Source organism: Acinonyx jubatus, chromosome A2 (assembly GCF_027475565.1).
Source record: "Acinonyx jubatus isolate Ajub_Pintada_27869175 chromosome A2, VMU_Ajub_asm_v1.0, whole genome shotgun sequence".
Taxonomy (NCBI): Eukaryota; Metazoa; Chordata; class Mammalia; order Carnivora; family Felidae; genus Acinonyx; species Acinonyx jubatus.
Genome location: NC_069383.1, coordinates 12,482,654 through 12,554,742, shown reverse-complemented (window position 1 = coordinate 12,554,742; position 72,089 = coordinate 12,482,654). Strand labels below are relative to the sequence as shown.

The following is a 72,089-nucleotide window of genomic DNA, read 5'->3' as shown; positions in this document are numbered from 1 at the left end:
CTCTATTTAAAACTAAGTGGCCAAATGTTGCAATGTGTCCAATGTCAGTGATCAGAGATATATCTCATTAGGAGTTGAACAGACCATGGTCTCTGCAGTTCCTGCTTGTGTATCAAATCTTATGAACTATTTCTAGTGTCTCTGAGTCATGCCTAAGTGTGGCCATTATCTTTTCCTGAGACAATTCCTCATCCCTGGTAACTCTTTGACACGTAATTACAAATTCAACAATAATCCTTTTCCAAAAAACGCAATACAAAGGACTATTTGCCTTCACATGTAAAAAGTCATGCTCTTTTAATTTTCCATGTAGATTATTTGAATTTATGTATTAATAACATCCAACAGATTTATTTGGGTTTAGTAATAGAACTCTTCTCTTCCCTACTCCTCAAATCAAGTGCAGAATCTGTATTTTGGATGACACAGTTCCAGGCTCCGGGCTCTCCATTACACAAAAAGCTATAAAATGGCAAGTACTCTTGTCTGGATATTTTCTGAGATCCTGGTTGATGACAAACTCCCCATTTACTGTTGAGAGATTAAAAATACAAGGTCAAATCTAATACTAAGTCTTTTAGACAGTGAGAAGGTACCTATTGAAATAGTCTCATTAGGTGGCTTGTCATGGAAGAATTTATATTTCCAAGGATCTTCTTGAGAGTCAGAGAGAACTATCAGTAACCGGTGAACTCTCAGACAGAAATACTTTGTCATATGCAATAGGAAGCATAACTGGCCAGACCCTCTCTCTCAAAGAAAAAGTAATTAGGAGGACACTCTGGGAGAAATGTTAGATCACGTATACACAAAGACCCCAAAATCAATCAACATAATTATAGCAAAAGTTTAGAGGACAATTAAAAGGACTCTTGTGGGGCACCTGGGTGGCTCAGTCGGTCGAGGTCATGATCTCGCGGTTCTTGAGTTTGAGCCCCACCTCGGGCTCTGTGCTGACAGCTCAGAGCCTAGAGCCTGCTTTGGATTCTGTGTCTCCCTCTCTCTCTGCTCCTAACCCACTCGCATTCTGTCTCTGTGTCTCTCAAAAATAAATAAACATTAAAAAAAATTTTTTTTTAAAAGGACTCTCGTGGCCGGAACAATGTCACAGGGAGTTTAATTTGCTAAGAGCCTGGATGAAACATTACATGTTGTCTTTCCTCTTTGCCACCAGGATAGGAACAAAGGAAGACTATTTACAGTAGAAAGTTCTTATATGGTTCTTAATATATGTTGGGCATCCCTCTAGAAGCTGAAAACAGTCAATTAGTACATTCCATTCTACAGACAAGGAAATTGAGGATGAAATGTGATTTTCCAAAAGTCATACAGCTAAGAAATGATGGAAGGGAGATTCAAACACAAGAAATTTGGCATCAAATTCTTTTTAACCATTTTCAAACTATTGCAAACAAAATTAAAAATCCAGATTTACTCAACTAGAGAAAGAAAGAGATTTTCTTGGGAGAAGGGCTAAAATCTTAGGAGACTTCGTATTCTCGTGTGAAATGAAAAGGGAGTCCGGAGGGCTAGGAAAGACAGATTTAAAGGGAAAAGGGAAGGCATTGGGGTTCAGTTGCTCTCAAAGGAGCTCTTGTTTCTGAGGCAGATCAGATAATTGGGCCCAAAGAATCCTAATAGAGGAAATAGTACAGGACCTCAGGGGACACATTGGAATGTCTCCCCAAAAGATGAGGATGACCTTCAGAACCATAACTGTAAGAATGGCTACATATGGGGGCGCCTGGGTGGCTCAGTCAGTTAAGCGTCTGACTTCAGCTCAGGTCATGATCTTGTGGTTTGTGAGTTCGAGCCCCGGATCAGTCTCTGTGCTGATAGCTCAGAGCCTGGAGCCTACTTCAGATTCTGTGTCTCAGTCTCTCTCTCTGCCCCTCCCCCACTTGTGCCCTGTCTCTCTATCAAAAATAAATAAAACGTAAAAAAAAAAAAAAAATGGCTACATATGATCTGGATAGTTCTGACAGGGAGGCCTAAAAGATCAGTTGAAAACACTAAAATTATTCTGTGAGTGCCACCTATAGTCTGGCCTAAAAGACATGTCTATTATGTATAAAATATATAAATATTTTAAAAAACATACTATAAATATAAAATTATGAATCTTAGCAAAGTCTTAGGAAAAATGGGGCATATTACAAAGGAAACAGGTAAAACATGAGAATACCCTGTAGATAGGATTACTCAGCAGAGGAAATTGGAGATATGCAATATTTGTTTTAATGGTGTTTGTCTTAGAAGACCCAGACGTTGTTAATGTCACAGATCTCACTAGGAAGGATCACAGAGATAACATCAAGATTATATTAGAAAGATTTATGACTTGGACCAGGATGCAAACATAGAATTTTGAAAACATATTCAATTCCAGTGATTATTACTAACATCACTGTGTTTGAGAAGGAACAGGATGAATTTTCAAAGCATTTTAAACTCCTGGAAATTCAACCCAATCTTTCTTAAAGGATTAGGTAAGAGCCGAGGGAAATAAAATGATTACATTTGTATCGTTCTTGTAGCCATAAAAAGGTGTAATGGAAATAAATACGAATCAAATCCTGGAACATTCCATATTTGAACAAGAGAGTCGGCTGATGAAAAAAAAAAAAAACTGGATTGGACTTTCCTGGTCCCTTATAAGGAATTGTATAATGAAAGTAATACATATCAGATTCAGGGCATCTCTGGGATTTTATTACTGGTAGTTCATTACGATGTCATTTCATTGTGGCATCATGGGAAATACGGCAGGACGGATTGGGGAGGGAAGAGAGAATAGAGAGCTAGTTCTCAGTTTTTCAGCCAGTGTGGACTTGGAATTAATTACTATACTGTTGTGAACCTTTTCCTGTCTTCCAAGGCCCAGCTTAATTGCACAGCCTTGGTTCCAGGAGGGTATCCTAAGGAGCAGGGATGATATTGGGGGAGATGCCTCCAGGTGGGAGCAGCACTGTCCTAAAAGATGCTCTTTTCTTGCTGCTCACAGGCAGAGTTTGTATACCAGGCACCTTTATTCACCACTCTCTTTTAAGGGGGCGGTCCTCCAGAGCAGTGCTCCCAGCCGCCACCCCTCCCCTCCCTCTTCTCGGTGGCAGGTGGCAGGAGAGCAGAGCTCGCCGAGGGGGACTTGGGAAAGGAAGGACCTGAGCAGGCTCAGCTCACGGCCTCCAGCTTGGACCTTTGTATTTGTCAGCCTGTGGGGAAGACACGTTCTGTTTTCCTGCCTTGAAATTATAGTAAAATTAGTAGGCAGACCCAATTCAGGAAGTAGGAAGTCAGGGTGATGGGCCGTTCAGTTTAGGGGAATGCTCGCTTGCCCGCGTAGCTGCGCTCTTCAGTCCTACCTGCACCAGCTGCAGTTTGGTTTTCAGTTTCTCTGACGTCCGTATCTCCCTCTCAAATGTTTTCCATCTTAGAAACAGGGGTTAGTATTTCCGAAACCCCTAAAAAACCAACAGCTCTAACTCCGCTCTACCCCTGTAGGCATGGGACACAGTATAGGGCACTTTGGATCCTGACCAAAAAAAAGGCTCATTTCTAGTGACTCTGCCCCACTGGCCGCCAGGAGGCACTGTGGTTCCACTACCACTCAGCGGCTCTGGGGGGAGCTGGGAGCGCTGCCTAACAGCAGCGGCCCTTAGTGAGAAGCACTGGCTTGGTAGCTGAATCGTGAACCTGATTTGCAGACACCGGCTGAGTGTTGGAAAGAAGACGAGGGCTCAGAGACTTCTATTCTTGCGCAGATGGGTTAAGACCAATAGGGAGCATGGGACTGCAGGCAAGTTGTGAATGGCACCATACACAGGGCCACCCCAGAGGTACCAGAGAGTCCGAACTAAATTAGTTTTCATGTGTGTTGGGCAAACAGACACTGTGGAGGAGTAAACAAGCACATAGGATTCCCATCCCCTCCCTCCCCAGACCCAAGTCTCGTGGACCCACAGAGGTGTGTGTTTAGGTGGGTCAGAAGTAGACTGCAAAATCACGGCCGAGTTTCTGTTGAGGGGGCCCATTCCCTGCATGGGGACAGGAGGGCCGGGCAGGGTTCATTTCTGTGACTACGTAATAACGGAAGCCCCTTCCCGGTGGCAGAAATGCCTTGATAGAAAAGAGATCTTGTTGTTCTCTAAGTTGGTACAAATCATCGAGTCAGCTCTCTGCTATGTTACTGAAGAGATTTAGGAAATGAGCCCCCAAGGCCATCTGTCTCTGCTCTGTGGGCACCTCCGAGCCAGCACAGGATGTGGGGGCGAGGGGCTGCGTGGATAAGACTGCGTGTCCTGCTAGAAGGAAAACAAAGCCGAGTCAGGAACATCAGAGAAGCTGTTGACATGCACAGTCCTCTAATCCCAACCTGGTCCCAGCCTACTGCTGGGGATGGCGTTGGGCAGGGGGTTAAGGCAGGGCCCGGAGGAGGATGGCCACACTGTGCTAAGTCGAGGGGCTCTGAACCTTCAGAAGTCCACGAATACATTGACAACACCAGGACCTGGAGTGACTTTAGGTCTGACTTTTCTCTCAACCAAGGATCAGAGTATTGAGGAAGGAGCTAGCCCGCTCACCCTCTGAACTTGTTACATGCTCACAGCTTCTCTGTTTTATGACCTTGTGTCTCCCAGAGGAGATAGATCCTGCAGAGGAGTAAGAAAATCCCCGCTGTAATGCTATGCCCTGATCCAGGATGCTTCCCATGCATCTCTGTCAATATTGCACCTCCTAAGGTCTGTATGCAGCTCTGACTTCTTCACCCCCAGGCTGCAGGATGCTACCCAGAAACAAGTAAACACAGGACTGGGGTGTGAACGCTGCTGATTCTCTTCTGTTAAGAAAGTTTTACCGTTATAACTTCCAAGTGGTTAATCATACTTTTCTCTCTCATACTGACATATTCCCAGTTTGGGCAACGGGAGGAGTGTAGCTCTGTGCCAACAGCAGAGACCTGGGAGCAAACATGCTCCACCTTCTCCATGGACAGAAATCTTATCACTATTCATACCCCCAAGAACCAGGTCATTTTCTAGATTTGTATCCCCCTGCAGAAAGAGTTAGTTTGTGGGTATTGGTTGGCTTAGTATAGGGAGAGAGACAGGCGCTCATTTTTGAGGAACCTTTAGGAGCTGAGGATTAACTGGGGACACTTTATTGTGGATCTTCAAGGAGAACTAAAGTCCTGATTTATCACACACAATCCACACCAGTGCCTGAAGGATTAGCACAAATTTGGGCTTCACCACAGAGAAGTCAAATGGGACCCCTATGTGTGGAAATGCAGAAATACTAGCAGCACTGTGATGTGGGCGGGGGGCCAGGGATCACACAGCACAAGGGCATTGGTCTCTAGGCTTCACCAAGAATAACGTCTTCACAATCCTGTCTCTTCCCAGGGATTCCATTTAGGCTCCTCCCCCACGAGCACTGTGGCCAAGTCAAAGTGCTTCTTCACAAGGATCTGAGGCAAAGCCCTAACTGAGCAAGGAACGATTTTGACTTTGTGTTTGGTATCACGATAGGGATTGCCCACGAGAGGAAGAAGAAAAGTACGGAGATCTGAAAAGTAATTTATTTTTTTTAGTGTTTATTTTTGAGAGAGAGAGAGAGAGAGAGAGAGAGAGAGAGAGAGAGAACACACATGGAGAAGGAGCAAATAGAGAGGGAGACACAGAATCACAAGCAGGCTCTGCACTGTGAGTACAGAACCCGACGCAGGGCTCGAATTCACAAACCGTGAGATCGTGACCTGAGCTGAAATCAAGAGTTGGACGCTCAGCTGACTGAGCCACCCAGGAGCCCCAAAAAGTGATTTATCGATGTCGGAATCCCGAGTACTGGTGGCACACCCAAGTGGAAATATCCAGTAGATGGTGGATACGTGATGTGTCTGGGAGGGTAGAGTGGTGGAGGCCTGGGTTGTGGGAGGTATAATTGAGGAAGGTGCTTTGAATGAGCCAATCACATCCTGGGGTAGTTATGATCGAGTCCAGTCAATCCTCTGTAGAGAAGTAATGCTCACTTTTGGAAGGAGGTCCCATGAGCAGTGACAGAGAGCAATATCGCTGTCAGGCCATTCTCTACTATATGGAAATGGGTGGGGTTAGAATGCCCCACCCCTCTGTTCATGCCCACAGGGGCCTCATCTGGGTGAAGCCCCTTCCTGGCCACCCTGCCATGGCCACCAGGCTCCTCTGCTGTCTGGCTCTTTGTCTCCTGGGAGGAGGTAAGTCCCCAGAAATAAACAATCTTCATTTTTAGATATCTCCAATTACAATTCCATTTATGTCCCTTATTCTGCCCCCAAATTCTGTCCCCTTCCACAGAGCCCACAGATGCTGGAGTCACCCAGACACCTAGGCACAAGGTGGCAATGATAGGACAAACAATAACTCTGAGATGTGAGCCTATTTCTGGTCATGAAGTCCTTTTTTGGTACAGACAGACCTCAGTGCAGGGACTCAAGCTGCTGATTCACTTCAATAATCAAGCCACTATAGATGACTCGTGAATGCCCAATGGCCGCTTCTTGGCCAAGATGCCTGACAGATCATTCTCCACCTTGGAGATCCAGGGCACAGAACCCGGGGACTCGGCCACGTACCTGTGTGCCAGCAGTAAAGACACAGCGCTGCAGAATCACCCCCTCCCTGCACAGAAACCCTCAGGTTTCCCCTTCTCCCTCCAGCCCCCAGCTGTCCTTGGCCGTCTTTCCAGGCTTCCCCTCTCTCAGCACAAGGACGTGAATCTGGTGTTCTACATGTCCCCAGGAAAGGCAAGAACAGATAAGTAGAAAACTTTGGGTAGGAAGACAATAGGGGGTTGATTTCTGACATTCCTCACAAATTCTCACAGAGGATGACTGAGTTCAAGACTGAGAGTGAATGTCACCCACTGGGCTTTCCAGTGATTAAGTAAACTCACAACTGTGCCACAGCATAGCCTGAGTTCTCTTCAGTTAGTGATCTGTGCTCCTCCGGCCCCCCTACCCCCCCGCCTTTGTCTTCATCAGAATGGTTGACCGAGAGTGGTTATCTCCACAGAACAACCCAGCCCTTCCCATTTCTTCCAACCCTTCTCATTCTCAGTTTCCCATAACAGTCTTCCTTAATTGTAGTAAAATTCTTTTCATAGTCTCATTTATTTTAACTTTTCATTTAAAAATAACTGTGGGGGGGGGGGCACCTGGGTGGCTCAGTCGGTTAAGCATCCGACTTCAGCTCAGGTCGTGATCTCACGGTTGGTGAGTTCAAGCCCTGCATCAGGCTCTTTGCTATCAGCACAGACCCTGCTTCAGATCCTCTGTCCCCCTCCTTCTGCCCCTCCCCGGCTCTCTCTCTTGCTCTCAAAAATAAATAAACATTGCCCGCCGGCCAAGCAGAGTCCCCAAGTCTGACTTGCAAAAGCGGAGGGGCCGGATGGAGTGTGTTCCGACAGCAAGCGGGACTTGACATCTGGAAGGTTATAAACTAACAGCTCTGCTCGGAAAATGGGAGGGCTGGAGGACAACGGGAGGGAGAGTTGTTGAGCCCCGGACGACAGAGCTCAGCTTGGCGGGGAACAAAGGCGCTCGCCAGCACCATCTCCCTCGCCCATCCCCCAGCCAAAAATCGCAAAGGGAACCAGTTCCTGCCAGGGAACTTGCTGGCACCGAGCAAACACCCAATGCTGAGCTTCTGCGGATCCATCCCTCCAGCAGTGGGTCTGACTCCCTCCCGCTGCCACAGGGCCCCTCCCGAAGCGGATCTCCGAAGGAAAACCGAGCTGAGCCTGCCCCTCCCGCCCCCGTGCACCTTGCCGATCCACCCCAGCTAATACGCCAGATCCCCAGCACCACAAGCCTGGCAGTGTGCAAGTAGCCCAGATGGGCCACGCCACCCCACAGTGAATCCCGCCCCTAGGAGAGGGGAAGAGAAGGCACACACCAGTCTGACTGTGGCCATGCGGCCCCGCCCACCAACGCAAGTTATTCAAGACAGCACAGGGGAAGTGCCCCTCAGTCCCGCACCACTCCAGGGACTATCCAAAATGACGAAACGGAAGAATTCCCCTCAGAAAAATGTCCAGGAAATAACAACAGCTAACGAACTGATCAAAAAGGATTTAAACAATATAACAGAAAGTGAATTTAGAATAATAGTCATAAAATTAATCGCTGGGCTTGAAAACAGTATAAAGGACAGCAGAGACTCTCTTGCTACAGAGATCAAGGGACTAAGGAACAGCCAGGAGGAGCTAAAAACTGCTATCAGTGAGTTGCAAAATAAAATGGAGACAACTACGGCTCGGATTGAAGGGCAGAGGAGAGAATAGGTGAACTAGAAAATAAAATTATGGAAAAAGAAGAAGCTGAGAAAAAGAGAGAGAAAAAAATCCAGGAGTATGAGGGGAAAATTAGAGAACTAAGTGATGCACTAAAGAGAAATAATATACACATAATTGGTATTCCAGAGGAGGAAGGGAGAGGGAAAGGTGCTGAAGGTGTACTTGAAGAAATAATAGCTGAGAACTTCCGTGAACTGGGGAAAGAAAAAGGCATTGAAATCCAAGAGGCACAGAGAACTCCCTTCAGACGTAACTTGAATTGATCTTCTGCACGATATATCATAGTGAAACTGGCAAAATACAAGGATAAAGAGAAAATTCTGAAAGCAGCTAGAGGTAAACGTGCTCTAACATATAAAGGGAGACCTATAAGACTCGTGACTGATCTCTCTACTGAAATTTGGCAGGCCAGAAAGGAATGGCCGATCTTCAATGTGATGAACAGAAAAAATAGGCAGCCAAGAATCCTTTATCCAGCAAGTCTGTCATTTAGAATAGAAGGAGAGATAAAGGTTTTCCCGAACGAACAAAAACTGAAGGAATTTGTCACCACCAAACCAGCCCTACAAGAGATCCTAAGGGGAATCCTGTGAGACAAAGTACCAGAGACATCGCTACAAGTAGGAAACCTACGGACATCACAATGACTCTAAACCCATATCTTTCTATAATAACACTGAATGTAAATGGGCTAAATGCGCCAACCAAAAGACATAGGGTATCAGAATGGATAAAAAAACAAGACCCATCTATTTGCTGTCTACAAGAGACTCATTTTAGACCTGAGGACACCTTCAGATTGAGAGTGAGGGGATAAAGAACTATTTATCATGCCACTGGAAGTCAAAAGAAAGCTGGAGTAGCCATACTTATATCAGACAAACTAGACTTTAAATTAAAGGCTGTAACAAGAGATGAAGAAGGGCATTATATAATAATCACAGGGTCTATCCATAAGGAAGAGCTAACAATTATAAATGTCTATGCGCTGAATACAGGAGCCCTCAAATATATAAAACAATTACTCACAAACATAAGCAACCTTATTGACAAGAATGTGGTAATTGCAGGGGACTTTAACACTCTACTTACAGAAATGGATAGATCATCTAGACATACGGTCAATAAAGAAACAAGGGCCCTGTATGATACATTGGATCAAATGGACTTGACAGATATATTTAGAACTCTGCATCCCAAAGCAACAGAATATACTTTCTTCTCAAGTGCACATGGAACATTCTCCAAGGTACATCACATACTGGGTCACAAAACAGCCCTTCATAAGTATACAAGAATTGAAATCATACCATGCATACTTTCAGACCACAATGCTATGAAGCTTGAAATCAACCACAGGAAAAATTCTGGAAAACCTCCAAAAGCATGGAGGTTAAAGAATACCCTACTAAAGAATGAGTGGGTCAACCAGGCAATTAAAGAAGAAATTAAAAAATATATGGAAACAAATGAAAATGAAAATACAACAACTCAAATACTTTGGGATGCAGCAAAGGCAGTCCTGAGAGGAAAATACATTGCAATCCAGGCCTATCTCAAGAAACAAGAAAAATCCCAAATACAAAATCTAACAGCACACCTAAAGGAAATAGAAGCAGAACAGCAGAGACAGCCGAAATCCAGCAGAAGAAGAGAAATAATAAAGATCAGAGCAGAAATAAACAATATAGAATCTAAAAAAACTGTAGAGCAGATCAACGAAACCAAGAGTTGGTTTTTTGAAAAAATAAACAAAATTGATAAACCTCTAGCCAGGCTTCTCAAAAAGAAAAGGGAGATGACCCAAATAGATAAAATCATGAATGAAAATGGAATTATTACAACCAATCCCTCAGAGATACAAGCAATTATCAGGGAATACTATGAAAAATTATATGCCAACAAACTGGACAACCTGGAAGAAATGGACAAATTCCTAAACACCCACACGCTTCCAAAACTCAATCAGGAGGAAATAGAAAGCTTGAACAGACCCATAACCAGCGAAGAAATTCAATCAGTCATCAAAAATCTCCCAACAAATAAGAGTCCAGGACCAGATGGCTTCCCAGGGGAGTTCTACCAGACGTTTAAAGCAGAGATAATACCTATCCTTCTCAAGCTATTCCAAAAAATTGAAAGGGAAGGAAAACTTCCAGACTCATTCTATGAAGCCAGTATTACTTTGATTCCTAAACCAGACAGAGACCCAGTAAAAAAAGAGAACTACAGGCCGATATCCCTGATGAATATGGATATAAAAATTCTCAATAAGATACTAGCAAATCGAATTCAACAGCATCTAAAAAGAATTATCCACCATGATCAAGTGGGATTCATTCCTGGGATGCAGGGCTGGTTCAACATTCGCAAATCAATCAATGTGATACATCACATTAATAAAAGAAAAGATAAGAACCATATGATCCTGTCAATCGATGCAGAAAAGGCCTTTGACAAAATCCAGCACCCTTTCTTAATAAAAACCCTTGAGAAAGTCGGGATAGAAGGAACATACTTAAAGATCATAAAAGCCATTTATGAAAAGGGCACAGCTAGCATCATCCTCAATGGGGAAAAACTAAGAGCTTTTTCTCTGAGATCAGGAACACGACAGGGATGCCCACTCTCACCGCTGTTGTTTAACATAGTGCTGGAAGTTCTAGCATCAGCAATCAGACAACAAAAGGAAATCAAAGGCATCAAAATTGGCAAAGATGAAGTCAAGCTTTCGCTTTTTGCAGATGACATGATATTATACATGGAAAATCCGATAGACTCCACCAAAAGTCTGCTAGAACTGATACATGAATTCAGCAAAGTTGCAGGATACAAAATCAATGTACAGAGATCAGTTGCATTCTTATACACTAACAATGAAGCAACAGAAAGACAAATAAAGAAACTGATCCCATTCACAATTGCACCAAGAAGCATAAAATACCTAGGAATAAATCTAACCAAAGATGTAAAAGATCTGTATGCTGAAAACTATAGAAAGCTATGAAGGAAATTGAAGAAGATATAAAGAAATGGAAAAACATTCCGTGCTCATGGATTGGAAGAATAAATATTGTCAAAATGTCAATACTACCCAAAGCTATTTACACATTCAATGCAATCCCAATCAAAATTGCACCAGCATTCTTCTCGAAACTAGAACAAGCAATTCTAAAATTCATATGGAACCACAAAAGGCCCCGAATAGCCGAAGTATTTTTGAAGAAGACCAAAGCAGGAGGCATCACAATCCCAGACTTTAGCCTCTACTACAAAGCTGTCATCATCAAGACAGCATAGTATTGGCACAAAAACACACACATAGACCAATGAAATAGAATAGAAACCCCAGAACTAGACCCACAAACGTATGGCCAACTCATCTTTGACAGAGCAGGAAAGAATATCCAACGGAAAAAAGACAGTCTCTTTAACGAATGGTTCTGGGAGAACTGGACAGCAACATGCAGAAGGTTGAAACTAGACCACTTTCTCACACCATTCACAAAAATAAACTCAAAATGGATAAAGGACCTGAATGTGAGACAGGAAACCATCAAAACCCTAGAGGAGAAAGCAGGAAAAGACCTCTCTGACCTCAGCCGTAGCAATCTCTTACTTGACACACCCCCAAAGGCAAGGGAATTAAAAGCAAAAATGAACTACTGGGACCTTATGAAGATAAAAAGCTTCTGCACAGCAAAGGAAACAACCAACAAAACTAAAAGGCAACCAACAGAATGGGAAAAGATATTTGCAAATGACATATCGGACAAAGGGCTAGTATCCAAAATCTATAAAGAGCTCACCAAACTCCACACCCAAAAAACAAATAACCCAGTGAAGAAATGGGCAGAAAACATGAATAGACACTTCTCTAAAGAAGACATCCGGATGGCCAACAGGCACATGAAAAGATGTTCAACGTCGCTCCTCATCAGAGAAATACAAATCAAAACCACACTCAGATATCACCTCACACCAGTCAGAGTGGCCAAAATGAACAAATCAGGAGACTATAGATGCTGGAGAGGATGTGGAGAAACGGGAACCCTCTTGCACTGCTGGTGGGAATGCAAGTTGGTGCAGCCACTCTGGAAAACAGTGTGGAGGTTCCTCAGAAAATTAAAAATAGACCTATCCTATGACCCAGCAGAGAAAGACAGACACCATATGGTTTCACTCTTATGTGGATCCTGAGAAACTTAACAGAAACCCATGGGGGAGGGGAAGGAAAAAAAAAAAGAGGTTAGAGTGGAAGAGAGCCAAAGCATAAGAGACTCTTAAAAACTGAGAACAAACTGAGGGTTGATGGGGGGTGGGAGGGAGGGGAGAGTGGGTGATGGGTATTGAGGAGGGCACCTTTTGGGATGAGCACTGGGTGTTGTATGGAAACCAATTTGACAATAAACTTCATATATTGAAAAAAAAAGAAAATATCTCGGGTAAAAAATAATAAATAAATAAATAAATAAATAAATAAACATTTAAAAAATAAATAATAAAAATAACTGTAACTTCACAGGAAGATGCAAAGTAGATCAAAAGGGTCCAGAGACCCGTCATCCAGTCTGCCAATGGTTAGATCTTACATCATCATACTAAAGTTAGCAAGACCATGACGTTGACATTGGCTCCATGTGTGGAAGCAGTTCTAAGCCATTTCTGTCACATGTGTAGGTTCACACAGCCACCACTGTAGTCAAGATACAGAACTTTTGCAACACTAAAAAATCTCCCTTTATAATGTCACACACACACACACACACACACCATCTGTAACCCCTGGGAAATACTGATCTCGTCTCTACATCTATAATGATGTCATATTGAGACCGTTGAGACTGTCTTACAGGTGGAATCATATGGTAGGTGACCCCTGAGATGGGCTTTTCTCCTGAGCGTATTCCCTTGAGATTCACCCAAGTTGCTGCATTTAGCAATAATTCATTTCTTTTATTGCTGAGTTTTGTTCTGGAGGCATGCGTGTACCAGAGTTTTTTTCACCATTCACTTATCATAGGACATTTTGGTTGTTTCTAGTTTTGACTATGACAAATACAGTGTCTATACATAAACATCTGTGCACAGGATTCTGTGAGGACACAAGGTCTCATTTCTCTGGGATACTTTTATGCCCAGGAGTGAGGTAGCTGGATTACACGGTGAGTGTGTTCTGACTTTTTTTTAAGTTTATTTATTTGACAGAGAGAGAGAGAGAGAGAGAGAGAGCATGCAGGAGTGGGGGAGTGGCAGAGAAAGAGAGAGAGAGAAAGAGAGAAAATCCCAAACAGGCTCCATGCTGTCAGCACAGAGCCTGACACAGGGCTCGATCTCACGAACCCTGAGGTCACGACGTGAGCTGAAATCAAGAGTCAGACACTTAAGTGACTTCGCCACCCAGGCGCCCCGAGTGTGTTCTGACTTTTTAAAGACACAGCCAAATTATTTTCCAGAACGGCTGTACCATTTGACACTCCTAGAGATTCATTTTTCATCCAGTGATTTCAATTTACATGCGACATGCCATTTTATTATTTCCACAACACGTGTGCAAAGGACCAAAAGAACAGAAAATCAAACACGGTAGATTCAAATACTCTTTTCTTTGGATGCTTTGGTACGCTTCTCTTTAGAATATTTGAATTCTTTCTATCCTCATCCAACTGGGGATCTGCCTCTTCAGTGTAGTCATCACTCGTTGCGGCTGTCTGATGCAGGGTCAGCCATTCAGAAAGCTGTGAATCCACTGCTGGCCACGTGATTCATAAAAACATCAAGTTCCCAATGATGTCTCCTCCAACGTGCTTAGTTCTACCGGTTCCAAGTGTACACACTGACTTCTCTGGGCATGTTCTTGCCAGAGACAAGACCACATACCCTTCTCTGGATTTTGCTTGGAATTCATAGACGTTGCTTGCAACTCATTCTGGTTGTGCTAATTGTCAAGCTATTTTATACAGCCATTCCAATGGCAGCCCACGTACACGTAAGATTGTAATGTAGTCAGCAACGCTTCAGTGGCATTTGGCTTTAAGAAGTCTAGGTTTGAAGTTTCGCTGGAAATTTAGGATCACGTGAATACTGTCCTATGACCACAAATCTATTGTCATAGTCGGAGATTTGCTGTTCCCAGATCCTGACCTCCCAATGGAAATGGAGTGGTGGAAAAATTCGTTCCTCTTGCTGGTGTTAATCAGTGGCATTATCGGTTTCTGTGAGTGACCCTCATCAGCACTGAGGTCCCTTTTGCTTTCCATTGTTGCTTCTCAACCATTTCTTGTCTCTCCTACCTTAAAATTCCCAGCATCTTGAGTGGATTACAGCACCTAGATGATGCTCAGTTTCTTCCTTTGCTCACCCCAATAATCATTTCTTCCAATGCATCTCAGATACTCATTTCCATTCTTCATACCCTAGTCTTGTAATTACAAATAGTTTGAGTTGCCTCCAAAATCAATCTCTCAAACATCCTAGTCTCTCCCACAACCTCTTCTCATCCCATCCTTGGTTCTACCCTGAAGCCACTCTTCAGCCCCATTAGGAACTGTAATACTTCATATGTCACTTCTCTTCTTTCCTTCTACCATATTACTACTTTTCATACCTGGAGTTGGGGTGGTGTCTACTCTCCGGATCTTTGAGTGGTACAGAGAATCTGAAAGGTTCCTTACTCTCCCCAAGCAGCATTACAGTTGCAGACTGTGTCTTGAAGTCTGTAAGGCCATCTGAACATAGGAGGCCGTAGACTTTTATTAAAAGAATTGTTGTTTTTATTGCTTGTTAGTTTCATCCATCAATCATAGTTAAACTTTTTTTTAACTTTATTTATCTTGCGAGAAAGAGCATGAGCAGGGGAGGGGCAGAGAGAGAGAGAATCCCAAGCAGTCTCTGAGCTGTCAGCGCAGAGCCCATCACAGGGCTCCATCTCACAAACTGTGAGATCATGACGTGAACCAAAATCAAGAATCAGATGCTTAACCGATGGAGCCACCCAGGCACCCCAATCATAGTTAAACTTTTGATGACTACAAAAACACTAAGAAAACATATGTTTACCTAGAATGTATGATCTGATCGCATTTATGTGTATGTGCTTCACCTTACAGGCACAAAGAAATTAAAAGAAAACCAAATAGCATGTTTATTTATTTTGTAGGGATGATCAAGGCAAACTGTCAAGGGGGAGATAATTTGCAGAATAATGCATAGTATGTAAGGTTATTTAAGAATAATTAAATCAATAAAACCCCTTATTGAAGTTTATATACGTTTGCATGTTTGTACAAGGAAGGCAGAAGTGGTAAAATGTACCACTGATTATTTAGGACAAAGCTACAGAGGAAGAGCAGAAAGATCATTACCCTTGTCTTAGTCCATTTTTCTTTCTAAATTTGAAATACCCTTTACCTCTACATGATACATAGGTAATCTAAAAAGAAAAAGAAATTCACCAGTTAGAAGAAAAAAGAGAGAACTTATAGGCAGAGCAAGGAAGAGCTAAAGGTATAGGAACTTAGCAGGTTTCAGACCAGATCTAGGTTTTCAATGCCCATATAATAGAGATGACACGGGACCTATAATAACAACTCCTACATTAATCCTGGAGTCTCAAAATGGTCACAGCCTTCACAGACTAAAAGTATTACAACCCAAAGACCCAGAAATGCAGTTAGAAAATTATGTGTTTGGTCAGGACCTTGAGTGCTAGACAAAAGGGAAAAGTTAGCAGAGAAATTGAAATTCTGGACTGTGTCTCACACGTTTTGGAATAAAATGTTGCCAATGTTGTGTGAAATGGAAACCACACACTCAGAAACTGAAAAGAAGGTCTACAACCATTGAAACCCTTGGGGACCCAAGAGTAAGAAATTCAGTATGGCCCTGGAGTGGACTTTTGCTTCCAACCCAGATGGATTAACAGGAATCTGATTTAACCTGCTCAAAGCAGCTAAAACAAACAAACATAATACATGAAACAACAGTTTTCAAAACATAAATCAGGCAACAAAAGACGGTGATCCCCAAGAGATGAGAAATAACCAATATGAGCTCTATGGCCATCCACCTCACTACCTGGAGGGAGGCCATGATGGGGCCCAGGAGAGGAGACCCAGGCAGAGCATGGTGAGCTCCCTGATGTCAGAGTTCAAGTTGGAAATACAAGAAGTGAAAGAAGGATGCTTGTAGATACTTTTCTACTGGCCACAAGGAGGCATTATGGTGTCACTGATAGCCAAAAATTGTAGAGAATGTTTTTGGCATTCTATGAAGTGTGGATATAAACAGAGGATTGCAGGGCTTAACTTCTGTATTAAGAAGAGGATAGCTTGTTATCAACAATAGCCAAAGTATGGAAAGAGCCCAAATGTCCATCGATGGATGAATGGATAAAGAAGATGTGATATACACACACACACACACACACACACACACACACACACACACAATGGAGTATTACTGGGAAATCAAAAAGAATGAAATCTTGCCACTTGCAACTACGTGGATGGAACTAGAGGGTATTATGCTAAGCAAAATAAGTCCGAGAAAGACAAATATCATATGACTTCACTCATATGAGGACTTTAAGACACAGAACAAATGAACACGAGGGGAAGGAAGCAAAAATAATATGAAAACAGGAACGGGGACAAAATATAAGAGACTCTTAAATATAGAGAAGAAACAGAGGGTTACTGGAGGGGTTGTGGGAAGGGGGATGGGCTAAATGGGTAAGGGGCACTAAGCAATCTACTCCTGAAATCATTGTTGCACTATATGCTAACTAACTTGGATGTAAATTTTTTAAAGAAAAAGAATTCTTATCATGTCCAAAAGAAGAAATGAAATAAAATCTCTCATCATTAAAAAAAATTTGGGGGACATGAATAGACATTTCTCCAAAGAAGACACCCAGATGGCCAACAGACACATGAAAAAATGCTCAACATCACTCATCATCAGGGAAATACAAATCAAAACCACAATGAGATATGACCTCACACCAGTCAGAACGGCTAAAATTAACAACTCAGCCAACAACAGATGTTGGTGAGGATACGGAGAAAGAGGATCTCTTTTGCATTGCTGGTGGCAACGCAAGCTGGTGCAGCCACTCTGGAAAACAGTATAGAGGTTCCTCAAAAAACTAAAAACAGAACTACCCTACGACCCAGCAATTGCACTACTAGGCATTTATCCACAGGATACAGGTTTGCTGTTTTGAAGGGACACATGCACCCCCATGTTTATAGCAGCACTATCAACAATAGCCAAAGGATGGAAAGAGCCCAAATGTCCATCGATGAATGCATGGATAAAGAAGATGTGGTATATATATATATATATACAATGGAGTATTACTCGGCAATCAACAAGAATGAAATCTTGCCATTTGCAACTACGTGGATGGAACTGGAGGCTATTATGCTAAGTGAAATTAGTCAGAGAAAGACAAAAATCATATGACTTCACTCATATGAGGACTTAAAAAGACAAGACATGTGAATATAAGGGAAGGGAAGCAAAAATAATATAAAAACAGGGAGGGGGACAAAACAGAAGAGACTCATAAATATAGAGAACAAACTGAGGGTTACTGGAGGGAGTGTGGGGGAGGTGGGCTAAATGGGTGAGGAGCACTAAGGAATCTACTCCTGAAACCATTGTTGCACTATATGCTAACTAATTTGGATGTAAATTTAAAAAAAAAATTGGCATAAGACTAGGGAAACAATGAGCAGATGATTTGATCTTGCTATTTTTACACCTCCATTTTCACCCTGCCATCCTGACTCAGACATTCCATCTTGGAGAATTTAGCTCCCACACACAAACAATTTTATTTTGGTGCTGTGCTTAATAAACATTGAAATCAGAAATATACGGGGAAAAAAAAAGATGAGGATAGGTTGCAGCCATCAATCCCATCTGTGATGTAGACAGCAAGACGTTTTCTCAACAGGTTTATAAATGATACTTTAGCAAAAACTATTCTTATGTTGAGGAACCCCTGAACTGCTTACGGGGTGTAGGAAATGAGGAGTGAGACAGAGAAGCCTGGATGAACGTGGGGCAGATGTAGGAAAAGGGGCAAATGAGGTAACACGGCATCTGCTCCATACGTGATCCAGCCAAGCCCAGGTCCCACTGCCAAGCAGGAAGCTGTGTGTAACATCACAAAAAGGAGTGACCCTTGTCTTGGTGAAGCCAACGGCAGACTGTCATCACAGATTTACCTATCAGGGACCAGGTTCTCTGAACTCCCATCTCTCCACCCAGAGTCAGAGTCTAGAAGACACAGATGCCCCGTTCCTGTTGTGGCCCTGCCATGGGTCCCCAGCTGCTCTACTGTATGGCCTTTTGTCTCCTTGGGGCAGGTGAGTCCTGGTCAGAAAGGAAATCTTTGAGAAAGTGATCTCGTCCTCAGTTTTGTACCTTTATTTTATGGCAGCAATAACAGTCTCCTTGGCTCTGTCTCTGTATTTTCTTTCTCTCTCTGCAGGTCACACGGGTGCCAGGGTCATCCAGAGCCCAAGATACCAGGTTACCGGGATCGGAAAACGAGTGCCTCTGAGCTGTTCTCAGAATCTGAATCATGATGCCATGTACTGGTACCAACAGAAGCCGAACCAAGCCCCAAAGCTGCTGCTCTACTACTATGATACAAACCTTTACACCGAAAAAGACACCTCTGATAACTTCAAAGCCAGCCGGGCTAACTCTTCTTTCTGTTCCCTTGACATCCTCTTGGCTGGCTTCGAGGACACAGCAGTGTATCTCTGTGCCAGCAGCAAAGACACAGAGCTAGGGTGTTACCTCTCCCCTGATCATAAACCTCTCTGTTTCCCAGATCCAAGATCCTTCGACAGACCACCCTCCCACCCTACAGCAATGGTAGGATGTGGGTTTATGGCTGTCGCCATCTCATCTCTACATAGAAGTTGGGCAGAAACCTACAAAAACCACTGACAGTTATGCCAAGAGTGGAAAAGTGGTTACACTAACCCAACATACAGTTTGTGGTATTTTCCCAGGATCACCTTAGTTGCCCATTCTGTTCTCTTCAGTAGATAAATAGGGACTTTTTTTTTTAGGTAGTTTTTTTTGTTAAATATAAGTTGGAGGGGCACCTCGGTGACTCAGTCAGTTGAGCATCCAACTCTTAATTTCGGCTCAAGTCATGATCTCACACTTCATGAGATTGAGCCCAGTGTCAGGCTCTGTGCTGACAGCTCAGAGCCTGCTTGGGATTTTCTCTCTTCCTCTCTCTCTGCCCCTCCCCTGCTTTCTCAGGCTCTTCCTCTCTTTCTCTCTCTCTCTCTCTCTCTCTCAAAATAAATAAGCTTAGAAAATAAATAATAAAATAAATAAATATAATCTGGAGACATAGAAATATGACAAGGGGCAGGACCAGGCAAGAGATGGCCTCACTGTCATGAATCCTTGCCCTAAGGGAAGAATGTGCCCTCAGAGGCATTGCTGCAATCTCACGGTTTTCTTATTGAGTAGGGAAAATTAGAACTGCTAAAAATTTGTGCCAGATTCAAAGATGAATGAATTGCCTAGGACATGAATTATTCACAATGCATTTAGCTATTTTGCATGATATAGATTTGCCTATAAACCACTTAAGTGGCACGTAGATAGGACACATATCAAAACCCAGCTGCTATGCTTTAGAAGATATATTAAAATTACTAGATTTGCCCTATGTTTTTAATATTAATAAAAAATATCAAGTACTGCAGTTTCTTTGAAGCAAAAGGGATTTCTGGAACGTATTTGAACAGCTTTCTGAAAGCCAGTATGTATCTTATGGCCTTTAAGAGACTGAAGTATTCACGATAACCGATCGAAAAAATACATGTATCATCAGTGCAAGAAAGAACCAGCATCCGCCAGCTGCGAGATGCCCGCTTCAGAGGATAGGACGAAGTCCTCGTTTTAATTCTGAAGAACACAAAGATATTCCTACCAAGCAGCGATTTATTACATCTCCTCATAGAGTCATCAACAATGCCATATGCTTCCAACTCTGTAATCAAGAGGCCAAGAGGTACCACCCAGTACCTGGTTTGATAACTAAATGAAATTCAGAGAATCTAACCACTGTCATCCGGGCCACCCACCGTCACTACAGTGTTCTGCTTTTCCTCTCTCTTTTGCTCACCACCGTCCGTAGTCTGTTCCTCACAAGTGTATCTCTATGCTTCTACCTACATTTCAAAACTTTCTTCTGTAAAATGAGATGTTGGGGTCAGATCTCTTTCTTCATTTGTGGCTCCATGATGAGGCTTAAGAAATTGATGCGTCTTGAGCTAAACAACAAAATAATCCAACCCAGGGGCAAGTTAGAGCTTCTTTAGGCAATGTAAATACCCAACGTCCTCTTGAATAAAGGGAGACGAGGAATAAAGAGCAAAGACTCACCCCATTCCAGGCTCAGATAACAGCTGAGGCCTCGAGACTGAAGATGAAGTCTTGCTCCTGGTGACCATCTGATCCTCATACCCAGCCAGGGGAGGAGGAGGTGGAAGGGGGTGGGATTTGCTGTAGCGAAGCAGAGCAGCAGAGAATCCTCTTGTTCTCTAGCAGGTATGGTCGCCCAAAGTGCGAGGGTACACTTAGGGAAGGAGAAAATGAAAATCTTTGGAGAATCTGATAGAAAAAACCGGAAAACATACACAAGGGAATGTTGGATGCTCTGGGAGTTTAAAGAGAGTTGGGGAGCAAGCATGAATGTTGTATTTTATTTTATTTTATTTTATTTTATTTTATTTTATCATTTCATTTCACTTCACTTCATTTCATTTCACTTCACTGTGGCCGGAACACCTAACATGAGATCTACCCTTTTAAAATCTTGTGTAATGTGGTGTGTGCATACAATGGTATGTTATTTAGCCTTAAAAGAGGACAAAATCCTGCCATACATGACCTTGAGGACATTATGCTGAGTGAACTAAGCCGGTCACAGAAGGACAGGCACTGGACAATCCCACTTATACAGGAAGGAGGGCTTTCTTTCTGGGCTCATGGCTCATCCCAGCCTCAGCCTTCTTTGATCTCTCCCACTTATGCTCAGGGCTTTCATTTCCCAACAGCCACATGAGGACATCTTGTAAGAGCAGAACCTTGTGAAGATCCAGTGCCATCAGATGGATTTACAGGCACCAACTGTTTCCTGGAACTGACAGTTCCTTCAGCACAGATGACTACTGACTGTGACCCCTATCGAGGCCCCACACCCACCTAAGAAAGAAGCATTATTTCAGGTCCTCCAAGAAGTAGATGCCAAGGCGGGTCAGTCATGCAGGAGACGTAGCGGAGAAAATGGGGCAAAAGATGGAGGAGGCTGGGAGGCCATCAGGTCGCGGTGTGGATCTGACCCCTGTAAGGAGAGAGGGAAGGAAGAAGGAAAAGAGGAAGAAAAAGGGAGGGAAGAGGCAGGAAGTAAAGTAGGTCTTGGGCTACAGCACAATTCCAAGCAAATCTCAGCCAGGCTGGAGGGTCCTTAGGTCAAAGCAGAGCTATGCAGCTCTGTGACTTCCCTCCCCCCGTGGACGGAAACTCTGCATCAAGCCTCCAGAGCTGGGGCTAGGGACACTGGCCCACTTCTTCTGGAAGGACACTGCTGCGCTCTGAGGGGTCGCTGGGTGGGGTGGTAAGCCCTGGTCTTTTTGACTCGCATCTCCCACTGTGGAACCCCCACGCTATGAGCAGGCCAGAATGAGGAATATTGGGGCCTAGCAGTCTTGGCCTGCTGTTTCTGGAATAGAGGGTCTACCCCACGAGTGGGCGCCGGGTGGAGAAAGGGAGCCCAGACCCCTGAGCTGCAGTTGCTATGGAAAAGAGTTTCTGCGTCATGGAGCTGGGGGGGATGAGAATTGTTGGCAGCCTGTGCCTCCTCAGGAAAAGCTGCAGGAGCCCTGTGTCCTCGACCACATCCGCAGAGCATAGAGCGTCCATCACCCTGAGCTTAGGTTGATGCAGGAGGCAGAGAGGCTCAAATGCCATCGAGTCTCACTGGCCCCACTGAGATTTCAATTTTCTCCAAGAAGTGTTTCTTCATTTGCCGTATGCTCTTGGGACAATGTTCAGAGGCTTTAAATGGTTGTGGTTTTTTAAACTTTATTTATTTTTGAGAGAGAGACCACAACTGGGGGAGGAACAGAGAGGAAAAGAGAGAGAGAGAGAGAGAGAGAGAGAGAATCCCAAGCAGGCTCCGCGCTGTCAGCACAGAGCCTGAGGCAGTCACGAACTGTGAGATCATGGCCTGAGCCGCAATCAAGAGTCAGACACTTAACCAACCGAGCCACCCAGGTGCCCTTTAAATCATTGTTTCTAACTTTTCAGAAGTTAGGTTTGTTTGTTTTTTTTTCCTCTGGGAAGAGGGTATTCAAATCTCGTGCTGCCATTCCAGAAGCGCATCTCACCCCCAGTAAAACTGTACGTGAACAGGTGGCCAGCCCTGGGCTGTCAGTTACCACCTCTTGCTCTAACCAAATTTTGTCCTACTGCAAAAGCATGGCCACTCTGGGGATGCCGGTGACTCATTTCTGGGGATCGTCTCTGGTGCTTCTTAAAGTTTCATCTCACACAGACATGGGTTCCTGTTAGGACGAAACTTCATTACGATCCCTCTGAACATTTCCAGGGTTCTTTGGGTATCTTCCACCTCCCTGGTCGTCCTCCTCGTGAGTTCCACTTGCTGTGTGGCCTCTAACATTCAACCTCTGTCTCCTCAACTCAGAAAATTTGCCATGCTCAGTGTCTCCCCCTCGCCATCTGCGGACATCGTCTTATTCTTTCTCGCTTTAGAAAAATCCCAGTCCTGAGCTGCCTGTTTTCCGGCGACCGAGTACAGTTCTTTCATCTCCTCCACTTTGTGTCTTCACTTGTACAGAGCAGCACACCTGAGACGATTGGGTTCTGTGAAGTGATCACGTGACAGAGTAGCTGGTAACGTGGGGGAGGCAAAGCCTCAGAGGAAGCCACCTGCCTCTCTTTGGTCCTGATGCGGCCATGTGCCTCATATTCACCTGCCCGTGGTCCTTTGTCCCCTGAGCGCAGGTAAGCCCCTTCTCTGAACTCCTCAGCCCCCCACCCCCCAGCTCTCAGCCTTTGGTTCCTGTCACCGGACTCCCTCCGGGGCCAAGCCTCCAACTTCAGTCTGCTTGCTTCACAGGCCCCCTCAATGCAGAAGTCACCCAGACTCCAGGACACCTGGTCAAAGGAAAAGGACAGAGAGCAACGATGTACTGTGTCCCGATAAAAGGACACAGTTACGTTTTCTGGTATCAGCAGATCCCGGCAAAAGAGTTCAAGTTCTTGATTTCTTTCCAGAATGAAGTCGATAAAACGGGGACGCACAAGGAGGGATTTTCAGCCAGGTGTCCCCAAAACTCACCCTTTCGTCTAGAGACCCAGACTACAGAGCTGCAGGATTCAGCCATGTATCTGTGCTAGCAGTGAATCCGCAGTGTTAAATATTAGCTAATCTTAATACACAAACATCCTGGGCCCAGCTAAGGAAGGAGCTGGCATATTAGGGTGGAAGGAAATAACAGAAACTAACGAGAGCTAGCTTAAGCCAAATGGGAATTTATCACAAGGCTACATGTATGTCCTATAGAACCCAAAACAAGAACACAGCAATTTCTCAGGAGCAAACTGGAATGAAATCTTTGGGACCCTGACATGGCTGATTCGACAACTCTTATTTCTTTTTCCACCTTGTTGGCCCCATTGTTCTCCCCATTAGTAGAAATTGTCATTTCCAGTTTTTTGATCTCATAGAGCAAAAGACTATAGATTGAGATGTCGGTCTTCCAGGGACGTTGGGAAGGACCAACTTGACTTTCTCTCTTGTAAGACCACAAAGCCTAAAAACAGAAAACAAACGGACCCTGTTTTAGTTAAGAACATGCTCTTGGAAAATTCAACATTAGCCGAGGGGGTCAGTTGGAACAACATGGCAGCTGGAGGCCTATCACTCTGGCCTTATGGATCAAAGATTTCAAAGACAGGAATTCTCCAGTTAGGGGCAGGACACCCAATGGGTGTCCATCACAGAAAAGTAGTGCCAGAAACAGAGAACCTAGGAAAGAAGAAGGAATGTGAAAGGGGACCAAGATCCTTAGTTGGTCAGACCAAATGAAGACTCTGGTTAATTTGTTTTCAAGGAGTTAAATCCAGGTAATACAAAAAGCACATTAATTTTCAGTATGACAATTCAAACCTAAGTCGCTAATTAGTAGAAGCTAATTCTATGGAGCTGAGGGAGGGGACAGATTAACCTCAGCGGGAAAACACCTGATGTGCAGACAATTGAAAATCCCCAGTTATGTGATCCAAATTGTACTGAGGGACAATGCATTCAACACCAATGGGAGTAAAGGAGATATTATGGTGTCGACTCTACCTTGGAAGGTCATTGCAGGTACATAGAACAGACGTAGAATTCAAAATATGTCTGTTAAAATTTGATGATCCATCCTGTTTATAAAACTGTTCATTTCCCCACCACCTACCACTCAGCTTTAGAGAAGTTTATATATTCTCTCTAGTCACGTCTGTTCTTTTTTCAGTATAAGCTGAACCTGGTTTTCTTACCTCCAGAAGTCCAAATTTACTTCATCTCTCAAACAAACATCATTCTGACCCTTTGAAACAGAAGCTCTCAACTTCCTGGTGTATCCAATGTTATGGCTTCTAATTTCAGGTTCTCTTTCCAGCACTCAAACGTGAGTCCTCCTTAGTGTCCATTTCTGTTCCTCTCCAAGTAACAACACGCAATCCATCACCCACACCTTTGCTTTCATCACAGAGGAATCATTCCTTCGGGGGCCTCTTCAGCTTTTTCATGGAATAGTCCCATTCTTATGAAACTATTCTCCTAAATATTAAAACTATAAACTTGCTGGATCGAAGGCTTATTTTCATTCCTCTGCCTACTTGATCTCTTTGAAGCATTTGACAATATTGACTGTCCCCTAAACCCTGGAAACTTCTCTTCCCTCGACGTCACTCACCTCACTTTCAATTAGGTTTCTTATTTCCCACCTCTTCTTTTTTGTAAATGGAGTTTCCAGAACTTAAGTCTATCCATTAGTTATTCCTAGTCCTAGGAAAATTCTTGTTCTATTTAAGTTTTAACATTCTAATCTAACTCATTAAGAGGTTTTCTCTTTTGTTAGTCTGGGATATTCAAAATGTCTACTCAGAAGGGATTGAAACTGTTGTCTGAAACAACTTCTTTCTTTGGTATCACCCGAGGGACAGGTCACACAGGTATATTCTAGGACAGGATCAGAATTTCCAGTCAAAATTTCCAAACGTGGGTTATAGGAATACATTTCATCTTATCAAGCCCCTGGTGGGGTTTTGAGAACTTCTGCCAATCTTTATAAGATTGGTTAAATAGCAACTCTAGCACGGTGCTCCATCATTTTCTTCTTGTTCTTGCTATTCTTACTCTCTTCTCCCCTTTTCCTCTTCCTCTTGTGCCTTCCTTGAACTTCTCTTTTCCTAAGAATGCTCAAGTGGGTTTGGAGCCTGTTTACATCATCCATACCAAAATAAACATGGGGTCATACGTTTGGACCAATGATCCCCTCTGTGGAAGGTGCCCTGAGACTGTGGGTGTTCCCAGGGACTGTGATTTCATGGCTAGATTCTACCTTGTGGGGCTAAGGGAACCCAAAACTTCCATTCCTCTCTGCTGCTGTGCATCAGAAACCATTGCTGGGGAAGCTTGTCCTGCCAGTGATCTTGCCTTGGACACCTGGGGGCAAGTGAGCTTGGGAGTGTGTGGGAATTTGTGTAGAAGATGTTTTCCCAGGCCCACTCTCTATGGCTTCCATCTTCTCCCACAGGACACACAGACCCTGCAGTCAGCCAGATCCCCAGCCACAGGATCACAAAGACAGACAGAAGGGAATCTGAGATGTGATCCAATTTCTGGTCATATACTTGTTTACTGGTGCCCACAGACTCTGAAGCAAGAGATGGAATTTCTGATTTCCTTCCGATACCAAAACACTGAAGCCGAGTTGGGATGCCCAAGGAAAGACTTTCGGTTGAAAGACCCAATGGGACATATTCCACCCTAAGACCCATCTTGCCGCAGAGCGGGCGGACTCAGCTGTGATCGCCATGCTGGTGGCATTGGAATAGTGCAGGTGAACCAGTTCTGTCCAGCGTGCAAACTCACTGGCTCTTCTCCTCTCCCCTGAGCTCTAGGCATTTGAGAAGGCCACTTCTCAGTCTTGTGCTTCAGAAGAAAGAAAGAGGCAGGTGGATAGTTGTGGTTCCACGTGCAAGCAGGAGAGGGCAAGGCTACAAATTAGCTCTTAAATTATCATAGTGGGCATGCCATGCTTCAGGACATGGGCTTTGGAAATGCCTAAAAAGAACACAGAATTGGGTAGTCTGTGGATCTCAAGTTCAGAATAAAGCCCCCATTCCCTCCCCCAAACTTTTTTGAACTACAGAAACTGGATATTTGAAGTTGATATTAACTTACCAAAACTCTAAGAAATTACTACTGATTTTTATCTCAAACGCGACCCCTCTGAAGACTCTTTCCCTCTACAGACATGAATGACTTCCTTGTTTGTGGAACAACAGAGTGTTGACCGCTAGAGATTTATTCTCCTCCTTTTGTCACAGATCTGCCTCCCCCACAAGACTGACTGTCTCTCCAGGGCAGTGATTCAACGGGGAATAACGTGAGGGAACAGCAACCACAAACCTCTAGAAAGGAAGGAAACAGGAGAAACACTGATTAGTAATCCCCATTCAGAGACTCTTCAGGAAATTCAAGTCTCAAATCCAGGGGATCATGGAGTTTGACTCTGTGATTTCGTACACTCAGTGGGTCCCTTCTCTCTCTTGGAGATCTTGGATCCACAGACAGTGGAATGAGAGTCAGGATACCTGCTTCCTAATCCAAACTCTGGCTTTTTTTTTTTTAAACTGTAAGGTGTCGGCAAGTGCCCTCTTAGCTCTATGATTCAGTTTTCTCCTCTTTAAAATTAGAAACTCGCACCGTTTGCTCTCCAAGATTTGACATGAGTATGACTCAGGATATATCTCCACGTTTCTCACACGTGTGACCACCGGGGATGTCGCTACCATCTGGCAATAACTGAGGAAACTGTAAATGTAGCTAACACAGATCCAGGGAAGATCTGGTTGGAAGGGGCATTCTAGATCATCCCTGTATGCCCCAGCATGATGTGGTCTTGAAATGAGGTCATGACAAAAAAAATGGTCGATTATTTCCTCCCATCCCCCCTACTGCTGCCAGATGACAATAAAGGCGAGCGTCAGAGAGTCGACCATGTAGAGCAGTCAAGCGCTCTGGGCTCCCAAGACAGCGCTGGTTCAGGCTTGCTGTTCTGGCAAAATTATTAATAGCATGCCCTTTCACATATTAACGGTCCCGGTTCAGACAGTAAACTAAGAAAGCTACTGTTGATGATGACACAAACCATAACATCTCCATGCTGAAAGAGATGTGTAATAAAATTGTTTATTACTATTGTAGTGAATTTTGTTATAGAAAATGTTATTCAGGCTTATAGCTCAAACTATGAGGCAGACTTCACTCAGGGGGACTGCCGCAACGGGGAACTGTGGTAGGGGAGACGTATTGGTCTCAACTCCAACTCCAAGCAGGAAGAGTGAGTTTGTAGCCAAGAAGCAGGGAGGGGGAGTGGAACTGGATGGAGAATCACGAAAAGGAGACGTCAGGGTAAGGGAGGATTCTGGCTAGACTGTCCTAGCAGAACTCTTGCTGAAGGCCCTCCAGGATGAACAGAAATCATCTGGGGGATAGTTGCCAGGGATAGGAATTTGGTCTTACATCAAGAGCACTCAGATATTGAAAGTATGCTGGCTAACCACCTTAGCAGGATTCTGACTAAAATTAGACTCTTGAGGACTGCCCAAGAATGGGACCAAACAGAAAAAGGGGAGAATGGACTCTTGAGATACAGAATGGACAGAATTTTAACTCTTATCCATTATAAGAGATGAAGGAGACTAAAAATAACAGAGTAAGAATAAAAAGACGGTCAACAAATCTAGAAATCAAAGATGAAAGAGAATGTTCAATAAAAGGTCATTTTGAAATAAGAAACATTTGAAGCATCCACATGAATATCCTTGAAACTAAAAGAAACTCCTTTTCTCTCTTTCCATGGCCAGTGGCCTTGCCCAATACCACCTCACACTTCAAGGCTTCCACATACACATTCTAATGCACATACATACCCATGCCTACGAAGACATCCACGTAGAGGTACACGTCGGCTTTTTCTCCCCAGCAGAGGGCACTACCAGATTTAAAAAGCAGTCTAATCGGCTTTATTTTCATTAACAATTTTGTCTTATTACCCCATTTAACTAACTTGTTATATCCAACAAGAATACTGTTCTGGAGAAGTAAAAGCTAATCCATATTTCCACTTTCACTATTAAGGGACATATAATTGCCAATTAGAGTTTCTCAGGGAGCCAATGCATCAAAATAATAAAATATCTAAGCCTAAATTTAACAAAAGAAATCAAAAAGTTGTACACTGAAAAGTGCAAAACATTGCTTGAAAGAAATTAAAGACCCAAATAAATGGAAAGATATACCATGATCATTGATTGAAAGACTTAATGCTTTTCGGATGGCAAAATTCGCCAGCTCATCTACAGATTCAACTAAATCCCTATCAAGTTCCAGAATTCCAGCTATCTTTCCTCCCCCAGAAATTGACAAGTAAATGCTAAAATTCAGATGAAAGTCTAAGGTACCAAAATTAGCCAAAGCATTTTTAAAAAGAAGAAAAGTGTTAGATAATTCATACTTGCCCATTTTTTTTTAACTTTTTAATTTTTTTTTTAATTTATTTTTGAGAGAGACAGTGACAGAATGAGAGTGTTTAGGGGCAGAGAGAGAGGGAGACACAGAATCCGAAGCAGGCTCCAGGCCCTGAGCTGTCAGCACAGAGTCCGATGCGGGGCTCAAAGTCACGAGCTGTGAGATCGTGACCCGAGCTGCCGTCGGACACTCAACCGACTGAGCCACCCAGGCATCCCAGTACTTGCCTGTTTCAAAACTTACTATGAAACTACAGAAATCAATACAGTGTTGTATTGGAAGAGAATACACATTGATCAGTGAAACAGAATCAATAGTCCTCAAATAAAGCCACAACTTTATGGGGAATTGATTTTAGATAGGAGTGCCAAAACCATTGAATTGAGAAAGAATAGTCTTTTTAACAAATGGTGCTGAGGAAACTGGATGTCCATGTGCAAAAGAATGAATTTGCATGACTTCCTCATACCACATATAAAAATTAACTTAACATTGATCAAAGACCTAAATGTAAGAGCTAAAAGTATAAAATTCTTGGAAGAAAACACAAGTGTAAATCTTCCTGACCATGGGATAGGTGATGATTTCTTAAATATGACACCAAAACACAGGCAACCAAGATTAATTGGACTTCTTCAAACTTAAAAAATATTTAAGCTTCAGGGCACCTGAGTAGCTCAGTCGGTTAAGCGTCTGACTTCAGCTCAGGTCATGATCTCGTGGTTCATGGGTTTGAGCCCCACGTTGGGCTCTGTACTAACAGTTCAGAGCCTGGAACTTGTTTCAGATTCTGGGTCTCCCTCTATCTCTGCCCCTCCCCCACTTGTGCGCGCTCTCTCTCTCTCTCTCTCAAAAACAAATATACATCAAAAATTTTGGGCTTCAAAGAACACTCTCAAGAAAGCTTAAGTCACTCCCCAAAATAAGATAAATATTTGCAAATCATATACCTTGCAAGGGACTTGCATCCAGAAAACCTTGAAAATTGTATATTCTGGATACAAGTCCCTTATTTGGGTATTATTCATAATCACCAAAAAATGGAAACAATTTGAATGTTCATCAATTGGTCAATTAACAAAATGTGGTGTATGCATACAATGGAACATTCTTCGATCATAAAAAGGAATGGAGTTCTGATACATGCTGTAACATAGACGAACCTTGAAAAAAAATGCTATGTGAAAGAAGCTAAGCACAAAAAGGCGCATAATATATGATTCCATTTATATAAAAGTCCAGAAGAGGTAAACCTCAGAGACAAAAAGTAGACTAACGGTTGCCATGGGCTGCAGAAAGGAGTGAATGCACAGTGACTTCTAATTGGTACAGGGTTTCTTTGGGGATGATGACAGTGTTCCAGAATCATATGGCATTATTGTTTGCACCAGTTAATAAACACTAAAAGCCACTGAATTTTACATTTTGAAATGGTGAATTTTACGGTACATGAATTACTATCTCAATTTAAAAAAAGATCTGGAAGCTGAACTTAAAAAGATTCAAATATTGTAGGTTGAATGTCAGGGGGAAAAGCATATTTTCAAGAGATACCCTCGTGAATAGAGGAACGTGTTGTATAATTTGCATTGTGTACCAACTTGTTTGATGAATTTGTGAATCTTCTAAAATTATAAAACATTTTATAAACTTCTCAGTAAGTGCACTCTTTAAGTGGCCAAAGAAATTAACTGACTATGAGGTACATAAATAATATAGATGAGTCTCAAATAATTACAGTGTTGGAAATAAGCCAGACACAAACAAAAGCATACTATTTTATTCCATTTATATGAACAACTAGAAAATGCAAGCAAATCTATATTGACAGAAAGCAGATCGGTGGTTGCCTAGGGATGGGACAGGTGTGGGAAGGATTGGGAGGGAAGGATTAAAATGTGATAGAAAGAAACTTTTTGGGGTGATGGATATGTTCACTATCCTGATTGTGGTGATAGTCCCCTGTTATCATACATACATCAAAACTTTTCAAATGTGTGCAGTTGATTTGTATGTCAATTATACCTCAATAAAGCTGTTTTTAATGGGTTTATAATTGACATAAAACATTATGTAAGCTTAAGATGTACAGTATATTGATTGGATACATTTATATATCATAGCATGACTATCACCATTGTGCTCCTTAACACCTCTATCACGTCACCTAATTACTATTTCTTTTTGTGGTGAACACAATTAAGATCCAGTGTCTTAGCCACTTTGAAGTTTATAATAGTAATAACAGGAAAGGGAATCGATGAAGTGTCTAAGCCAATAATTTACCTGCTTGGAGACAGATGAGTGAACTTAAATGGCATTTTCTATTCTGCATTAATTTTTGCTACTGACCTGTCTGTAGTTTAGCCAATTTTTACCCTCTGAAGAAGTGCTCTCTCAGTTGAAGGCACGGACACATTATGAGGGCTTTAAATTGGAGGAAATGAGGCTTTAGCCCCTGGGATGAATTTTTAGCCTTTGCATGCTCCATGGGGAGGGAAGAGACCTACAGTTTTGCCAGAAGAGCCAAGTTTGAAGGTCTGGAAGTTTGACCAGGTAAGTTCCAGGCGCCAAAGACAATTACATACACTGTAGCGGTCGTCCTGCAGCCTCCAGAGCTGCTGAGCTGGGTGTTGGCCCTGCCATCGTCGACCATAGTCTCACCATGACTCTTCGGGACACCAGGACCACTGCATTGTAACTCCTCACATCCCAACACACAATTTATTGCTTGCATTCATTGACTTTCATTATGATGACTGATTGGTAGGGAAGACCAAAGGGGAAAGGTTTGGTCTGGAACATGCAGTAATGAACAGGAGACTCAACACGTCTCCAAAGGCAAGGGGGAAAAAAGCAAAACATGAACTATGGAGACCTCATCAAGATAAAATCTTCTGCCCTGCAAAGGAAACAATCAACAAAAGTAAAAGGCAACCGACAGAATGGGAGAAGATATTTGCAAATGACGTATCAGATAAAGGGTTAGTATCCAAAATCTATAAAAAACTCACCAAACTCAACACCCAAAAAACAAATAATCCAGTGGAGGAATGGGCAGAAGAGATGAATAGACACTTTTCCAAAGGAGACATCCAGAGGGCCAACAGACACGTGAAAAGATGCTCAACATCACTCGTCATCAGCGAAATGCAAATCAAAACCACATTGAGATACCACCTCACATCAGTCAGAGTGGCTAAAATTAACAACTCAGGAAATAACAGATGTTGGCGAGGATGTGGAGGATTGGGAACCCTCTTGCACTGTTGGTGGGAATGCAAACTGGGGCAGCTGCTCTGGAAAACAGTGTGGAGATTCCTCAAAAAATTAAAAATAGAATTACCCTACAACCCAGCAATAGCACTACTAGGAATTTATCCAAAGGATACAGGAATGCTGATGTATAGGGGCACTTGTACCCCAATGTTTATAGCAGCGCTTTCAACAACAGCCAAATTATGGAAAGAGCCTAAATGTCCAACAACTGGTGAATGGATAAAGAATACGTGGTTTATCAATTTGACAATAAATTTCATATCCAAAAAAGGCATAAATACAAAAAAAAGAATATGTGGTTATATATACAATGGAATACTATTTGGCAATGAGAAAGAATGAAATCCTGCCATTTGCAGCAAAGCGGATGGAACTGGAGGGTATTATTCTAAGTGAAATAAGTCAGTCAGAGAAAGACAGATATCATAGGTTTTCACTCATATGTAGAACTTGAGAAACTTAACAGAAGACCATGGGGGAGGGGAAAGAGAAAAAGTAGTTCAAACAGAGAGGGAGGCAAACCATACGAGACTCTTAAATACAGAGAACAAACTGAGGGTTGATGGGGGATTAGGGGAGAGGGGAAAATGGGTGATGGGCACTGAGGAAGGCACTTGTTGGGATGAGCACCGGGTGTTGCATGTAAGCAATGAATCATGGGAATCTACCCCCGAAGCCAAGAGCACACTGTATACACTGTATGTTAGCTAACTTGACAATAAATTATATTAAAAAAAAGGGGGGGGAGTGGTAAGTCACCTGCTCCTTATCTAACCCCTTCTATTGGGTTTGAGCCAAGAGAGAGGGAAGACTGGTAACTAGCAGCTGATGGAACCGTTCACAAGTTCCTTGGTGAGATTCTGCACACAGGCAGAGCTTCCTTTGAGCCCTAAGTAACAAGGACACCTCATCGATGAGGAGGAGACAACTCATTCCCCCACATCTGTGTCAACTCCACCACTGCCCTAGCTGACTGAGGATAAGTGTCTAACAGCACCCAGGAAGAGACCCTTCAGACTGGGCATGGGTGTTTAGTGTGGGGCATTTTCATCAACAGCATTAGTGAACAACAGGAGTATCTCCAAGAAAAATCACTGAGGTGCTTCTAAGTGGTGATGGCAGCTGTATTTTGATTCAAGTGTATATTTTGGGAAGCCTACTAACTACTTACCAAAATAATGGAGACCCTTTGAGGGAGGACTTGGGACCCTGCTGTCAATAAGAGAAGGTCATAAACCACTGTGATTTGGACACTAAACATTAAGATGATCTTATTCATTACTCAAAGCCTGGAGTATCTTAGGTGTACAGATTTTATCTCCCAGGGAGCCTGTACATTCTGATAGGGTGGACTGTGCCTTACTCTTCCTTTCACTATGCCTAGAACAAAGAAGGTTTTCACATAATTTTTATTTAACCCTTCAGGTTAGGAAAGAAGGACAGAAGAATGGAAGGAAGGAAGACCCCCTCAAAAACAGGCATCCCATCCACGATTAAGGAGAATAATGCAGATAGATAAATAGGATCGGGGGACACAAGGTCAGAGGGAGAGCTTATAGTTTTCCTAATGGCTCTTCTTTGAATTGCTTACATCAAAAATTCAGGCAGAATAACAAAAGATGAGAAAAGTGAGTGGAGCACCTGGGTGGCTCTGTCCATTAAGCGTCTGGCTCTTGATTATGGCTCAGGTCATGATCTCATGGTTTGTGAGATCGAGCCCCGCATCGGGCTCTACACTGACAGCATGGAGCCTGCTTGGGATTCTTTCTCTCCCTCTCTCTCTGCCTGTCCCCCTACTCACACACTCTCTCTCAAAATAAATAAACAAACATTTTTTTTGAAAAATAAAAATAAAACTGAGTTATAAACCATAAAATAAGGTTCCCTGAAGATGTTTGTAAGCATTGCTTAGCTGAGGGGGAGGAAGAAAGAAGGAACCAGAATCAAATCGTTTCCTGCCTCTAATTTTTTCCCAGCAACCCTGGCTTCCACTTCCGTGTTTCTCAACGTGTGTAACTAGACATCATACCTAGTCACTGCCTCTACTCAACAACAGAAAATGAAGGGATATATGAGCCAATGAAAGAAAATAAAGGAACTAAAGATAAGAAGTAGAGAGGGGAATGGTAAAAATGTTTCGGAAGGCCAGGGACCAATCATGAAGGTGTTTATCACTCCACATACCTGCGCAACGCTGTCCCCGTAGTAACACATACTAGGCCAGGATGTGTTTACAGTAGAGAAAAAAAGATGTCTCATTTAAGTGATGTACAAGATTAGGTCCAGAGACAACAGGCTCCCCGGAAATGGTGACTTCACAGGAAGACCCGCCTCAGACGAGGGGGCTTTGAAGTCTAACTCCCTGGGCTAATACAGTGAGCATCCCTCCTGGGCCATGCCTGTGGGTCTTCTTCATGCCATCTCTGCCATGCACACCAGACTCCTCTGCTGGGTAGTTTTCTGGCTCCTGCGGGCAGGTGAGCTCTGGGCTAACGGATCAGCATCACTGGGCTTTGTCTGTGGCCCTCTGTGTCTCAAATAGGCCCTGGACCTTCATGTTGCCCAAAGATTTTCTGAAAGATTTTCCGATTTTTTTGACATCTAAATGAAAACAAATAATTGCATCATGGCACGAAAAGCAAAATTCATGTGAGTTTTCACTCGAACATGGGATACTTAAAAGATATTCGCACTCGCCTTGGGTTGCTGCGTGGCCACGCACGCACTTCCTCCGCCATTATGACCCTGTCTCATGTAATCTCTTTTCCTCTGAGGTCCCATGAATGCTGGCGTCACCCAGAACCCAGAACACCTGGTCAGAGGGACAGGACAAGAAGCAATGCTGAGATGCAGCCCAGAGAAAGAACACAATTACGTTTACTGGTATCAGCAGCTCCCGGGAGAAGGTCTGAAATTCATGGTTTACCTCCAGAAGGAAAATATCATAGATGACTCCGGAATGCCGACAAAACGCTTTTCTGCTGAATTTCCCAAAGAGGGACCCAGTGTCTTAAAGATCCGGCTGGCAGAGTTGGGAGACTCTGCAGTGTACTTCTGTGCCAGCTCCTTACCCACATCAATGCAGAGTCCCATCCTGTCAATGCAGGAACACCCTCCAGGCCCCGCCCCAGAAACAGCCACCGGCTGGGGAAGGGAAGGGCACGTGTAGTTGGATTAATGAACATATTCGCTAGAAAGCATTTTGCAGGGCGAGCATGGAAATAGGGGATGGTGGTGGAAGTATCACGAGACATCCCAGCCCATGCTCAAGAACTAAGACTGTCACCAGAAAAAGGTAAAGATTTTTAAAACCGGACATGATTTTTCAGGTTAGATATTTAGGGAGCAAAAGTTCTCTTTTCTTCACTTTATACTCTATTTCAAGTTCTCTATTGCAAGCTTTAAATAGAGAATTTCATTTAATCATCTAAGACAATCAGACAAAGGAAATATTTTTGTCTTTTGCAACATGAGCAAAAAGCAAATGCGGTTTCACGAGTTCATTTTTCTTCCGCAAGCTCAAAAGAGAGAGGAAAGATACAAACCCAGGTTGTCTGGCTCAGGGTGCAGTGAGCCAATCGGAGAGAGACTCTGGCCCGCACCCTTGGCCCTGCCCGCCCACTCAGGCAGGCTGAACACAGTTTGGGGAGGGAGGTCTCAGGGGGTGCAAATGCTTCAGGTCCCCTGTCTGTCTCCTCATCTGCAAAGTTAGAGACCCCGTCCAGAATACCTCTGGGATCCTTTCCAATTATCCATTCCAGCCTTCTGACAACTTCTGCATTTTAAGCCAGGGGGATCCCCAGAGCTAAGTTTCTACCGTCATTTGTCTTCCAACAGGTGCTTAGCACTCCAGGGAGCCCCCTCTCCCATCATGGGTCACCAGGTGATCTGCTGTGTGGCTCTTTGTCTCCTCAGAGCAGGTGAGTCCTGGGGTCAGGGAGCAAATTCCTGTCCCAAAGGTGCTAAGCTCCAGATCTAAGTCCTTCTACCCATGACAGCAGCATCAGGCACCCTCCTGGGCTGTGTTTCTAGAGCCTCTCTTTCTTCTATAGGCACAGCAGATGGTAGAATCACTCAGACCCGAAAATACCTGATCAGAGAGGAAGGACAAGGCGTGACTCTGGAATGTGAACAGGATTTTGATCACGACTCCATGTACTGGTACCGACAGGACCCAGGGCAAGGGCTGAGACTGCTTTACCGCTCACAAGTAGTAACTGATGTTCAGAAAGGAGACATACCTGAAGGCTACAGTGTCTCTCGAGGCAAGAAGCCATTCTTTCCTCTCACTGTGACATCGACGAAAAAGAACCAGACAGCTCTGTGTCTCTGTGCCAGCAGTAGAGACGCAGTGAAGTACAGCCACCTCCTCTCTATGCAGAAGTGCGTCTCAAGCCCTGCTTCCCCACCAGGTGGCAGGGTCTTTCTGTGTTCAGTGCCCTCACCTCCCTGCTTTCTTCCACTTTCACCAGATGCTCAAAGCAGCTGCTGCCATCAACGTGCTTCGCGGAATGACAAGACACCTCAGTGATCCACTAAGTTGGTTTTTAAAATTACGTCTATATCTTTTTGTATCTGTATCAGAGAGGGACAGAACAGAGAGAGGGAGAGAAAGTAGAAGGAGGAGGACGGGGGTGGGGAGACGGAAAGAGAATAGACAAAAGAAAAAAGATGTTAATTTTACATCCTGGCTCTTCTTACCAAATACTAGAAAACGCGAATGAACAGAAAATTGTCCCTCCCTTCAGAATAATAAAAGCCAAGGAGGGAGAAAGAGGAATAGAAGACAAACACTGTGGTCAAGTTTCATATAATGTGTGTTTTAATCAGAGATGTCAGTGGTCTATGGGAAGTAACATGGCCGATTTTGTCTGGTGACACCAGGAAGGGCTTCAAAGAGAATGCAAAACCATGAGATGAAACTTCAACGACGAGTAGAATTTCATGAGGTAGACAAGCACCAACAGTGACAGGCTTAGGGAACTGGCAAGAGGGAGTGATGAGCTAAAGTCAGGAATGAAGATGGTCACCTCCACCCCCAGAACATGGCAACAGGAGATGATTTGGAGGAACGAGTGGAGCGAGGGTGTTAAGAGAGTTGAGTTTCTATTTCCAGTGGGCCTTCTTTGGATACCTGCATAGAAATACCTAGTAAGCCCATGTAAATGTACACCTGGCACTTGAGAGAGACAGTTGGACTTGAGAGAAATATTTGCATGATTAATCATCAGACAGGAGGTCAGTATTAGTTTACAAATGCTCTTTATGTTGTCTGTATGGTTTCTCCCTCTGTGGTCTGACACCAATCTATCAAATTAAAAGGCTAATGGTGTTAGTTCTTAGGACTTCATTTGTTTACAAATATTTATTTGATCACATAATTCTGCTTGCAGAAATGAATGACAGTTTATATTGTTCAGACTGTCCCATCCACTGCATGTAACTAAAAATGCTGGATGAAATACATTCTTAATTATTCTTGGAAGCAGTTAAGAACCTTAGTCTGTTCTCCTGAAAGGCCCTGTATTTCCCAGGACAAGCAATTTCTGGGAAGATGTGGGGAGTCCCTGACCATTACGTATAAGCCTGGGCTTTGTGCATTTTATTTGATTTCCTTTCTGAACTGTTAACCTTGGATTTCTTCTCTCATGTAGTCTGTGGAAGCTTGCCTCACACAGAAGCCAAAATACTGAGGAAACAGAAATGGGAAAGAGACACTAACCTACGAATAGGATTTACAACCCTGAAATATGGTGTGATGAACACTAGCCCTCATTGCAACTAATGCCCTTGGACCATAGTAAAGAAACTATCTGAAACGGGATGGATCTAAGATGCTTTACTTTGTCCAGACCATGTTCATTGATACCTTCCAATCAATAATTTCCTGAGCAGGCTGATACAGTCATGGACCAGTAGGAGACACAGTCCCTAGAGTTTGCTCCTCCATGGGTATAAACCATATTCCAGAGGTGATAGAATGGGGTGAGGTTATCTGTCCAATGAAAGAAAGGAAATTAAAGGGAGGACAGTAGGAGACAGACAATCTCGCTTTTCTTTATTATCTTGGATACAACTTGAAAGGATACAGATTTCCTCCTGTCAGTTGACAAATTTAGAAAACAAAGACTTAACAGGATTTTAAAACATCCACTCTAGAACTATTGAACCATTTACCTTTTCAGAGTGATCTTGATACTAAAAAGAACTGCTTAGCTGTGAAGTTTCATAATAATTCCTATTATCATTATTATTTCCTCCATTCCCATAACCAAATTGTAAGAGTTATTATATGAAATGGAAGTCAAAAAGTCAAAATATCACTAGGTCTTTCCTTAGCAAGTTTTGAGGAGCCATTACGTCTATTAATGAGGAAGGGCAATTTATAGAAAAGTATAATCAAAGAGCTGTAGTATTTCTTGGGTACAGTAAACATAATTTCTGAATTTAAAAATATACTGGAAGCAATCAAAAGTAAATTAGACTAGCCAGAAAACCAATTTTCTAATTGTATGCACACTCAGGGAATATTCCAGGATTCTGAGGAAATAGAAAAGGATATGGGAGAAAAATAACATCACAACAGCTTTATTCATGATGACTTCAAATGGAAAAACACCCCAACATCTATCAATGATGCAATAGATAAATAGTGCGACATTTATATACTAGAATAAAATATAGCAAAAGAATCAAATATTATTTGCCAAATCATGGCTGAATCTCATCAACCTAACGTCGAACAAAGAGTGCATAGCATATGAAGTTAAGGTAGTGGCTGCATGTGGAGGCATTTTTAATTTTCTTAGAGGGAAGCATGAGAGAGGTTTCTGGGGTTCCAAAAATGTCCTATATCTTGATCTGGCTGCTAGTTATCTGAGTGCATTCATTCTGAAATTCAAGAAGCTGTACACTTAAGATTTGTGCAACCTACTATATGGATTATATATCTCCCTTTAAAAGCTTAGAAAAACAACCACTGCCACCACCCCAAAATGTACTGACTTAAAACATGTATATAGTCTCTCTCATGGTTCTGTGGGTTGAATGGGCTCTTCTAGGCAGTGCCCACTTGGGGGTTCTCATGTAATGACGGACAGATAGTCACTGGGGCTGGAGATACTTGAAGGCTCAGCCGGGCTGGACATCCCAGGTGGCTTCCTGATGCCCATGTCTGATACCTCACCTGGGATGGCTGGAGCAGCTGTAGACCACCCAGCATGTCTCTTTTCTCCACAGAGCCCTTCAATGTGGTTAGGTAGGTTTCGTCACCGCACGGTGGCCTCGGCGTAGCTAAAACTATTACATACTGGCTGGTTTCCCCAAGAGTGAGCATTCAAGAGACCCAGGTGGAATCTATAAAGCCACATATGAAAATCATACAGTGTCCCTTCCCCCACATTCAAGTCAGCCCAGATCTTTATAGGAATGGGAATGCTGGGAAGGATGGTTCTTCTGGGTGCCATCTTTGAGAAGTAGCTACCAGAATGTAATAAATTGGTACTACTAATCCTGTTCCTCACTGCTTTTAGACCAATGATGACTTCAGAGTATAATGACAGCTACTTCATTTGCAAATATTTTTCTTGAGGTCAACTCTAATCAAGAGCTATAACACAAAGAAAGTTCCGGGAAATGCATTTCTTCCATAGTTCAGTTGACGATGAGTATGAAACACCATAGATATATACCTGATGGCTGCTGGTCCTCAAGAAGAGTAGAAAGAGTTTCTTCTGATCCAGGGTCCTCCAGACACTTCATCCCTTATACATCATAATGTTGTGCAGACGTAATACATTACAAGGCACATTCACCTACTCTTTGCAGAAAAAGTACAGTTATGGTGAGAAGCGGCCTTATCGTAATGCGGTCTGCCCCCACCATGAAAAAAATACAGCCACAAGAGCATGTCAGATGCCCTTTAATACATACATCAGTATTTTGCACATAGTAATCTTTAGTACACAATATTATATTCACTATGATAAAAATCTATGTCACTACGCTACAAACATAATTTGTTGGATCAAGTCCTAATCCCACCTTCCTTAGTTACTCACTCCAGATATACAGAACTAAATATTCATGAAGCAAAACTGGGAGGTTGTTATAAGAATAAAAGTATAATGTTTGGGAGAAAAATCTTCAGTTTCTTTGAAATTGCTATACATTTCTAAGCACGAGCCATTTAAAAAAATATTCCAGCATGTTCAAAGCAGAAATAATTCCCTAAATCTCCTACAACCTATTTCCACTGGCCAATACTTAGCCTATGACCTGTATCATGGGGAAATAGCTGTAAACAAATTATCCTCGTAGCCTCCACAGTGATTTACACAGAGATGTGCAAACTACGATAAATAGCTATGTTTAGTATTAAGACCATCCATATGACGGCGACCGGCATGAGATAGTCCTGAAATAAATACTTCATTTAGAAGATGAGAAATTGTCTTTATCATCAGTATGAAGAAACATTGAACTTATAGCCTAGAATTTCTGATGCTCACTCATGATTGTTTATCACCACGATTGTTAGTGACTAACAATCATCAGTTGTCTGACTTACTTTGAGGATATGTTACAGAAGTAAAGAAGAGGCGATAATTCCTTTTAATGCACAAACATACAGCTTTTTTCATGAGTAAAGCTAAGAAACTTCTTTAAGTCAATTCAATGATCTGTGTCTTAGCGCATGTTCTATAAAGTTAGGAGTAGAATTAGAACATCTGAGGCCCCTTTCAGCTCTTTGATGGATCCTGCATCACTGGAAAAAAACATCACCACGAGAGGGCAGATTGGAGCATCTTCAGTCCATCCTTCTAGGGAGAATGAGATACAGTGAGAGGTGTGATATGAGGCCAGTATCTGAAGATGCTCATGCTTCTGCTGCTCCTGGGGCCCAGTATGAGCCTTACAGTCTGAGTAGTTGGGGCAAGTGTGTGTGTGTGTGTGTGTGTGTGTGTGTGTGTGTGTGTGATGGCATGAGTGGAGCAGTAGGCAGAGGTTGTGGATTATTTTATGCGGATCAAAATGAGGGGGGACATTCTTGCTCTCTGGAGGTATGAAGGGTAGGGTGAGAAGTCACCAGGCAGGGGAGGTGGGGGATTATGGTCCTAGGGGGTCTAACAGGAAGATTTCACAGAACAGCAGGAATCTCTGGGTGCCGTGAGTTTTCCGCCTGTGGTACAGGCCTCCTTCACCTCTTTGACCTCTGTGTCAGCAGGTTCTGGGCTTGGTGCTCTCGTCTCTCAGGATCCAAGGACAGCTGTCCGTAAGAGTGGAACCTCTGTGGTGATCCAGTGCCATTCGGTGGGCATTCAAGCCACAACTGTGTTTTGGTATCGTCAGTTCCCGGAACAGGGTCTCACGCTGATGGCAACTTCTAATGTGGCCTCCAAAGCTACATATGAACAAGGTTTCTCTGAGACCGAGTTTTCCATTAGCCATTCAAATACAACATTTTCATCTCTGACGGTGATGAGTGTGAAACCTGCAGACAGCAGCCTCTACTTCTGCAGTGCTAGTAACACAGCGCTGGGCAGAGACCAGAGACCCAGACAAGAACCCTGTCAACAGCTGCCCTCTTCCCCACCTCACCGAACTCCTGGAGCCTTGTGGAAGGAATTGCGGAGAGAAAAAAACCACAGCTTTTCTGACTGAGACATCTGTGAGCTTGTGTGTGTGTGTGTGTGTGTGTGAGAGAGAGAGAGAGAGAGAGAGAGAGAAAGAGAGAGAGAGAATATCTGAGTATGGAGTTGTTTCATAACTAGCAAGATGGAAACAGAGCTGGGCCTATAAAGTGGCCGAGCTACATAGAAATGTCCCTGGGCTAAAAGCTGTAAAACCTAGGTATTTTTCCTGACTGTCCAACACACACACACACACACACACACACTCCACAGAGGCACAACACTGCCCAGCAATGGAGACATCACTGGGAGAACTTCACAGGCTTCTAGGAAGTCAGGGTTCCTCAAGTCTCCCATATCCTTGGATGCGCCCATTCTGAGCATCCATTTCCTATCTTATACATGAGAGACTTTCCAGGTTATGAGTCTACTGGCTCTGTAATTCAACGTCCCACAAACATAATTTCCAGAAGTAGTTTACAGGAGTCTCAACCCAGTGGCTACAGCACATGCCCTACCTCAGGCGTGGCAGTGAGCAGTTGATAGGCTCCTGCCTATCACAACCTCCTACCACTGTGGTCGCTCCTCCATTCTGGAATATGGAAAGCAGTCTGACTACTTCTGACTGACCAATGTCCATTTAAAACTTTCTGTAAATATCCGAGTGTCATCTGTAATCTACTCTCTGGTGCCATTTAAAAAAATCAACTAAGGGGGTACCCGGGTAGCTCAGTCGGTTAAGCATCCAACTTCAGCTTGGGTCATGATCTCACAGTTTGTGAGTTCGAGCCCTGCGTCAGACTCTGTGCTGACTCTCAGAGCCTGGAGACTGCTTCAGATTCTGTGTCTCCCTCTCTCTCTGTCCCTCCCCTGCTCATGCTCTGTCTCTCTCAAAAATAAATAAACATTAAAAACATTTTTTAATCAGTTAAGATTCTTTTATTTTTTCTAAGAAAAATGGACTATGGCTAATTTACTCCAGGTGACTCTTGATCAGTTACTCCCTTGAGAATTTGAAGCCCCTGATTTTATAGATTTAATGATTATCCTCCTTTTAAGAAAAGGTATAAGAAAAAAACATTAAATATTGTTCCTAATATCAAGATCCATGAGTCCTTTTAGCCGGACACATTGTTTTCTCCTTATAAGAATATAGGGCAAAAAGAAAATGTTTTACAAGATCCTTTGAAAGATGCCAGTCTAAATTATTTTTGAGGAACATATTTGTAGTCATTCTGAAAGCATAGAGTCATAAAATAAACCACTTCAAATAACTAACGAAATTAAGATTAGATGCTATGGTTGTCATTTTTCCTTGCTCCAAAAATGTTCATAAAAACAATCAAAATAACATCCACCTTCGAAGCTGTTACTTGATTGTAAGTAAAACCTCTAGATTCACTATCCCCAAAGGGGTGCAGGTAGAGAGGGCTCAGACTTTTGAAATTAATCCTCTTACAAGCAGAGGGCTGAAACCAGGATGGACAACAAGGGAGTGTCTTGGGTAGAAATCGAAAAGCCAGTAGAAAATCTCTTAGACAGTTTTAAGATTCTTGTAAAAAACTTCCAATTCACTGTTTGCCTCTTACAAGCAGAGGGCTGAAAACAGGATAGACAACAAGTGAGTGTCTTGGGTAGAAATCAAAAAGCCAGTAGAAAATCTCTTAGACAGTTTTAAGATTCTTGTAAAAAAACTTCCAATTCACTGTTTGAAAGGAAAGCAAGCGTTTTATTCTGATATAGTCCCACTTGTCTATTTTTTGCTTCTGTTGTCAGTGCCTTTAGGGTGATAAAAGAATCATTGCCAAGACCATAGTCAACAAGTTTTCTTGTGTTTTCTTCTAGAAGTTTTACAATTCCAGATCTTATGTTTAAGTCTTTGATCAATTTTAAATTGATTTTTTTGTGCATTGTACAAGATAGGGGTCCATTTTCATTCATTTGCATGTGGATATCCACTTTTGCCAACACCATTTGTTGAAGAGACTGTCCTTTCCCACTACGGCACCCTTGTCGAAGGTCAAGGTAGGTTTATTTCTGGGCTTTCTATTCTGTTTCACTGGTCTATATGTCTGTCTTTATGTCAGTATCATACCCTTTTAATTATTATAGCTTTGTATGGAATTGGAGAAAATATTTGCAAACCACATATCCGATAAAATGTTAGTATCTAAAAATGTATAAGAAACTCCTACAACTCAATAGCAAATTGAAAAATAATAAATAATAATAATTTTAAAATTGCCAAAGGACTTGAATAAGCATTCCTCAAGACATGTAAACGGACAGCAGTTAGATCAAAAGGTGCTCACGAAAGACCATTCATCATCAGGGGAATGCAAGTCAAAACCAAAATGAGATATCACTTCCCATGGCTATTATTAAAGGAACAAAGATAAGTATTGGTGAGGATGTGGAGAAACTGTAACCCTCATACACTATATGATGGGGCTGCTATGGAAAACAATATGGAGGTTCCACCAAAAATTTAAATAAAATTTTTTAATTAGAAAAGAAACTTAAACACTACCACCCAACAAATTCCTCTTCTGAGTATTTAGCTAAAAGAACTGAAGTCAGGATCTTGAAGAGATATCTGCACCTCCATTATTCACAACAGCCAAAATATGGAAGCAACGCAAATGACCATCAATAGGCAAATGGATAAAGAAATGTGGTGTATACATATCATAGAATATTACTGAACCTTAAAAAAGAAGGCAATCTTGCCATTTGCAACAACATGGATGTTGTTGGAGAGCAAAGCCAGGTGAAATGAGCCAGTCACAGAGAGATGAGTAAAGCATGACTCCACTTATATGAAGTATCCAAAGTAGTTAAACTCCCAGGAGCAGAAAGTAGAATGGTGATTGCCAAGGTCTATGGGAAGAAGGAAATGGGGATTTGTTGGATTGATATAAAATTCAGTTATGCAAGATAGAGACTTGCTCGAGATCTGCTATTCACACAGTTGTACAACATAGTGCCTATCCTTACCAATGTTGTGTTGTGCACTTCAAACTTTGTTAAGAAGGTAAGTCCCATGTTAACTGTTCTTGCCACCAAAACACACACACACACACACACACACACACACACACACACACACAAAACGAAGGGATAAAGGGAAACTTTTGGAGCTAACACATACATCTGTTACTTTCATTGTGGTGCTGGATTCGTGGGTGTATGCCTATCTCCAAACTCATTAAACTCTATACATTTTATATGTACAGCTCTCTGTGCATCAATGATGTCTCAATAAAGCTGTTCAAAAATAAAAGGAAAGTAAATCCGATACAGGAGGAAAGGGCCCCTTTTCTAACCCACTAACTTAACTTATTAAAGGGAATTGGTTGCTTGCCTGGATGCCCTGATGAGCTCAGAGGATGAGAAAAGAGACAACTGACTGCAGTTTAATGAGAACAGAAACCCTAGCCCCGTGTTCCTAAGCAACAGGAGCTCATACATCTTCTTTCTGAAAGAGGCATAAAAAGCCTCAGCAACCACTACCTCCTGTCTAGGTTAAAGTTTCAAAGTCATGGGAAAAAAATACGTGTTGCGATCCGGTGTCTCTGCCCTTGTATCAGTCAGGCACGGGCAGGGTATTGTGTGGACCCAGGTGCCTCTGCCTATGACACAGGGAGACCTAACAGAGCCACAGAGCAGATTCTAGAGGACGTCGTGTTTAAGATGACATCCTAAAGATGAGCCGGAGTTAATTAAGTGGAACTGGGGATAATGAACCGACAGGCATGCCTGGAAGAGTCGGTGCAACAGTTTTCAGCTAGGAAAGCAATTGGTGTGATTAATGAAAGGTGCAGTTAGTAGGGAGGCATGAGCAAAGAGGGAGGAAGAGGGTGAGTACAAGATGAGACGGGAGAGAGCTAAAACTTTGGGACATTTAGCAAAACTGGAAGAATGAAAGCATACGATCCTTGATGATGGAATGTACAAAGAGAAGACAATCTGGGACAGAAACTGAAGGAGCACTCGCACTTAAATGGCGGCTAGAAAAGGTTGAGAAGGCAAATTATACCAATAAAGCATCAAACAATATTAGATTAATAACTGAGTAAATGTGTAGCAATTACTAGTAACAATTCTGTGCGGTATGGAGGCAGGCTACCACACCAAGGGCTGCTTGGGTCCTAGTCCTCCTCTAATACTGGAGGTGCTTGGCTGCTCCTTCACAACGTGGAACCGGCAACCCCCTCACTCACCTCCTGGCAGGTGAAGGCAGGGAGGGATCAGAGGTGGGCTGACGAATTTGCCCCTTTGACCACTAGGGGGTGATGTGGGTCTTCTTGTAAAATAACCTCCGATGCCTAAGGAGCAAGCATAGATCTTCCTCCATCTAAGAAGCTGTCGGATGCTTTTGGCACCTCAGGTGAGGTACTTTCGGTGCTGGTTGGAAGAATATCCTGGTGATTTGCAGGATATTAGAAGCAGAAAATTTAAAAATCTGAAATAAGTGGAGGTACGTACCATGAAAATAAATAAGTAAACCCAAAAGGAATAGTGTTCCAGTTTCCGCAGTATCATCATCAATGCAGCACTAATTAAAATCACAAGATTGCCCTACCAATACTCTGGTTTCTCTTCAGATCATATAACTCTCTTGCTTTTTTACAAAAGATTGCCCCACCAATCACCCAATTATTTTATAACTTAATATAATGTGAAAGGCATGAATAAATAGACAAATTGAAAATAATAGGAAGACTTGGGGCGCCTGGGTGGCTCAGTCAGTTAAGCGTTGGACTTCAGCTGAGGTCATGATCTCATGGCTTGTGGGTTCAAGCCCCATGTCAGGCTCTGTGGCAACAGTTCAGAGCCTGGAGTCTGCTTTGGATTCTGTGTCTCTGTCTCTCTCTGCCCCTCCCCCACTCGTGCTCTCTCTCTCAAAAATAAACATTTAAAAAAAGAAAATAATATGAAGATTAAATGCCTATAAGGCACTTAATATATGACAGCCATCATTGTGGGAATATAAGGGAATGATGGAATAGACAGTAAGTTATTCTAGAATAAGTGGTTATCCATAGAAGGGAAGATGAATTGAAACCCTTCTTTACAACATAAGCAAAAATAAGTTCTAGATGAATTAAACACTTAAATGAAAAATTCTAAATGCTCATTGTTTTGGTACATAAAATGGGAGTGTATCTTTATGAACTTAGGTTATGGGAGCAATTTTAATAAAAAATTTAAAAATGTATGTCCCCCCCCAAAAAAAGAATGATAGACTCTACCAAATGAAGAAATTCAACCAAAAAAAATCACAAAGAGAATGAAAACACAAGCCACAGATTGAGATATTAACGACATATATAACTGACAAAGGTTTGGTTCCCAGAATATACAAAGAACTGTTACAAATAAATAATAGCTAGTCAACCACAAAGAAATATGAGCAAAGAGCCATTTACAGAAAACACTCATGGTCTAGAAATATGAAAAATATACTCAACTTCCTTAGCAATCAGAAAGATGCCAAATGGAAGTGTCGCGGGATCCATTTTAACCTGACAACATTAAAAGGATATTAGCTACTCTTTAAGTCTTGGATGTGGAGAATTTGAAAACTCTCACGAACTGTTGATGGGACCATTTATGTGGCTTGACTAATGTGGAAAGCATCTTGCCACATTATGTAAGTGACATGGACACTTTAAGGCTCAGTCTTCAATTCCCAGGTGTAGAGGAAATCCTGCACCGAGATATGCAGGAAAACGTACGAAAATGGAGCACTGTTTGTAGCAGCATTAAAACATAGAACAAACGCTTATTCAAGAATGGATAATGAATTTTAGCAAATGAGTGGAGTAGAGTAGAATGCTACATATTAGTGAAAACGGATTATCTAAAATTATATGCATCAACATAGATTAATATCACAGACTTAATGTTGAAGGAAAAAAGAACATGTCACAGAGAAAATATGAACAAAATGATCCCCCAGAGATAAATTTCAAAGACATACAACATTAAATAATCTGTAACGTATAGATGTTTACTTAAGTACTACAAATATAACAAAAGGCCAGAGAATAAAAATATAAACTAAAGGGCAATGGAGACCTGGACATGGTGAGAAAAACAATGACAACTGGAAGAATATAAATTCTTAATCGTAACCCATTTCCTAAGCTGATTGCCTCAGGCGAGAGTAGTCATTCTATTGTTTCCCTAGATGCATCACGCGTTTGTCATAAATATTGTTTTGTATAGTTCAACATTTTTTCATATAAAGTAACTGCTCAGCTCAGTGTGGCAAAACTATGATTGATATACACGACGCTATGTGATTCATTGCCTGAGATGAAAGGGAGAAGGCAAATTGACACGTTAAAAAGCAAAGAAGTGAATAATGTGTAAGTGACTTTATAAAAAGTAGCAAAAGAACAGAGTCTGGGAAAAAGAAAATGAAAGCAGGTTGAAACTCACCCTAGTGGTTTTCAGCAGCTCTCCCTGCCCTCCCACATCCTATGAAATATTTTGGACTCGTACACACAGCAGCTGTGAAGGCAACGGCAAGCGATCGCGTCACAGGGAGGTTCTGATGGGGACGGGGAAGCCTTAAAGCAAAGGCCGTGTGCCATTGCTTTTCCCCTGAGCCCACCATGTGCTTCAGACTTCTCTGCTGTGTGGCCCTTTTTTTCTGGGGAGCAGGTAAGCTTCTTGGATTCCGTTTCTGGACTTTCTCCCGTGGCTGTAGTATCAGTCTGCCTCCTGGGCTTTTTCTCCAGTTTCTGTCTCTTTCCTCCACAGGCTCCATGGACACCCAGGTCACCCAGAGTCCTAGATACCTGGTCAAAGGGAAGAAACAGTCAGCAAAGATGAATTGTATCCCTGTAAAAGGACACAGTTATGTTTATTGGTATCGACAAAAGCTGGAAGAGTTCAAGTTTTTGGTTTACTTACAGAGTGAAGATATTGTTGATAAGATAGAGAAGTTTGAAGATCAGTTTTCGGCTCAATGCCCCAAAAACTCACCCTGCAGCCTGAAAATCAAGTCCACTGAGCCAGGGGATTCAGCCCTGTATTTCTGTGCGAGCAGCGAATCCACAGTGCTGAATGTCAGCTTTTCTTAGAACACAAACACATCATGGACCCAGCCCAGGAAATATGTGGTATATTAGGTAGGTAGGAACTAACAGAAACCCAGTGTGGAGGAGCATAAACCAGAAGGAAAAAACTGTAGACAGCAACTCTGGGTGAGCAGAAAGGGATGTTTAAAACAGCTGATGGGGACAGAAACCCAAGGAGAGAGAAGGAAAGTGTAAAAAAAGGGCTCAGGTTCCCCACTTTGCAGGATATCTGGCAAAGAAAAGAAGGAAAGAGCCAAGATACCTTTTTTCCCCATGAATCTGGTGCAGTTTTAACAATCTCTATGAAAATATGTAATTCTGTGCTTTTACCTGGCAAAGGATAATGGGTAGGTCACCCGTCTTTCATGTGAACCCTGACCATCTGGGCCAACACATTTCTTTGAACCAGACCCAGAGACTTGTTAGGGTTCATAACTCCATACAGCTGTCCCTTCCCTAGAAACTTGGTAGGAAACTCAGTAACCCCCTCCTTCCAGAATACTACAATTATGCAACTTTTAAAAGCAACTTTCTTGGGGCATAACATACACACCATAAAATGTATCCATTTTAAGTATGGATTTCAAAACTTTCTGACCAATTTTGATACCCATGTGACCAGCACGACATTCAAGATATAGAACATTTCCTACTCCCCAAAACATTCCCCCAAACTCTTTCATTGAGGCCTTTGCTAATTTCTGTCAGCACCACTATGAATTTTTTTTTATCAGACACGCCTTGCACGTATTTTGTTGAATTTTTCCTATTCATTTTAAAGAAATGTACTGTGAATGTGCTTTTTAATATTCATAAGAACTTTATTCAAATATTTTCCACCAAGATTTCACATTAGCCCAATTCAGTTTAGTCTTTGCATTTTCAACTGATGCCTCGCCATAAGTACATTACGTAAAAGACAGACCTTCTGGAGAAGACGGTCGATAACCAGCAGGTGTATGTGAGCTCACAATGTCAACCTCACCTCCTCTGTGAACCACTTAAGTATCAGTCAGCTCTGCTGTCAGGTAAAACATACTAGTTCAAACATATTGGTAAAAGTTGTGAAACTTCTGCAGAGTGCCCTCTAAGATGAGGTTTGGTGGTGGAAATAAGCCGGGAGTTAAGAATAATAGAAGGGTGTGTTCTACCTGCAGCACGTGACTTGGAGTGGAGCTGGGGCGCCGCAGCCCTGCTGGTCCCGCCGGGAACCCTCTTCTTGTTCCCCTCGGGGGCCATTTTGTCAGGTCCTTGGTCCTGCAGCACAGGATCACCTTTCTCCTCACCTTCCTACCCAATCAGTTCAGTGTTCCTGGCTTTCAGTATCCAGATCAGCAATCTCTTCCTTTTGATTGGATTGTTTAGACCACTTACTTTTAATAGAATTAATATATTTGAGTGAAAATGCCACATCTTGCTATTGTTTCCTATGTGTTCCATTTACCCTATTTCTTCTTTCCCCTTCTAGGTAACCATTTTTATTTTTCTCCTGGCTTATTCTTTCACTGTTTGTTTTGAAAATATATAAACATCCCAAGGCAAATGGGTGCAGCCACTCTGGAAAACAGTAGGGAGGTTCCCCAAAAAACTAAAAATAGAACTACCCTACGACCCAGAAATTGCAATACTAGGCATTTATCCAAGGGATACAGGTGTGCTGTTTCAAAGGGACACATTCACTCCCATGTTTATAGCAGCACTATCAACAATAGCCAAAGTATGGAAAGAGCCCAAATGTCCATCGATGGATGAATGGATAAAGAAGATGTGGTAGATAGATAGATAGATAGATGATAGATACAACACACAATGGAATATTACTCAGTGATCAAAAAAGAATGAAATCTTGTAACAATGCGTATGGAACTAGAATGTATTATGCTAAGTGAAATAAGTCAGTTGGAGAAAGACAGATACATGATTTCACTCATATGTGGAATTTAAGAAATAAAACAGATGAATGTAGGGGAAGGGAAGGAAAAATAAGATAAAAACAGAGAGAGAGACAAACTCTAAAAGACTCTTAAATACAGAGAACAAACTGAGGGTTGTTGGAGGGGAAGTAGGTGGACAGATGGGCTAAATGGGCATGGGCATTAAGGAGGGCACTTGTCGGGATGAGCACTGGGTATTATATGTAAGTGATGAATTACTCAGTTCTACTCCTGAGACCATTATTACACTATATGTTAACTAACTTAGATTTAAATAAAAAATAAATTAAAAATTTTTTTTAATTAAAAAAAATTATAAGAATAAAGAAAAAAATTTTTAAATAAGAAAATATATAAACATCCCAGATGGTGAAGTACCTCACCAAAGGCATGGAATGGGAACAGGCCATGGAATCTTTTGCAATATGGGAAAAGACGTTTAATAATACGACTTTTCATTATTTACTCCTTTGAGCCGCCTCTGAAACCTGACACAGCTTAGCAATGAATGTGACAAGGATCTTGAATGCACCAGAATGGTCTAAATTTGGTCAACAAGAAGACTATATATGTGTGTATACACACACACACACACACACACACACACACACACACATATTACCATTCATTGGGATCTGACGTGTCTCAGAATTAGTTATGTTTGCTATTGTAAGAGGTTATTTTAAAGTTTATACTGTGTAGATTTTTTGCTATTCCATTTTGGAGATATTATTTCCAGTTGCAGAGTTCCTTTGCATAAAGCCTCACTCTTCCATGCAAGAAACTATATCTCTATCACACTGTGTCACTGTCACTCTCTATTCTGGTAAGTTCCATCTAGAATCACATATACATCGTGATAAAGAAGATGAGGAAGAGGAGGAGGAGGAAGGGGAGGTGGAAGGTAGCTGATACTGAAGATGGTACATAGAAAGCTAGATTATAGAAATTGTATCACATTCTCAGGACTAGAATACAACTACACTAAGTACCCATGATGGTCAAATTTAGGTCTGCAGATCAGTCTAAAGTAGTGGTTTACATTTTTTCTTCTTTTTTTAAAAAAAAATCAGGACACTTTTGACAAATCTGAGACTTGTGGGCCAACTATTTCTGGGAATATATGAGCTTCCTAATGCTTCCTTCCACATATTGCAATGCGAATCATATCCTCTTTCAAAGCAATCATCCCGGGGCACCTGGATGGCTCAGTGGGTTAAGCATCTGACTTCAGCTCAGGTTATGATCTTGCTGTTCACAAGTTTGAGCCCCACATCGGGCTCTGTGCTAACAGCTCAGAGCCTGGAGCCTGCTTCGGATTCTGTGTCTCCCTCTCTCTGTGGCCTTCTCCTGCTCATGCTCGCTCTCGCTCTCTCTCAAAAATAAATGAAAAAATAAAAAAAAGCAGCAATCCTAATCTGTGACCCATGGACCTCCAAAGTGTGCATAGATGGAATTCAGGGAATCCATGAATTTGAATGGGATAAATGTTATCTTTATCTTCACTAACCTCTAACTATAGACCTTAGTTCATGATAGATACAGCTAATAAACATAGCACTGTTCATAGTACCTGGACAAAGGCAATAATAGAAATCATAGATATTTTGCATATATTACAGTTGGTATGAAAGTCATAGATATTTTTATACCTCATTACATAAAATAAATATCATTTACTCTTATTACTACTTTGAGTAAGGGTAGCTTTCAATTCACCAGAATATATTTTTAATAACTTTTAAAGATGTCATATTAACATATCATAAATTTATTTTAAAATATTTTGATAACTGCATTTCAGAATAACTGGCTTCCTTCATAATACAATATATTCTATTTCGTGGGTTTAATACATTATTCTGAGAAGGGGTCCTTAGGATTCACTGGATGGCCAAAGGGGTCCATGTATGAATAAGGTTAAGAGTCCCTGCATGAGGAATGAGATCCTCAGCTTTGCAGATGTGATTGAGAACTTGAAGCCTAGACCTGGTCATTGGAGGCAATTCTTTCTCCGAGTTCTACACTCACTGCTGCACTTTCTGATGGTCCTAATTCTATACCATTATGCCACTGCCTTCACCCCCCCTCTCGCTCTCTCTCTCTCTCTCTCTCTCTCTCACACACACACACACACACACACACACACGGACAAACACACAGGCCCCTTTCTTCTAGGAGCAGGCAGCAACCATTTCTAAGCTTCATCATAAAAGTGTCTTTTTAAAAATTTTTAAAGTTTATTTATTTATTTTGAGAAAGAGAGAGGGCACACAGAAGGGGAGAAGGGGCAGAGAAAATGAGCAACAGAATCCAAAGCAGGCACCGAGGCATCAATGTAGAGCCACATGTGGGACTCAGACTCACAAACTGTGAGATCATTAACCTTAGCCGAGATCAAGAGTTGGGCGCTTAGTTGACTGAGCCACCCAGGTACCCCAAAGTGTCTTTTTTTAAGTTTATTTATTTCTATGGAGAGAGAGAGAGAGAGAGAGAGCGAGTGCATGAGTAGGGGAGGGGCAGAGAGAGAGAGAGAGAGAGAGAATCCCAAGCAAGCCCCACACTGTCAGCGCAGAGTCTGGTGAGGGCCTCGAACCCAGAACAGCGAGATCATGAGGGAAAACCAAGAGTTGGACGCTTAACTGACTGAGCAACCCAGGTGCCCATGAAATTGTCTTTTATTACAGATGACCTCAGACATAAAAATAAAGAAACCATTAATCTACCAAAATAATAGCATTTAAGAAATAATTAACCTGCAATTATTTATTTTCATTTATCTAAAACTCTCAAAAAGAAACTATGCTATGCAATGAATTTACATTAATTGCATACATTTCAACTCAATACTGGAAACTGATATTTTAGTTAGCTAGCACAATTCTGTGTCAGTAAATGTCTGATTTTCTCTGACATAGTACTAATTCCACAAATCCCATGGATTACAACACCAGGTCCAGAGAATAATAATACCAAACGCAAATATGGTGCTTATTCTGTATGAAGAACTATCCTAAATTCCTTATTTATATAAAGTTCACAACAACTTTTGAAGTAGGTACTCATGATACCCATCTTACCAATAAGAAAATAAAATTACAGGGAAGCACGAGACTTGTCCACCTTTAGGTAACTACTAAATGTCCGGACCGGGACGCAAGCCCAGGCCCTAGTCCGGGCCCCAGGGGAGGGTGGGCTTAGGACCCTTTGCTATCGCCAAAATCACTCAAGGAGTCTGTGCTCCATCTACCGTATCAATTATAATAAATACAGAGGATGGGCAGAATTGGCTCTATCTTATAACCACGAATAATTTGAACATGTTCTTGTATCTGCAACAGTATTGACAGGAACAGGGCACTTGATAGACAAGCAATAGACTCTGAAAATTGCAGGCATTTCTTTTCCAAGCTCTTGTCATGGCGAGCACAGAGGCACAGGGTGTATCGGGTGTGACTGACCGGGAAACGGGGAACCTGGTCCTCTCACCACTCAGGACCTTGTCCCTTTAGAAGGGATATAAAGAGCTGCGTAGGCAGAAGACGCAAGTGACTTGATCTCTGAGCCTTACTGTACCCATCTGCAAAATGAGCTTTGACAGTCATTCATCTTCTAGGGGTGATAACTTCTGTATACTAAGTCAGGGGGAGCCCTACGTTCTAGTCCCCTCCCTTGGGCTCTCTCAGTCCGTGTCTAGACCTTCACAAAGGCTCTACTCCTGTCATGGGCAGCTGTGCCCTCTGCTACGTGGCCCTGTTTCTCCTGGGAACAGGTGAGCCCAACACCCAGTCAGTAAATTCCTATCCTGGGTGTGCAGCCCCCCACTCGGCTACCTTCTTCTTACGACAGCATTGGGCCCCCCTTCTGGACATTATCCTCAGCCTCTGTAGCCTTTCCCCAACAGGACCCACGCATGCTGAAATCTACCAGATGCCAGCAGTCCTGCTCAGCAGGGCTGGGCGCCATGTGACCCTGGAGCGTAAACAGAACTTGCGATACAATGCAATGGACTGGTACTGGCAGGACCCAGGCCGAGGTCTGAGGCTGATTTACTACTCAACGGTTGAAAAAGATGTTCAGAGGGGAGACGTAACTGAAGGCCACAGTGTCTCTCGAGAGGAGAAGGTGCTACTTCCTCTCACTTCCTCTCACTGTGAAGCTGGCGCACACCAGCCAAACAGGCTTGTACCTCTGTTCTGGAAGGCACCACAGTGGAGCACGGCCACTGGCCACCTGCACACACACCTGCTGCAGCCCCGCGGCCCCACTGTTGTAATCTTTCTAAACTCCCCCTCTGCCGAGTAGCCTTCCTGCACTCTCTGGATTCTTTTTTTTTTTTTTTTTTTTGCAATTTTTAAAAAAATTTTTCTTAATCCTTATGTATCATTGAGAGACAGGGAGACAGAGCACAAGTGGGGGAGGGACAGAGAGAGAGGGAGACACAGAACCCGAAGCAGGATCCAGGCTCTGAGCTGTCAGCCTAGACTCAGGGCTTGAACTCACAAACCGTGAGGTCATGACCTGAGCCAAAGTCAGACACTTAACTGACTGAACCACCCAGGCACCCTCTCTCTCTGGATTCTTAATCAAGCACTCAAGAGAACAGACCCAGGGGATACACTTAATTCTGTGCGCCTCCCGGGTTTTAATCACTCCTTTTACATTTATCTGTGTCTTTTCTTGAGATGTTACTGTGTCCAGTCCCCTTTCTGAATGCAAAGGATACAAAATTGAATGGAAACACATCCTTTCTGCCAGGAGCTAATAGTCTAGGAAGAGAGTAATTAGAATAGAATAGAATAGAATAGAGCGGTGGTATTGGGAAGTCATGAGGTCTGGGAGGGAAAACCAAGAGATTTCAAAGACGCTGGCAATATTTTATTTCCGGAGTGGGGTTATTTGTTCAAGTGCTTATTGTATTGGTATGTTATCAAATTATTGGATATATATTCAATATCAGTGTTTTAACGTGGAGAAAACAACCTCATTGAACAATTGAAGGAGAAAGGAGAAGCCTATGGAAAGGTATACATTAAGCTGTTAACATTACTTCCCTAGAATGGGGATGGGGAGGAAGGAAGGAAGAAAGTAAGCAAAAATAGATCACAAGAAAAGAAGTGTACTACTAAATTAAAGGTTGATAGAAAAATCAGAGGGGAAAATGAGAGGTTATCTCACAATAAATGAACAAGCCAAAACATACCAAAAATATCAAGAAGGTGAAATATTCTGCAAAGCAGTGTTTAGCCTCAGAATCACAAAAACAACAGTAACAAAAGGGGCCTGTATTAAATGGAAAGATAATTAGATAATTAATCATCAAAAGCAATGCCCAGTCCTGGGTTAGAAACTGTGTTTAAATCTATGTAAAAGGGTTTTTTCAAACAGCTGCTAAACTCTGAATAAAAATTGGGTAGTAGATAAAATTAAAATGCATCGATAGTGAAAGATTATGAAAATTATATTAAGTTAATACAATTTTTTAAAAGGTTATACAACAGCGTTTACAGAATGATATACTTTTTATCAAAGAGAATGTACACATGCATGCAGAGTTGGGGAGGAAAGGAGAGATCTGGAAAGATCATCACTAAGGTGTTAACAGGCATCATCTTTGGCAGTCATGTGGTTTTATCTTTATTTTCTAACTTTCTAAAAAATAGATGTTGTTTCTGTTGGCAAAACTAGATATAAAATTTTTTTAAAGTGAATATTTCTAGGGGCTCCTGGGTGGCTCAGTCAGTGGAGCATCCAACTCTTGATTTCAGCTCAGCTCAGATCATGATCCCACAGTAGTGGGATCGAGCCCCTCGTCGGGCTCTGTGCTGAGCTGGAACTTGCTTGGGATTCTCTCTCTCTCCCCCTGTGCCCCTCTTCCCCTGCTTGCACTTTCTCTCTCTAAAAAAAGAAAAAAAGACAAAGAGTAAATAAAATGAATATTTCTAAATGAATAAAACACAAACTGGGTGTATTTACTGAGCTGGGATAAAAGCTTTCCTTCCGATGCCATGATGTGTTTTTGCTCATTGACACGAAGCAGTTTCATGATGATTATGAGTCTGCAAAGCAATCACGTCACAGGAAGGTTGTTGATGGAGCCTTAAAAAGCCTCATCCTTTTGCTACTCTGATGCCACCATGGGCTCAGGGCTCCTCTGCTGTGCAGCCCTTTGTCACCTGGGAGCCAGTGAGTCCTGAGCACAAAAGAAAAATCCAGTTCCCGCTTGTCAACTCCCAGCCCCAAGCTCTTCCCTCACAGGATCCCTCCTGGGCTTTGTCTACAGCTTCTGTGTCTTCTTCTTAAAGGCTGTCTTGATGCCAAAGTCACCCAGACTCCAGGACATCTGGTCAAAGGCAAAGGACAGAAAACAAGGATGGATTGTATCCCCGAAAAAGGACATACTTTTGTTTACCGATATCAACAGACCCAGAAAAAAAAGTTTAAGTTTTTTAATTTACTTTCAGAACGATAAAGTACTTACTCAAATCGACTTGCTCAAGGAGCGATTCTCAGCTAAATGTCCCCCAAACTCACCCCGCAGCCTGGAAACCCGGTCCTCTGAACCAGGAGGCTCAGCGCTGTACTTCTGCGGCTATCGCAGAGCGCGGAAGTGTTAGCTCCTCTTAGTGCACAAACTCGTCGTGGACCCCACCCAGGAAGCGGGTGGCGAATTTGGTTGAAAGGAAGCAACAAGTCAGCTGGAGCTAGCCTAAGCCACAGTGGCTTTAATACGAGGCTAAAGGATGTTCAGCAGCCATCAAGGAGTGATGGACAATTCTGGAAAAAAACACCACTTGGGCCAGGGGCTGGAATGACTGCCTCTCGGGGCTCACTTTTCTTCTTGTTTCGTCTACTTCATGTTCTTCTCTCCCTGTGTTCTGTCTTTCTCTTTTCTTCCAGTCCTCACGGTGGAAGCTGAGGATGAGATGGTAACTGAAGGTCACGAGTTCAGTTGCCATCATTCCACCGCAATGCTACCGACCAGCTCACCTCGTTCTAAACCTGGGGTCAAATCCAGGGGAAACAATAGCCTGGTCATGATCCAACCACGAGCCTTCTCCTAGAGCATTCAACCTTTACCATGTGTGCATGCACCCATGTATTTAAAATCATGTAAATCTTTATTATGCATGCAATTCTGCCTTTTAGATTTTCCCCACTCAGCTCAGGTGAGTGAAACGCTTCATTCTTCTGTATGTACTTGTAGTCTGTTGCTTCTAAGTGAGTTACAGCGCTCCATGCCTGTTTCTCTGGGAATAGACCCAGTTTTCCTCTGATGTCATGCCAGCTTTGAGTATGCTTGTATACAACCCTTCCTGGACCTGTAGGATCATTTTATAGGATTGTACACCCAGAATCATGACTGCTGAGACACCGAGTACCATTTGTGTACATTATTTTCTGTATCTAGATACCATCAGAGGGCCCTGCAGGTTGGTGTATGAGTCTCAAATCTCACTTAAAAGTACATAAAGCTTCCCATATCCCCTACCCTCTTATGGCGTTATCCAGTTGTCTAGATTATTGGTCTAAGAAGGTAAAGAGATTCCAATCTCTCATCCACCCCCTTTCTCCTAGAACACCATCAGTGCTTACCTTAAAAATGCAGATGACAATTTAAGAAAAATAAATAAAACCAATAATTTAATAGGAAGAGAGAGAGAAGTTACTTTACACTCCTATACTATCAACTGGCAACAATCTAGAAAGCTGGATGATGGTCTCTCCCTCCCCACTTCTCCCATTTGCATTTTTTCTGACTGCTAATGAATTTGAGCCCTTCCTCATTAGATGGTGGTCCTGGATTTCTGTTCTCGAAATGGTCTATTTGTATTCTTAGGCCATTTCTCTACTGAGAGTTCTGTATTTTTCTCAAAGGTTTGTAGATATCAGTCCCTTTTTTATTTTAGAATAAAGCTGAAATATCGCCTCCCTATATGGTGCACCCCTGCCTCAAACTTCAAAGAGCCAGTAGGTATGGAGAGAAACAGGTGGGTCTCCTCTGAGCAGGTGCACGTTACCTCCATTACATGAAAGACACTGCTATTTCTCCCCCATTGTTACTCCCATCATTGGGTATCACACAAACATTTCCAACCACTGCTGCCCCCCACACTGCTTACCACCCATCAACAACCTCCTTTCATCCAGAAATGAAAAGAAAATGCTTCACTCCATTCGGCTATGCTTTTTGCCCCCTGGAGTAAACCAAATGAATTTTTCTCCCTCTTTTTTCTAACCGGATTCTGCTGGCTGGTTACAGCAAGGAGCAGTAAAAATTCACACATTTTTCTTAAAGAGTTAACATTTGTCCTCAGATTGTCTATTTCAGGACCAAATGCCATCCAGGGCAATCACCAATTTCACTGAGCTCTTGATATGATAGCTGATTCACATTAATTTCACCATTTTAAGTCACTGAGACATAAAAAGATTGGGAATTTTTTAGTTACATTGCGTGGAATTTTAGTCTCTGGGGAAGAGAGAAGCGTAAAAAGAGAGCCACGATACGTGTATTTCAAATAACATGTGTAGTTATGGCAAATAGATTTTTTTTTTTTTACCAAAAACATGAGAATGTTATATGCTCTGTGGGGAGAACTGTTTCTTTGGACAAATTAAAACAAATTCCTGAGGAATAAACTTAGGGAAACAAACTTTAAGTGATACCCAGAAAACCATCAGCATTTACTATAAAGATGGATATAATCATTTAAGAAAAGGGGACACCTGGGTGGCTCAATCGGTTAAGCATCTGACTTCAGCTCATGTCACGATCTCACAGTTTGTGGGTTCAAGCCCCGCACTGGGCTTGTGCTGACAGCTCAGAGCCTGGAACCTGCTTTGGATTCTGTGTCTCCCTCTCTCTTTCTGCCCCTACCCCACTTGTGCCCCGCCCTTCAAAAAACACATTAAAAAATCACACAAAGGAAAATATTAAAAATAATAATAACTTAAGGATCAAACCAACAATTTAACAAGGAATGAGAAAATATAAATATAAAAAGTCTCATATAAATTTGGAAATAAATAATACTTGTGAAAAGTGTTTAAGAACCCTTAAACGATGAATTGTATTATCCAGTTTGATCAAGAACTCTATCAGAGGGTTACTCTTATAAACTTCTTATAATAGTGTCAGCTTGACAAGAGGATCAGAACCTTAAAAGTGCAATAAACAATGTCATAATTATATGACCTTAATGAGAATAACAGGAATTTGGCTTCAAGTCAGAACAGACAGTTGTTACCATATTTGCCTACATCTAGAAGCTACTGTAAAGCTTGATGGAATTTTTTAAGGCAGCTCTCAGGCATCAGGCAGCAGGCAGTGGAGGGCCATCATCAGAGAGAGGAGGGAAGATGAAAGGGGGTGTCATGATTGCCTCAGGTCTGTGCATTGGAACAGCTTCTAAACTGCAGCACGAGAGCATGGAACCCAAGCAGAGCAACATCAGGGAGACAGAGAGCAGAGTTCAGGGTTGAGCTGCTGTAGGGAAGGAAAATGGCAGACAGAGGGCTCCAATATCGCCCAGGGGTCAAACACCAAATAGCAGACACTTAGAGAGCCTCAGTGAAGCCTGACAGAGAGCAGGGCTGGAGATTCCGGCTGCCACACAGTCCAGGGGTCCATGTGAATCCTGACCAGCCAGAGAGGAGCGATCCCACTGAATCCCCTGGGAATACACTTGGCACCTCAAGTCTGGGGGTCACACTTCAAGAAGGGGGCCACCCAGGTCCAAGAGCAAGAGCCATTCTACAACTGCCCTAACAAACTTCAACAAGCCTCCCTGGGAGCTAGCTGATCTGTCAATAAATTAAATGGCTTCTAGAGAAAAATTGCATAGCACTCGCTAAGTAAAGGCAGGAAGAAAGGAAGAAAGAAAGAAAGGAGAAAGAAAAATCTAGACTCTCAACCATGCAGCATGCACAATTTCAGTCATGCAACGAAAAAGTACTAGACATGGAAAGAAATGGGAAAATATCCCCCATACATAAAAGGAAATGGGCAATGGAAACCAACCCTGAAATAACACAGAAATTTCAGACAAGAGATTTTAAATAATTATTATTATAGAAATATGTTCCAGGATTTACAGGAAACTGTGTTCATAATTTGATCAATAGATAAAAGTGATTAACCCATAGCAGTCAAGACAAAAGGGGGAAAGACACAAATTCCCATATCAATGATGAAAAAGAGAATATCTCCATAAACACAACAGACCTTAAAATAATAGAATATCATATATAAGTATTACAACTAGACGAAATTACCTGAAAAACACAAACTTACCAAACTGATTCAGGGTGTAATTAAAAATGTAAAGAAATTGAATTACTTATCAAAAACATCCCCTCAAAGGAAACTACAGACTCAGATTCATTTCTTGGTGAACTCTGGCAAACATTTAAGGGGGTAAAAAATCATACCAACTTTACAGAAACTTTTTTTAGAAAATAAACTAAACTAGGGGCGCCTGGGTGGCTCCGTCGGTTGAGCGTCCGACTTCAGCTCAGGTCCTGATCTCACGGTACGTGAGTTCGAGCCCCGCATCGGGCTCTGTGCTGACAGCGCAGAGCCTGGAGCCTGCTTCCGATTCTGTGTCTCCCTCTCTCTCTGCCCCTCCCCTACTCATGCTCTGTCTCTCTCTGTCTCAGAAATAAATAAAAACATTTAAAAAAAAGAAAAGAAAAGAAAAGAAAAGAAACTAGAACTACTAGTTTAGAACTACTTCACAACTCATTATGTGAAGCTAGCAAAAACCTGATGCCAAAATCTGGCAAAGATATCGCAGAACAATATTTTTATGACCGTAGATGAAAAAAAAATCCTTTTCAACATATTAACAAATAAAATCCAAATGCATATACATATGGATGTGTGTGCATATGTGTATATCCATATATAGTGGTAATACATCATGACCAAGTAGGTTTATTGTAGGAGAATTATTAGCAGAATCATGAAGAATAATCATTTGATCATCTTTTTTTATTATTTTTAATGTTTATTTTTGAGAGAGACAGAGCATGAATGGGGGAGAGGCAGAAAGAGAGGGAGACACTGAAGCTGAAACAGGCTCCAGGCTCTGAGCTGTCAGCCCGGAGCCTGTCGCGGGGCTCAAACTCACGAACTGTGAGATCATGACCTGAGTCAAAGTCAACGCTTAACCCACCGAGTCACCCAGGCGCCCTTCATTTGATCATCTTAATAGATGCTGAGAAAAATCTGACAAAATCCAGTACTCGTTCAAAGTAAGCACTCTTATCAAACTGGTAAACAGAATTTTCCCAGTCTGTTGGAGGTGATCAACAAAGAACACACAGCGAACGTCCTGTTTAATGGTTAATATTGAACACTTTCCTCTTGTGGTTGGATTAAGCTACGATGTTTACTCTCACCACTTTTCTTCAACATTAGATTGGGGGTCTTAAGCAGACCTTGTGACAAGTGAAAAAAAAATAAGAGAAAAAAAATAAAAAGTCCTAACTATTGTAAAGGAATAAATAAAATTATGATTATTTTCAGTTCACATGGTTGTGTATATTAAAAACATTAGGAACTCAATAAACAACAGCTAGAAATAATTAGTGAATGTAGCAAGACAAGACACATCGTCAATATAAAAAAAATCAAGTGTTTTTATGCTAATCGCAAACAATTGAAAAAGAAATGTTAGGAGACAATACCATATACGATAGTAAGAATAACAGGAATAAATTTAACAAAAGATGTTCAGTGAACAACTACAAAACATCACAAAGTGAAATTAAAGAAAATATTAAAAATGGAACGATGTATCATGTCTATGGATTGGAAATTTCAGTGCATTAAGATAGCGGTTTTTGCAACAAATAACATTGGAACAATTGGATGATCGTGTAAAATGAAATATACTTGACTGATACCTCATCCCATAAACAAAAGTCAATTTGAGATGGGTCATAGACCTAGTATAAAAGCTGTAATTACACACCTTCTGGGAGAAAACAGGAAAACATCTTTGTGAGTTTTCTTACAACACAGAAAGCACTAACCAGTAGTAAAAATTCTTTGTGCCCAAGGATGTGTCTACAGATCAATAATTCACAAATGAGAAGAGAGCTTCCAGTGTCCCTAGGATCACACCCAGGAACACACAGCATGTTGTGAAAAGCAGGGTGTGGGCGGAGACTGAGAGATGTGTGCTCTGCCTGTGGTGAGGGATGGGTCAGAGGAGAAGTGGGTTGTAAATAAGATTTAAGAGCCATAAGAGCCATCCCAGAGGAGGGGGAATACTGGTCCGTGCCATCAAGGACCATCTGGGGTGTGCAGAAATTGGAGTGTCTTTTTTAATTCTGTTCCCACCCAGTTATGTGTCTCCTGTGTTCCTTCCTCTGATGATGGTCGTTCACTCCTCCTCCGGCACAGATTCTGCTCCCAGTACGATGTATGTTTCTCTTCTCTTTGCCACGCGTCTGCACACTTCTCCCATCAGACTCCACTAGCCCTCAACAGACAGGACCCCCGAAAACAGTTTACATTCACCTCCCAAATCTCTCCCACTCCAGTCACTGCCCACAGCAGGCGGGGAGGGGGAGCAGCAAAGCAGCATGTTTATGTTAAGAATTGCAGATTCGGGTGATGATTTTCCCACTAAGGACAAACCCAAATGACAATCATTCTTACAATTGTCCTGTTTATTTTAATCAAGCCCCTGGATAAGCAATTTATTGGGGGGGGAAACCCCAAGTTTCTATGGATATGATTAATGAAGAACTCTATCCAGAAAGAGAGAGAAGGGAGAGAACACTGGAATATGTCATAGAGAACGTGTACTCTGGCTGCAACATGTGCCTGCGTACTTCTGAATAAAGCAATGAGTATTCAAAATAACAGGCGCGAGAGAGAAATGGTGGCAAATGAACAAGAGAGGCCATGAGTTGGTAATTATTGAAGCCAGGTAACGTGGGGGTACGGGGAGGCTCATTGTATCATGACAGCATCTGTTTTATACATGTTATAAATTTTCATATTCAAGAGAAGCTATTAAAAAGGAGACGCTCCTGATGTGATATACAGCCGAACCGATTAGTGTAGGAGGCTCTGGTATATCCCTGGATAAGGAACAAGGAGAGGCACAGACCTGGAGGGGCAAAGAAGATTAACTGATCACATCAATATTTCACATGATCTTTGTGGTTCCGCTATCTTTGTTTTGTTTTTTTTTTTTAATATGAAATTTATTGTCAAATTGGTTTCCGTACAACACCCAGTGCTCATCCCAACGGGCGCCGTCCTCAATGCCTGTGGTTGTGCTGTCTTTGTACTTTGTCGTAATGAAATACTGAAGACTTTCCTCCTAAAGTCAGGAACAATTTATGTTGAGCTAAAATTACCTCTTCACGGAACTCTTTTCCGTTCATTCAAATGTGAGGGAAGGTGCTAAGTATTCTCTAAAGCGTATACCCACATTAAGAGAATACCTTCCTACAATTAGCCTGTATTTTCCATAAAGATCTGTGCCCAGGAAACATTGACCAGAACAAGAGCATCATTGAAGAGCAATGTAAATTTGGACCCAAGTTAATAGTGCTGGTCCCCTAGGAAAAGACAAAACTCTCAAACGTTATGGTGAATATGTTCAAATTGCATAGCCTACCTAGACCTGAGTGAGAAAAAAAATGAATAAATGCAGAAAAGAAAGAAAGAAAGAAAGAAATGTTACAGTGTCACAACCTCCACAGGAACTAGTTTCTCTTTATGTGAAAGGAATCTGGATTTACTTCATAGCCTATTCAACGGGGATGAGGGCACGCCCTTGAGCTACTGAAATAGCTAAGGCGTGGGAAGAGGAAGAGACTAGTCTCTGGTCGGTGGCAGAGGAGAAGGAGGAAGAGAAGAGGGGGGAGTTGAAGAGTTTCAACATCCTCTGGTAGGACCCCCAGTAAGTAAACCAAGGCACCACCTGTCTGAGTAATAAGGGAGCGAAGGTAAGGCCCCGTGGGGAAAGGGGTGTGGCTGCATCTTTCTCCAAGGCCAGATAAGCTGTGAGGGGCAAGGATATCACTGACCGAATTTTTCCCATTTCCTATCTCCGTGCCCTGTTTCCCCAACACTCCAAGTTGGAAACGCCTCCGTCTTTTCTCTCCCCACCATGGACCTCTTCTTGCTCCTGTGCTGTGTGGCCTTTTGTCTCTTGGGAACAGGTGAGTTTGGGAAACATAGGGAAGTCCTTACATCTCCCAGGTCCTGGCTGAAGCTTTTCCCTTGAGCCTGTGGCAAGAGGACTCTTCCTGAGCTCTGGCTCCAGTTTCTGTCTTGTTTTCTCACAGGCTCCGTGGATGCTGGCATTACCCAGACCCCAAGGAATGGGATTATAGAGACAGGAAAGAGCATTGTACTGGAGTGTTCTCAGACTATGGATCATGCCTATATGTACTGGTATCGACAAGACCCAGAACTGGGGTTACAGCTGGTCTACTTATCCTACGGTACCAACAATATTAACAAAGGAGAGGTCTCCAATGGGTACAGTGCCTCTCGAAAGGAGCGAGAGAAATTCTCCCTGTTCCTAGAGACTGCCATTCCCAAACAGACAGCTCTTTACTTCTGTGCCACCAGAGACTTTCACAGTGCTTCTTGGCTACCTGCTTTCTATACAGAAAGACAGGCACATTTGCTCAGAGGGGCACAGAAGGCTTCCCCCGTGTGAGATGTGGGGATCCTTAGAGGTCTCAGTAGTTCTGTGCTCCATGTGCCTCAATCTAAGCTTGAGGCCACATTAGATCAATGTCCCTAGGCCATGGGGTGACTGAAACCACAGGCTGGACTGAACCTATCTCCCTGCCCACTGACACTCTTTATGTATTCTAGTGGGGCTAGCCCGATAGTGTCATTCTAGAATGAACCTGACATTTGTCAATACCACCATGATTTTCTGTTTTTCTTTTTCTTTTACTTTGGGGTGTGGTGGGGAGAGGAAGAGGGAGAGGGAGAGAAGAGGGAGAGGGAGAGGGAGGGAGGGAGAGAGAGAACCCTAGGCAAGCTCCATGCTTAGCAAGGAGCCTGATGCAGGGTTCAATCCCACGACCCTGGGATCATAAACCTGAGCTGAAATCAAGAGTTGTACGCTCAACCAACTGAGCCACCCAGGTGCCCCCACCATGATTTTCAATAAGAACATCTCTTATTAGCTCAAACACAATGTGGTTTTTCATGGTTCTTTTGCCTTTGTCTCTGCCCACTTTGCACTGTGCCCCTCTCCACTCTGTTCCTACCGACTGCCCCTTCCTCCTGCTGTCCCCTTCTCTGTCCTGGTTCCTCCAAGTGCCAGCCATTCTTCAGCTCTGTATTTGAGTGCCTTTAGACCAGGAACAAACCGACCACCTTGTTGTCTAAAACTTCATCCTAAATAAATTTCATTACTATTTAAATCTGACTCAGAAGGTGAAGTTTGTCAAGTACCAGGACTGGGATCTAGAAAAGTTATCTTTCATCCACTGCCCCACATGTGGATCTCTGCTGAGAATAATCTTAACCTGCAGGAGCAGATAGACCATGTCATTATCTGGATATACTGGATCCCCCCAAAATGTGCCTTCTCCCCAGCATGGAGCCAAAGCTCGGAGCTTGGAGATTCCTCTTTCTCTCAAAGGCCCTGGAATAAGCCTCCAGCCCCCTGCGGAGGGGACCCTCCTGGGAGCCAGCGAACTCCCAGCACAAAAATACTCAATCAAGGGCTCCATAGCATAAAACCTGCCTAAGAATCAAATTGAGGACTTTCTTATGTGCTTTGTCTCTGTACTCCACGAGCCTCAATTATTTTGGCAAAAGAATCCATGACTCAGTGACAGTTCACTCAAAGAACCCAAGTTATTTCATTTTCTACATGTTCTGATCTGAGAAGAATGTCACACCTTTAAAAAAAAAAAAATCTCCTGTATGAGTTCTAGCTCATCTGCTTTCCCTTTAAAAGGTCAGTTTGCTAGAGTTTTGTCCTCTGCTTTCTATGCACACTTCATCCAAGCCTCATTCTGTAATAATAATTCTTCTCTCATAAACTATTAACTGTACCCTTTAATTATTTACTAGATATGTCTAGTAGATTTTCCTAGGACTTTTTCTTCTGCCTTCTTTTCCCCTTAGTATAGATATGCATCCTTAACTTTCCCACTCATGATCATGACAATTTCTTCACAAGTTCCAAACTGGTAGACTCAACTGTCTCCTGGACCTGCTCTACAGTTCAAACTCAAGTGATTTACTGCTGAATTTATCGTCCCCTCTCCCCTACATGCACCCATTCTGGCCCAAACCCTGTGTTTCTTCTCAGTCTTAAACCACCATTCTAGATTCCTCCTTCCATAAGCTGTCATTAAATCCATTTGCAAATCTATTACTTCTGTATTTCATATTGTCATAGGTTTGGTTTTCTAGAAAGCAGACTTCGTTAGGGGAGATCAGTGTTCGGTGGGTTATTAGAAAATGTCGTTGATTGATGGGGGGTGGGAGGGAGAGGAGGGTGGGTGATGGGTATTGAGGAGGGCACCTTTTGGGATGAGCACTGGGTGTTGTATGGAAACCAATTTGACAATAAATTTCATATATTGAAAAAAAAATGCCGTTGTGATTAACATAAGTAGAAGGGAAAGAAGGAAGGATGGACTGAGGAAGAAGCCGGGCTGTTCTGCAACCTTAGCAAAAGCCTTAGCTGAGCCATAGGGTGGCCCTGAGAACCACCCGAGGTGGAGGTGAGGGGGCCAGGTCTTATACCCCACTCTCCTTGCAACAATGTCAGTGTGAATGTGTTGCCCTGAGAAAGGGCATGCCCGCAGGTGGTGGGGACGGCTGAGACCATTCATAAAGAGGGCCGTCAGCCAGCAGCACCCCTAATGGATGGGGAAACTGTCCTTCACACCTGAAGGGAGATACAGGGGACACGTCAGTCTTCAATACACATGTTTATCTGATTCAGCTGCCCCTTTCCTTCCTTGGAGCTTCTACTCCAGTGCAGACTTTCATCATTCACTCCCCAGAAAAAAACTTCGGCGCCCTTCTTGACGGTCTATCAGCCTCTTACTTCCTCTGCTTTACTCGGTCTTAGATGTTGCCACCAGCCTGATTGCATGTGGCATTCTTCACACGGTACACAAAGCCTTTCATGAAAAGATCTGTGTCCGAAAATGCAGCCGAATCATCCACGTTCCCTTCAGCCCTTGAGACTCTAGCTCAGCTGAAACACCTTACATTTCCCTGACGAGGCCAAGGCCAGTTGGACAACTGTACCTTTGCAAATGTTCCCTCTCATCCGAGATGGACTTACTTCTTCACTGCTGGCTCACTCCTGCACAGCCTTTAATTCTTAGCTCAGAGATGAGCTTAATCTGTAACGGCTATTGTGATTCCCGTGGACAGAGAAGATTCAGCTCTTATCCCTTCCAGATACTATACTTATTGTATTCTAGACTGACTCTCACCGAGTCTATATATTCTCTAGTTTAAGAGTGATGTCCCTCCAGGAGTGCCTGTGTACTCAGTTGGTTTCAGAGTCTCTCATTTTTGGCTCAGGTCATCATCTCACGGTTTGTGAGTTCGAGCCCCGCATTGGCCTCTGTGCTGACAGCACAGGACCTGCTTGGGATTCTCTCTCTCTCCCCTCTCTCTGCCCCTCCCCTGTTCACACTCTTATCTCCCTCAAAAATACATAAATCAACTTAAATTTTTTTTTTGAAAGAAGACTGATGTCCCTCCAATTTTATATCCCTAGAACTGTGTATAATGTCTGACTTAGCAAAGGAAAGATGGAAGAAAAGAAGGGAGGGAGGAAGGAAAGAAAAATAGACTCATATACATCTTCCAAGTAGTTCTTTGGGATTTTCTTGCAAGCAGCACGTTTTCTGAGTTCTGGGGCATGTTTACTTAAGTCCACCACACTCCCCACCTACAAGTCCTCTCAAAAGAAAGAAAATAAGTTTGGTTAAGCATAATGCTAGAAGAAGACTAAGAACATTGGAAAATGAGAGAAGGTGCTTTACTGGACCCAAAATAGGGAGGCATACATAACAATTGTCTTTGATCGTTGCTGTGGCCTTCCTTGTTGACCCTGAGAAATTCTCAGCAGCTGCTCCAGACACTTCCTGAACTATGCCAGGAAGGTGGGCCATGCATGGATTATTCCTGCCCTGGAAATGAGGGCTGGAGAGTCATCTCTGCCTTCAAATACTCCTTCATCCGAGTGGGACCCGAGCCTCTCATATCTGCCCCAGCCCAAGACCTGCCCCAAGTTCTTCTGTCTTTCTTTAATTCCTTCTGTGAGAATCAGATTTTACACCCAGTTACTGCTGGCGTCTTCATCTGTTCATCACTCATTCTTAAATCTTCACACTTAGAACAACTTGGGGCCTCCCCCCTTCCTATTTCTTTAAAATTCATCAGAAAACCCTTCCCAAATCTCTAAGTGTTTATTCATCCTTTTCACATTTTTTTTCAGCAGGGGGCAGTAAAATTTCATTATTATTTTTTTCTTCCTAGATGTTACCTATTAAGGCAAGACCAGCTTTCAAAGTAAAAGCAAAGACCGAATGTTGTTCAATTTTAATGACCACCCTTGTCTAAAGGAAGGCTTTCGCGGACAAGAAGATGTCAGGGTTTGGTAAGTCAAAATTGGTATATTCTTTTGGGATGTATGAGAGACCAAGAGTGAACACGAGTGTGCAGTTGTCATACATAAAATACATAAAGACCAGGGGCACCTGGGTGGCTCAGTTGGTTAAGCATCTGACTCTTGATTTCAGCTCAGGTCATGATCTCACGATATTACAGTTCATGAGTTCAAGCCCCACATCAGGCTCTTGCTGACAGCCTGCTTGGGATTCGCCTTCTCTTCCTTTCTCCCTGCCCCTCCCCTGCTCATGCTCAGGCGCTCTCTCTCTCTCTCTCTCTTCTCTCAAAATAAATATATAAACTCAAAAAAATGCATAAAGTCTGAAGAGGTCATCCGTCACCTCCAAATCCCGGGTCAGCAGCAGCTAAGCAAGATTTTGAGTGACTGTCACCTGTGAATCCCAGTGAACCAGGGCAAAAAGAGGCAGAGGAAGGGGGAAGGGGTCCTGGGATTAATCTTTGTGACTCATGACTGAAGCTACAGACTTTTCTGTTGAAAACAAATGGGGGAAAGAGGACAGTACTTGGTGTGGATGCTGTTTACTGCGACAGCACCCAAAATATTTTAGCCAGTGTTACCAATGCATGTATTAGAAAGAACTGCAGGTCTGAATTTTCTATTCTATCATGATTGATGGTGCAGTGAAGAGAAAGATGAACTTGATAAAATGGAGCCTAAGTTGATAAAGTCGGCAAAATCTGAACCCCAAGTCCATGAGAAACAAGACCAAGAAAGCAATGTAATTAGCACCTGACAATGACCGTACATTTTTTGGAGAACTCAGCACATGTTGCTTGCCAGCCTAAGCCCTTCCCACGTGTGACCTAAATGTGTTCCCTCATGTAATCCTCCCAACACGGTCTCTTGTGCCCTGTCTGATCCAGCCGCCCTGTTCTCTGGGCCCTGGTTTTGAGCTCTTCTCTCAGCTTTGCAGCATCCATTCCAGCTCATCCTTCAGCTCACCCCAAACAATCCTTCCTTTCCCGACCTTCCCAACTAGATCACATCTTCCTGTTGTGGCCTTTCAAAGCTCTGCAGTCCTCCCTTTCGTAGCTTGTGATATGGTTGCAATCTAATGTTTTGCAAAAAGAGTAGAGACTTAAGATAAACAAGCAAAGCATCAAGCCTACTTGGCATGAGAAAAGTAAACAGAAATATCAGTCCTTTGATAGGTAAAGGGAGACAGATGACACCGCTATGTCAACAGGATGGCTGTCGGGCCCAGATGATCTGCAGGGACTGTGTTGTCACGTGGTGACTTCATCAAGAGCCCACCCCTCTTCCCCAGAACTGGGAGACACCCTTCCTGCCCTAACTGTGCCATGGCTGTCAGGCTCTTCTATTACGTGGCCCTTTACCTTCTGGGTGCTGGTAAGTCATTGACACAGATTTCTTTAAAATCAGAAAGAAACGTTTTCCCCTGTTCTGGCTTTGAACCTGGTTCCAGCATCAAGGTCCACCCGGGACCCTGTCGTCAATTTGTGTCTCCTTTTCTCAGGTCTCGTGGATGCTAGTGTCTCCCAGACCCCAAGACACTATGTTTCAGGAACAGGAAAGAAGATTACTCTGGAATGTTCTCAAACTATGGGCCATGAGAACATGTACTGGTATCGTCAAGACCCAGGAAAGGCACTACAGCTGATCCATTATTCATATGGTATTAATACCACGGAGGAAGTAGAGGCCTCCTCTGGATCAACCGTCTCTAGAATAAGGAAGGAGCATTTTCCCCTAACACTACAGTCCACCAGCCCCTCACAGACATCTCTGTACTTCTGTGCCAGCAGTGAATCCACAGTGCTACACAGGCACCTACAGCCTGCATAAAAAAGTGAGGAAGCCCCACCTTAACCTCATCTGAAACTACAAAAGCCACTGAAGATTTTCCCAGACTCCTCGGCCCTGAGAAGACAGTGCAGTCTGAATGACAGTGTGGGTAGAAAACTAACCCTGGGTCAGTCTCTACGAAGATGGGGAATGGCCAATTCCGCATTCGAAGACTGACTTGTCCCCTGCGTTTTTATTCAGTCTAACTAGAGGTTCATTACTTCTGTGGATTGTTTCAAGAAACAAACTTTTAGTTCCATGGATTTCCTCATTGTTTTTCTGTTTTCTGTTTATTTGACCCCAAATGGGATCTTTATTATTCCTTCCCTATTCTTACTTTTGGTATACTTTTTGCTTCTCTTTACAGTTTCTGAAGGAAGAAATTTAGCTTAGAATGCAGACCTTTGTTTTTTTTTTTTATTCTCTAATGTAGCCATTTAATGCTATAAATATTCTTTTAA

The 72,089-nt window shown here is 42.6% G+C and overlaps 2 long non-coding RNA genes and 1 gene segment (V, D, J or C); 1 reads left to right on the top strand and 2 right to left on the bottom strand.

Annotated features, from left to right (window-relative positions):
• Window positions 1-17,378: 17,378 nt before the first annotated feature.
• On the bottom strand, window positions 17,379-41,298 carry LOC113604192 (uncharacterized). 7 transcript variants are annotated; one of them, XR_008296565.1, is made up of 6 exons: window positions 40,183-41,298; window positions 34,676-37,066; window positions 26,861-27,090; window positions 21,586-21,724; window positions 20,764-20,956; window positions 17,379-20,651 (listed from the first exon to the last, which is right to left on the bottom strand). It is a non-coding gene; the product is annotated as an uncharacterized LOC113604192 (long non-coding RNA). The 7 variants fall into 7 exon arrangements; XR_008296562.1 differs by having other exon boundaries at window positions 17,380-20,651; window positions 21,586-26,740; XR_008296564.1 differs by having other exon boundaries at window positions 17,380-20,651; window positions 21,586-27,090; window positions 34,676-35,303; window positions 35,418-37,066.
• Window positions 41,299-41,321: 23 nt separating this feature from the next.
• Window positions 41,322-57,771, bottom strand: LOC128314693 (uncharacterized). Of its 4 annotated transcripts, XR_008296569.1 has the most exons (4): window positions 49,051-51,648; window positions 48,574-48,935; window positions 46,347-46,547; window positions 41,322-41,894 (listed from the first exon to the last, which is right to left on the bottom strand). It is a non-coding gene; the product is annotated as an uncharacterized LOC128314693 (long non-coding RNA). The 4 variants fall into 4 exon arrangements; XR_008296571.1 differs by lacking the exon at window positions 49,051-51,648 and adding an exon at window positions 57,686-57,771 and having other exon boundaries at window positions 46,347-48,935; XR_008296568.1 differs by having other exon boundaries at window positions 46,347-48,935; window positions 49,051-51,668.
• A 7,058-nt stretch (window positions 57,772-64,829) lies between these two features.
• LOC113604190 (T cell receptor beta variable 24-1-like) lies at window positions 64,830-66,087 on the top strand. The segment is given in 2 exon segments: window positions 64,830-65,344; window positions 65,471-66,087. Coding segments are annotated over 2 exon segments (432 nt in total).
• Window positions 66,088-72,089: the final 6,002 nt, after the last annotated feature.